Source organism: Camellia sinensis, chromosome 14, assembly GCF_055761805.1.
Source record: "Camellia sinensis isolate YWXY chromosome 14, ASM5576180v1, whole genome shotgun sequence".
Taxonomy (NCBI): Eukaryota; Viridiplantae; Streptophyta; class Magnoliopsida; order Ericales; family Theaceae; genus Camellia; species Camellia sinensis.
Genome location: NC_138974.1, coordinates 116974227 through 117046315, shown reverse-complemented (window position 1 = coordinate 117046315; position 72089 = coordinate 116974227). Strand labels below are relative to the sequence as shown.

At 34.9% G+C, this 72089-nt stretch overlaps 2 protein-coding genes across 3 annotated transcripts; both read right to left on the bottom strand.

Annotated features, from left to right (window-relative positions):
- Positions 1-24540: 24540 nt before the first annotated feature.
- LOC114284965 (sulfite reductase [ferredoxin], chloroplastic) lies at positions 24541-31550 on the bottom strand. Its single transcript, XM_082907256.1, has 8 exons — positions 31187-31550; positions 28152-28934; positions 27767-28063; positions 27057-27254; positions 25794-25928; positions 25552-25668; positions 25280-25438; positions 24541-25117 (listed from the first exon to the last, which is right to left on the bottom strand). The coding sequence occupies exons 1-8, from the start codon at positions 31352-31354 to the stop codon at positions 25046-25048; spliced, it is 1929 nt and encodes a 642-aa protein (XP_082763382.1). The 5' UTR covers positions 31355-31550; the 3' UTR covers positions 24541-25045.
- A 28131-nt stretch (positions 31551-59681) lies between these two features.
- On the bottom strand, positions 59682-70843 carry LOC114284964 (calcium-dependent protein kinase 7). Of its 2 annotated transcripts, none has more exons than XM_028227931.2 (9): positions 70453-70843; positions 69496-70025; positions 68332-68455; positions 68032-68175; positions 67336-67488; positions 67095-67210; positions 66571-66738; positions 65554-65784; positions 59682-60247 (listed from the first exon to the last, which is right to left on the bottom strand). In XM_028227931.2, the coding sequence occupies exons 2-9, from the start codon at positions 70006-70008 to the stop codon at positions 60101-60103; spliced, it is 1596 nt and encodes a 531-aa protein (XP_028083732.2). In that variant the 5' UTR covers positions 70009-70025; positions 70453-70843; the 3' UTR covers positions 59682-60100. The 2 variants fall into 2 exon arrangements, with proteins under 2 accessions (XP_028083732.2, XP_028083733.2); XM_028227932.2 differs by having other exon boundaries at positions 69496-70045; positions 70453-70829.
- Positions 70844-72089: the final 1246 nt, after the last annotated feature.

The window sequence follows — 72089 nt, the reverse complement described above, 5'->3', positions numbered from 1 at the left end:
TTCTATGATGTCAAAAGAGAAGTGGACAGATGCAAAGTAGTGCAAAACAACTTTAAAGAATGAAAGCAGAGGAAAGAAAAAAGGGAAAAATATGTATAGGTAATACAGACGAACAAGGTTCAAAACAATGTCAACATGAAAGTAAGGCTGTATACAATCTAATTTTATTCCCAAGTTTTTCTAACTTCCAAGTTACAAATTTTCCTAATTTGAGCTGTCCTTAGCAGTATAGCATGGCAAACATAGCTATCCTCTGTAATCTAGCCAAGGCAAAAAATGGAAGAGTTTCAAACTTCAAACAATGAAACAACAAATTCAGAAAAGTAGAAATATCAAAGAAAATTCATACATAGCAATTTAAAAGAAAACTCATTACACCATCAGTCTAGTTTAAACTATTTTTTTGAAAATTGAATTTTTTGTCTTCTTTTTTTTTAGTGAATTTTTTTAATATTTTAAATAATTTTTTTTAAACCATTTTTTTATGCACATATACTTAAATTGTGAAAAAATATAGAAAAATTTTTAATAAAAGAGATAAGCCAAGCAAGGTAGCAAAGTGTTTTCCCATTCAAGTATTTTGTCAAATACATAGTAATCAACAAATTGGAATAGCAAACCAATAATAGAATTATCAAACACATAGTGATCAACAAATTGCTATAGCAAAACAGCAAGAGAAGAAAGAGATACAAAAAAGCAAAGGCAAGGAGAAGAAGCTTGTCGATGGTGACTTTGATTATGGAGTCCTTTGTCGGTGCCTCTTGTGTATCAATTTAAAAGGTTTTTCAAATACTTTTTTTTTTAAATTCGTTTATTATTTTATTATTTGGGTTTATTAAAGATAATTTAGAAAAAATTATAAGGTATACTCAGAATAATATAAAATTTTAAATAATTAAAAAGAATGTACTTAAAAATAGGAAATACTTAATAATTTTTTGAAGATAGATAGTGGGGGTGTTTGTTTCAGCTTTTCAGAGCTAACTTATGACTTTTAGCTTTGAAAAAGTTATTTTGAACTGTTTGGTTAAACTTATTTCAAACAGCTTCTAATTCTAACAACTTATTTTAACTCAAAAAAGCTGATTCTGAGAAGCTGCTCACTCTTTGCTTCTGATTATTAGCTTCTGCTGTGGACATGTTAATTTATGGTTATACTCTTAATTTTTTTTATTTTTTATTTTTTTAAAAAAATAGAAAAAGACTCAAATGGACTATAGATTATTATTATTATTTTTTATGAGAAATGTAGACAAACAAAAAATAAAAATTAATTGAAAAAACTATTTCACAACTTATTTAACAAACACTACTCAGCAACTTAAATCTATAATCCAACAGCTACACCAAATAGATTAACAACTTCTGATTAAAGTCATAATTTATAATTTGTTAAGTTATAATTTATAAGTTGTTTCAACAGTTACACCAAACGAGGCCATTATCTCCCGTAAAATAACCACTAGTTCCAATAACAAGAAGTTTATTCAAACTATAGTACATTGCTTTTTAGTTTACCATTTGAAAAATGAAAAATGTTTGAGATTTTTAAAAAGTGTTTATAATAATGATATAGTAGGATATGTGTTAATTTTTAATTTGTTTCACACTTAATGATGGTGGGCCCAATTCCCATACCACATCATTGTAGATATAAATATGTGTGTCTCTAGCATCACTTGAAAAATATATCAAAATCAATAATGTTTCCTAATAAGATAAAATGGTTAAAAATAATGTTACAATGATCATATTTATAAAGTGATATATATATATATATATATATTGTCAGTAATGATAGAGATCCCTACAAAATATAACCCCACAACTCCCAAAATAATTTGAACCATTCATGTCACTATCAGAGATAAAAAAAAAAATTAAACACATTAATAATTAATACATCAATAGAGATCGTGGGAGTCCTCCTCTACAGGGGCTTCCAAATATTTACCTATATATTGCATAAGAAATTCATACATAATAATATGATAGATTTGTGTCCATTCATTTGAATCAAAAAGCCTGTTAAAAAATGATTTACAATTTTTAAAATTTCACTATCACATCATTTTTGTAAAACTTTTTATAAGAGTTTTTTTTACCTGCAAAGTACTTTCCTATTTATATGGCACATTGGGTTTATCTTCTTATTTGTTACAGTTGCATTGGTTGAATAAATCTAGCCACACATATCTGTTGCCAATATATATCGATATAGTGAAAAAAATCATCATCATCACCATCATCATCATCATCATCATCATATATATATATATATATATATATAAAAGTAGTGTTTTTTTTATTGTTTAAAAGTTTACTTTAAAAAATAAATTAATAAATAAATCCACATTAGCATGTATTTGCCATTTATAAATAAAGTTCTAAACAAAATTAATTTCAATTATAATAATTAATTTTATATGCACTCTCTATTTAAGAAATACTTATTAATTTTTTTTTATATTTTTAATTTTTTTTGTCTATCTTATTAATATCTTAATATTAATTTATGTATTTTGGATAATCTAAATAAGTATAGTTTTTGATTTCTTACGAAATTTTTTTTCAAAAAACTAGATAGATGATATGACCTAAATAAATAAATGCACTTATATAGGTTATGCCAAACACCTCCTGAATTTTTTATTTAATATAAAATTATTTATTACAAAATATTTGTATTTAATTTAAATTTTATATACCTATATACAATACATATGAATAATTCAAAAAGGCTATTAAAGAAAAAATCAATACTCTATATAGTAAATTTATGTATTTTCTTCTTAATCCAATTACAACATATTTATATTTAATCTTTTAAATAAATTTTGTGTAATTCTATTTTTACATGTTTTTATTTTCCAAATAAAAATAAATAATTAGAATTACTTTTAGTTTTAGTTTTAGTTTTATATTACTAATTCTCTTTCTAATTTCATTATTATTTTTAATATCAAAATAAGTGTTTATTTTACTATCTTATAAATAATTTATTACATATCATATAAAATCATTATATGATAATTACACTTTTATAGCACAATAAAACTAAAATGATCAAAATCAACAAATAATTTAGCTAAATTTATTATATATAAGTATTCAAGTAATGAGAGGGTAATTTTTGGTGAAAATTGGGTCGAGCTATGAGATGGACTTTATGGCCCAAAGTACGAAGGACTGGGTAAAAAGGCCAAAAAGTTACTACGGCCCAAGAGAGATAAAGTTACTCCGGCCCAAGAGAGAGATAAAGTTACTCCGGCCTAAGAATTTGAAAAGTTACTCCGGTCCGAAAGCAACTTGGAGTTAGGCCGGTCTCAGAGTTAGTCCGGTCATGACGTATTGTGGTTAGAACGGTCAGAACCTTGCTACTCGGTAGCTCGGTCTAAACATACCATGGTTTGTACATGAAAGAACCGAGATAGGGAGTAGCAGAGAAAGAACCGAACTAAGGATAGTTCGGCCTACTCTGTGGCTCCGCATAGCCAGTATTATTTCGGTCATGTGGTAGTTCGGCCATGGTAAAAACCATCTCACTTGGTTTAAGCAGTGAGGGGGGTGTTGAAGGATAAGCATTATCTTTCAGGAGTATGAATCCTAGGAGGACTCTGCATGAAGGAGTAGAAGTCCTACTAGGATTGTGCCACACGAAACTTATAAAAGCTCACAAGCATCACCTTGGAGGAGGTAACACACAACTTTGCTTTTTGAATACACAGAGCTTTTGCTTATTTGTCAAGCTTACTGACTTTGGCATCGGAGAGGTTTCCGGCACACACCCGCCGGCTAGTTCACGTTTGCGTTTTCAGGTGATAAAGCGACGACGTACGGAGGAGAGTAGACTTGGTCAACAGGATTATACGAGAAGGTTTATTTCTTTCCCGTACAATTGGCGCCGTGTGTGGGAATTACAGACAGAACAAAACCTCTTGACTAAAAGCTTCTCCTCTTTACAAACAATGGCGCACATTGAAGAATTGCCACATTCCGCCATCGACGGGCAAACTCCAGATGGGGGAGCAAGGCCTGAAGGATTACCTTCTATCCCTCCCATGGCAGATTTGGAGCCCAAACGACATAACACCAGGAAGGATACAAGGGAGAGACGGACTCACAGCCTCCGTCAATCTCGCTCGCAAAGTCCTGACAGGCAAAGACGGAGGATTGATCCTCGAGCTCTGGAAGATCGCGTGAAAGAACAAGACGAATTGATAAGAAAGATGGCGGCCGACATGGAGGCGTTGAAGCACCAGATGAAGAATAAAGAAGTGGCGACAGGAGAGGGGCGCAAAAACAAGACGCCCCCTCGCCACTCAGAAAATCGTAGTAGGAATACTACACCCTCGCAAGGAGAGAGTAGAAGCCTCAGGACAGGCGATACTCAATCCTGGTCTTCCAGAACTCGTCACTCCAGGTCTGAGAGGACGAGATCTGAAAGATCATACACTGAAGAAAGCACGTATTGGCCCTTGCATTCGTACCAAACCAGATCTAGACAGACGGAATTACCCAGATCATTCGACTTACGAACCGTGCTCGAAGCAAAGGCACGATGCAAGGAGGATGCCAGGACAAGGGATCCACACAGAGTTTCGGCCTTACAACGGTTGGCTCCTCGGACGCATAGAAGCATCGAGGTTGGAATGCCAATACCGCGCCCTGCCTACGAACCAACGGACAAAGCATTAGCAAGGCTACAGACTTCGCCGTTTGTTCTGGCGATTGAAAATGCGCCCCTACCATCAGGCTTCCTTCAACCCAAATTCACTATATATGAAGGGAAGACGGATCCCTACTCACACTTGAGCCACTTTCGCCAGGTCATGGCTGTATACAGGCGAAACGAGGCCTTAATATGCATACTCTTCCCATCAAGCCTTGGCGACCTAGGCTTGACTTGGTTCGAGAAACTTCCAGAGGGCAGCATAGCCTCTTGGGCGCAATTGGCAGAGGCCTTCGTAACAAGGTTCCGAACAAACACCAAAACCCCAGTGGAGATTGACCAGCTACTCTCCATCGACATGGGCGATAAAGAGACCCTAAGATCCTACAATAGTCGCTACTGGGAGACATTCAATCAGATTGGGGACTGCCCCACCAATCTCGACATTGCACAGTATAAAAGAGGCCTTCCAGTCGGGAACAGGCTAAGGGACTCGATCACCATGACACCACCCCTCACCATGGAAGCCCTGATGGAAAGAGTGCATCAGCACATCAGGGTAGAAGAGGATGGCGCACGTGCCAAAGCAAAATCTGGTGCGACCGCAGTACCAGAAAAGAAAACCTCAGCAAAGGTCAATGCAGTAGATCGTCAGAACAGAAACGGACGTGGCAAACAAGATAATGGAGAAGACCCGGATAAAAGATGGTTGAGAATCCGCACTGCCATAACCACGGTGTTCAAAAAACCAATATATCGGATTCTGAGCGAAATAAGAGATGAGCCTTTCGTCAAGTGGCCAGCCAAGCTAGGAAAAGCTTAGAAGGACTATGACGAAAGATCGCGGTGCACCTTCCATAAAGAAAATGGACATCGCACTGAGAATTGCACACCATTGAGGCAACACCTGGAGGAATTGGTGGCAGCAGGACACTTGGATAAGTACATTGAAGAAGGGACGCAACCAGCCCCCCAGGATCATAATAACCCCAACAGGATGCCAGTCGACGCCCCACCTCAAAGCGTTATCAATGTGATACATGGGGACTTTGAACCTAAGTGTGTATGCGAGCTCAGAGGATCAATCAAAAAGGCTGAACACTTAAGAGAGGTGCTAAGTGCCCAACCTGCCACCAAGAAGGGGAAGTTAGAGACAACAAATGTCATGTCTTTTTCGGATAAAGACTTGGAACGGATATATTGCCCTCACAATGATGCCCTGGTCGTCACTCTCCGAGTCAAGGATTTTGACGTCAAGCGGATTCTGATTAACCAGGGTAGTTCATGTGAAATCATGTACTACGAAACATTTAAACAACTGAAACTACAAGACAAAGACTTGGCGCCTGCTGTATCACCTCTAATTGGATTCAACTCTATGCCAGAATGGCCTGTCGGCAAAATAATTCTTCCAGTTAGAGCAGGAAGCGTGACGAAACAAGTGGAGTTCTGGGTATTGAAGGTCCCCTCCACTTACAACATCATTTTGGACAGAACATGGCTGCATGCCATACGATCGGTGGCGTCATCCTACCACCAAGTAATGCGGTTCCCCAACGACACCGGAGTAATTGAAGAAGTCTATGGAGATCAGATCATGTCGAAGCAATGCTTCGTCACGGTGAATGGCAGCCGCGTTGCCAAAGGATACATTCATTCAGTAGAAGAACCTGAGAGTAATGAGCTATTTGCAGATGTCGGCAAAGCGGCGGATCTGAAAGCAGTGGAGGACTTGGTAGAGGTAAAAATAGATGAAAAGAACCCGGATAAGTTCTTTTTGCTCGGTTCGTCGTTGTCCAGCACTGAGAGATTAGAGGTCTTAGAATTCTTAACCTCTAACATCGAAGTGTTCGCCTGGACACCCTACGACATGCCAGGCATTAATCCAAACTTCATCTGTCACCAACTCAATGTCCACCCATCCACCAAGCCAGTCATTCAACGCACTCGCCGATCGGCACTTCACCATGCCAAAATAGTGGCGGAAGAAGTAGGTAACCTGCTAGAGGCAGGAGCAATTAGAGAGGTGAACTACCCAAAATGGATCTCCAACATGGTCGTAGTGCCAAAGAAGAATGGCAAATGGCGTGTTTGCGTCGACTACAAAACAGTCAACAAAGCATGCCCAAAAGACAGCTTTCCTCTACCACGGATAGATCAACTGGTAGACCTAACGGCAGGGCACAACCGACTTAGCTTTCTGGATGCATACAGAGGCTACCACCAGATCGCCATGCATGAACCAGACCAGGAGGTCACGTCCTTTACGACTCCAAGAGGACTATACTGTTACAAGGTCATGCCCTTTGGCCTAAAGAACGCAGGGGCGACATTCCAACGGATGGTCACCAAGATGTTTGAACCATTGTTAGGTAGAACAATGAAGGCTTACATCGACGACATGGTGGTCAAAAGCAAAGATGAGAATGACCATCTCGAGGACTTAGGAGAGATGTTTGAAATCTTGAAGAAACATAAGTTGTGCCTCAACGCATCCAAGTGTGCATTCGGAGTAGGATCTGACAAATTCTTGGGCTTCCTGGTGACCAACCGGGGTATAGAAGCAGACCCCTCCTAGATCAAAGCAATCCAAGATTTGGAGAGACCAAACTCTGTGAAAGAAGTGCAGCATCTCACCGGCATGGCAGCTGCACTCAACCGGTTCATAAGCAGGTCGTCAGATAAACTACGACCATTTTTTCATGCCCTAAAGGCCAAGTTTGAGTGGGATGAAGAATGCGACCAAGCTCTGGAAAGCTTGAAGGAATATATGTCTTCTCCACCACTGCTTGTTACCCCAATACCTGGTGAAGAACTCTTCTTGTACCTGGCAGTCTCTCAGCACGCAGTTAGCGCAGTGTTGGTTCGTGCAGAAGGAATCCAACACCTGCCCATCTATTATGTCAACAAGACATTGCTGGGAGCCGAAACAAGGTATTTGCCACTAGAAAAACTGGCATTAGCCTTAATGATGGCCTCCAGGAAATTGGCACACTACTTTCATGCCCACACCATAGTTGTCCTCACAGCTTTTCCACTAAAAGCTTTGTTTAAGAGGGCGAACTTTTCTGAGCGAATCTTAAAGTGGGCAGTAGAGTTGGGACAATTCGACATCAAATTCCAACCTAGAACCGCAGTAAAAGCCCAATCTTTGGCAAACTTCGTTGCAGAGTTTACTCCTGGAAACCATCGTATCTGCCCAGTCGACCTAACTGACACAACCGAACTAGGGATGGAAGTTGACGCCGGAATAGCACAACCCCTAGTAGAAAGCACTCAGTCAGACTCCAAAACAGACCAGACTAAAGACTGCAAGGAAGAAACAGACCAAGACTCACCAAAAGTACAATAAGAAGGCGAGGGGCAGACAGCAAGCATGGACCTTGAAGAAAACACCATTCTTAACCCCACGACATCATCTGACCCCTCCACTTGCTGGAAGTTGTTCGTTGGAGAGATGTGGAAGCTCTTTGTAGATGGAGCATCCAACCAGCATGGTGCAGGACTTGGCATAGTCCTCATCTCACCAGACGGCCTGGTTGTAGAGCAAGTAATCAACCTTGGCTTCCCAGCATCAAACAACGAAGCAGAGTATGAAGCGCTTCTCGCAGGACTCAAATCAGCATACTACATGAAAGCCACCGAATTAATGGTCTACAGCGACTCACAGCTGGTGGTAAACCAAATTTCTGGCGACTATGAAGCAAAGGATGATAGGATGGCCAAGTACCAAGAATTAGTCAGAACAGAGATCAAGAAATTTGAAATAGTAAGGATAGAACAAATCGGCAGGGAGGAAAACAGCAGAGCAGACGAACTAGCAGGCTTCGCCTCAATGGCAGATACCTCTATACCTCATCCACTACTGATCAACTACCTACCTAGACCAAGCATAGAAGACCCCGAAGCAGAAGAGGTATGTTGCGCAGAACTAGGCCCCTCTTGGATGGATCCCATCATCCTGTTCTTAAAAGACGGCATCCTACCAAAAGAGAAAAAAGAAGCCAACAGAATAAGAGCGAAGTCGCAGCGATTTTGGCTCTCCCCATCCTTGGCATTATACAAGAAGTCATTCTCAGGACCTTACCTAAAGTGTGTCCATCCCAGTAAAGTGGAAGCATTATTGTTCAAAATACACGAAGGGGTGTGCGGAAGCCATCAAGGTGGAAGATCGCTAGCTTACAGGGCCATTTCGCAAGGATATTGGTGGCCATACATGCAGGCAGACTCAGAGAAATATGTGAAGAAGTGCGAGAAATACCAGAAATTCGCACACCAAATACATCAACCAGCTAGAGAACTCCTACCATTGACTAGCCCATGGCCTGTCGCAATGTGGGGCTTAGACATAGTAGGACCACTCCCAACAGCACCCGGCAACAGAAAGTTCTTTCTCGTTGCAACAGACTACTTCACAAAGTGGGTGGAAGCAGAAGCATTGGCATCAATCAAGGAAAAAGATGTGAAGAAGTTCGTCTGGCAAAACATCATCACTCGGTTTGGCATACCAAAAGCCCTAATTTCAGACAATGGCACTCAGTTCGACGGAAGAATCTTCAGAGGCTTTTGTGAAGAGTACAAGATAGAGTTCTATAATTCTACATCGGCATATCCTCAAGCAAATGGCCAAGCAGAAGCATCAAATAAGGTCGTCTTAGATGGACTGAAGAAAAGGTTAGAGAAGGCAAAAGGCAAGTGGGCGGACGAACTTCCTCATGTTTTATGGGCTTACCGCACCACACCTCGACGATCAACAGGAGAGACACCATTCTCCTTAGCCTACGGAATGGAAGCAGTAATCCCACTGGAAGTTGGCCTCCCTACAATTCGAAGCAAAAATTTTGATCCAGACTTGAATGGAGAAGCCATAGCATTGGAACTCGATCTTGCGGAAGAAAGAAGAGAAAGAGCACTGGTTCACATTGCCTCATACCAACAAGAGTTATCCAGAAAATACAATAAAATGGTGCATCCAAGACAATTCAAGATTGGAGATTGGGTACTGCGCAAAGTGATAGGAAACACCTTGATACCAGGAGATGGCAAGTTAGGGCCAAACTGGGAAGGTCCTTACAAAGTGGTTGGATTAGCAGGCAAAAGGGCATACCACCTAGAAGACAAGGACGGCAAAGCAATCCCTAGGCCATGGAACACGGCCAATCTCAAGTTATTTTATTTTTAGCTTTTCAAACATATGTAATTTCTTTTTTCCTCAATAAAACAATCAATTCTTTTCAGCTTGACTTGTTCTCTGTAAAAGTTAGTTTTAGTGAAGTTCTAGGCACATCACGAACATTTTATTCTAAGTTAGCTGAAAAAACTAACTTAGAGGTTGGCTGGAATAAACCAACACCCCTCCTAAGCCCAGGATAAGGATCCAGGCTGCAAAACGTTTGATCGGAATAACCAAACATTATTCTAAGTTGGCCGGAAAACTAACTTAGAGGTTGGCTGGAATAAACCAACACCCATCCTAAGCCCATGATAAGGATCCAGGCTGCAGGACGTTTGGTCGGAATAACCAAACATTATTCTAAGTTAGCTGGAAAAAACTAACTTAGAGGTTGGCTGGAATAAACCAACACCCCTCCTAAGCCCAGGATAAGGATCCAGGCTACAGGACGTTTGGTCGGAATAACCAAACATTTTATTCTAAGTTAGCTGGAAAAACTAACTTAGAGGTTGGCTGGAATAAACCAACACCCCTCCTAAGCCCAAGATAAGGATCCAGGCTGCAGGACATTTGGTCGGAATAACCAACTCTTTATACTCTTCAGCCGAAGTAAGGGTATGGCTGAAGAGTGGTTGGCTGGATTAAACCAACTCTTTGTACTCTTCAGCCGAAGTAAGGGCATGGCTGAAGAGTGGTTGGCTGGATTAAACCAACTCTTTGTACCCTTCAGCCGAAGTAAGGGTATGGCTGAAGAGTGGTGGGCTGGATTAAACAAACTCTGTGTACTCCTCAGCCGAAGTAGTTATGTCGGCTAAGGAGTGGTTGGCTGGTAAGCATAGTTAGTTTGACCAGCAAAAACCGAGTTAAAAGTTGGAAGTGAAAAGATTATGGAAAAATCATTACAAGTACAAACATACACATCAACCGAAGTAAGAGTTCAAGAAAATTTTTATTTATCAGAAAGCAAATACAAAGGAGGGGTCGTAGCCCGGTTACAAGGCAAAGCAAACAAAAGAAAAAGCAAAAAGAATCAGTTGAAAAGATCATCAATTTCGGCATCAAACGCAGCATCGGCATCAACACGAAGACCGGTTTCAGGCGAGAGCTCGCTCTCGGTCACAGGGGTGGTTTCGGTCGGAACCACGGTTTCACCTGGTAGTTCAATAGTCAGGTCTTCCACCGTGGGCTCCAGCCGAACTGACGGGTCCGCATTGACAACCAGAGTATCCTCAGAGGCAGAGTCTTCGTCAAAGTCTGAGCCTTCAAGAAATTGCTGCTGAATGGCATCAGCATACTCAACTAGGGAGTTCGGTATGAAGTAGACTGGAGGGTTGAAAACCTCGGTCTGTGGATCGTGGCCGAGCTTCTCAACGACTGCCCTCTAGCCGCACTTAAAGAAAAGTTCCTTGGTGGTTTCGCACTGCTGGATATAAGCATCCTCTGCCTTCTTGAAGCCTTGCTTTTCGGCTCCTTTCGCGCTCTCTCTCAGCTGGGTTATCTCGGTATCTTTCTTCTTTTCAAGCTTCACCAGCTCGCGCAGATACTTATCCTTTAGAGCAATGGCAGCCTTCTGCTTTTCTGCTTCGGCCGAACTAACCAGTCCGGCCAGTCGGCCGTTCTCAGCTCGTAGCTCGGCCATTTGCTTTCTGGCCTCCACTAGCTCGGCCGTCTTCGCTTCGGCTTCTGCCACGGCTTGCATTTTTGTTTTCCTGAGCTCTAACACTTTCCTGTGAGTGATGTTGTTTTTCTGAATGGCCTGACAAAACAAAGACTTCCCTTGAGCTGAAGTGAAAGTTGGAAAAATTAGACAGAAAAACGGACAGAGCTACTTACCAGGATCATGGATTTTGTTGAAGACCGGATGGCCTTCAGTTCGATGTTTAGTTGCTTTTGGTGGTGCTCCATATCTTTGGGGAGGCACACACTCTTGGCCAGGTTGAAGGCCAACTGGTGATCTTTATCAGCAACAACCGAGTCAGAGTCTTGGATATCTCGGTTGTTGAAGGTAAGTTTTGGTGCCCAGCTAGTGGTAGTTCGGTCAGAAGGCTCCGGTTGGGGGCTCGGTGGCGGGCTCGGTGGAAAAGCAGTTTCGTCTTCATCAACCAAGCGTTGTTCAGTTTCGGTAGTCCGGGCGCGCTTGGTTCGGTGGGATGAGGACGGTTGTTGCGTAGGAAGGGCCACCACCGCTTCTTGGGTTTGACTTGATGGTGGTACTTCGGCCCTGTTGGTCTCGGTCAAGAGGGCCCTGACCCTGTTTCTTTTAGCCATTTCTTCTTCGGCAGTTAGTGAAATTAGTCTGATTTGTGGTAAGGTTGGGTCCGGCTCTGGTGCGTCTTCAAGAAGAAAATCAGCCACTCTGGCTTTTCGGCGACCACTGTATCTGTAGGTCGGCTCGAACTTTAGCAATTTGGCCCAACTACGTTCTGGATACCATAGTGCGGCGCGCAAAGTAGCTAGGTTTGGGTAGCTGTATAAAGAATGAAGGCGGGCAGAATCTGCGAAAGAAGACAACTGTTAGTTCGGCTGAAAGATTGAAAAACCGAAATATCATAAATCAAGCAAGAAAACCGAAGTAAGTATACCAGGTTCTCCTTTTTTCCAGTTTATACGTCGGCCAGGAATTTGGGCTTGATGATCCTCAAAATTCCCAGACACCCAGAAAAAGTCATCGTCGTTTAAGTCTTTATCCGGTGTATGTTTTATTATCTTCTCTCGGCGACGGCGTATTCTTAAATAATAGACCCACCCATCTTCTTTTGAACCAATGGAGTATTGGTGGAAGATTTCGGCGAGGCCAAGGTTGAGTCCGGCTTGGCGGTTCAGTTCGGCTATTCCCATTATGATGCGGTAGGAGTTGGTGGATAGTTGGGTTGGGCATAGTCTGGTTTGTCTAAGAAACTCGCACATCAAGGGTTGGACTGGAAATCGTAGTCCGATCTCGATTATGGACAAAAGGGTGAAAGGAACAAAGCCTTCATTATCCCAAGGAATGACATCTTTTTCGGCTAAAATCAGGTGGACGTCGTCAGGTATATTGTAGTCTTTTCTGAATTTGGCTAGGCCGCCCGGAGTGTCTACTAGATACCTATACTTCCCCATTTTATTGTATAAATTATGAATAAATTAGATCGGTGCAAAAGTTGTGCTCAGTAGCTCGGTTGAGCGCACGGAGGAGTGCCTGGGCAACCTAAGTCTGCAAAGTAGAAAACAAAGGAGTTAAGCACAGATCATTGGGCCGTGCTACAAATTAAAAGCAAGGTAAAAGAGCCCTACTTCGGCTTTGTGGACAGGTTCTATCTCAGTTCAGCAAAATGCTTGGTAGCTCGGATTGAGCATAGGGTTCGCAAGATCGGTTTTTGTATAAGGTTGGTTATCTCGGTTTGAACTATGGGTTTTGTTACTTCGGTTGAGCCTCTAGGGGTAGCTTTCTGAGTTTGGTTTAGAAACTAAGGAAGCTGGCTTAGCCCCAAAGGCTTAGCTCGGTTGAAGGCCGAGGTTCCTAGTTTACTAAGTTCAAACTTCGTTCGGTGAGTTTATCTCGGCTAAAGTGAATCAGGAGTTGGTAACTTGTTGAAACTATTGTTATTTCTACGAATTCTAGTTCGGTTATTGTCTGAATTGATCTACATATATAGCACAAACAGTCTCCTAGTTCGGTTGGGACAAGATTCTGGATCAAAAGCTAGTTTTCCACAGGATATATCATATACTCATACGTTCTACTATTAAAGTTCTTTCTAGTAAAGTACAGAGCAAAGCAAAATGGAAGAAAATATTTTGCAAAAATACAGTAAACAAAATGCATAGGACAAATACGAAAACAAACAGAGCAAGAAGGATAAATTTGCTTACCAGATTGAAGAAAAAGACCTAGATGGAAGCAGCGACAGTAAAAGAGGCACACGAGACAAGCTTCACAGTTGCAAAAGTTAGAAAGCAAGGGAGCTTGATAGAAAGAATGAGGGAAATAAGAAAAACTGAGGTAGAGCCAAAGATGAAAAGGTTGTTTTGTGAAAAAAACGAAAGGCAAAAAGAGCGGGACTGTTCAAATTTCACGAAGTACGAAGACGGCGTGACAGCCGTCCTCGGTCAATCAGAGCGTGCCACGTGTCATTAGAATGGGAAGCGCTACAGTCACTATGATTGAAGAGACGTTGTGGCCGAACAAGTAGAGCCCGGAGTGAAATAAGCTCGGCCGGAAGGCTAAAGAGTTTTTAGCTCAGCTGGAGAGGCTAAACGGTTTTTTAGCTCGGCTGGAAAGGCTTAAAAACTTCAGCTCGGCTGGTAGACAGGTAATCCCAATCATGCTGTGCAGATGGAATTAAGGGACAATTAAGAGGGTAATTTTTGGTGAAAATTGGGCCGAGCTATGAGATGGACTTTACGGCCCAAAGTACGAAGGACTGGGTAAAAAGGCCGAAAAGTTACTCCGGCCCAAGAGAGATAAAGTTACTCCGGCCCAAGAGAGATAAAGTTACTCCGGCCCAAGAGAGAGATAAAGTTACTCCGGCCTAAGAATTTGAAAAGTTACTCCGGTCCGAAAGCAACTTGGAGTTAGGCCGGTCTCAGAGTTAGTCCGGTCATGACGTATTGTGGTTAGAACGGTCAGAACCTTGCTACTCGGTAGCTCGGTCTAAACATACCATGGTTTGTACATGAAAGAACCGAGATAGGGAGTAGCAGAGAAAGAACCGAACTAAGGATAGTTCGGCCTACTCTGTGGCTCAGCATAGCCAGTATTATTTCGGTCATGTGGTAGTTCGGCCATGGTAAAAACCATCTCACTTGGTTTAAGCAGTGAGGGGGGTGTTGAAGGATAAGCATTATCTTTCAGGAGTATGAATCCTAGGAGGACTCTGCATGAAGGAGTAGAAGTCCTACTAGGATTGTGCCACACGAAACTTATAAAAGTTCACAAGCATCACCTTGGAGGAGGTAACACACAACTTTGCTTTTTGAATACACAAAGCTTTTGCCTATTTGTCAAGTTTACTGACTTTGGTATTGGAGAGGTTTCCGGCACACACCCGCCGACTAGTTCACGTTTGTGTTTTCAGGTGATAAAGCGACGACGTATGAAGGAGAGTAGACTTGGTCAACAGGATTATATGAGAAGGTTTATTTCTTTCCCGTACAAGTAACATTTTTATAAACGGATAAGGCTAAGATTATTAAACTAAATAATTAAAATTAAAATTAAAATTATTCTTTTGTAACACATATCATAATATAAAATATCATTACATGAATTAAAGTTAACTCCATTTTGATTTTATGTCAAATATCATATTTCTAGAAGTGATTTACATACACGTATAGCATCCAATTTGATATTGATTGATTAAAATAATGGAATTCAATAAATTTTTTTGTTAAGTTTATAGAAGATAAATTGACAAATACCAAATGATAAATAGTGTGAAGTATTATTTTAAAGAATAATTATTCATCGAAAATGATAGTGTATATTTAAGACACCTATTGATGTTTCTTGAATAATTTTTAAATAAAAATTTTGAATTTATAGTATTACTGATAATATACCTTCATGAGCTTTGTCAGAAAAAATATGCAAAAATAATTTTGTTAGAATAAGAAATTTACAGTTATTATGATGTGTTATACAATTAATTAGAACCCCTTTGAAAACTGAAATTATTAAGGTTATGGAGATTTTGTGCTTGATTCCTTTTGAGGACACTATTTATGATTTGAATTAATAATTTTTTATGCATCAATATGAGTAACTATTAGGATTTTACTAATATAAACATAAATTCTACCTTTGAGTCAACTTACCTTAAGCATTTTTTTCGTGTAATAAAATACTTAAATATTGTCATATAAAAATATTATAATAGATCATAATCAAACATCACTTGAAGCATAATTAAAGATCTGATGCACCACTTTAGATATAACAAAAAACATTAAAAAAAAAATAGCAAATACCATTTCAATTAATAAGCAAAAAAATACACCATGAGTTATAATCAAATCATAATTTGTATATTATAGAATTTTCTGTTGTCGTTATTTTTTTTGGAAAAAAAATATTTTGATACAAGTAGAATTCATAATTTTTGGTAAATTTAATTAACACAAATAAGGATTTGATTTCAAGTTGAGAATACACCTTCTCTTTTTTTGTAAAAAAAAAAAAAAATTCTTTTACAAAAATTATTTTTATGAGTTTTTTTATATAGGATCGCACACATAGTGACAAAAATTTTCATTAGCCATTAATAAATCTGTTTATATTTGGCTTTCAATTATTAAAATTTTTTACATGTAAAGTGCTAAGATTCAAAATCAATTTTACATTTTAAAAATAAATTTTCATACATCACACGGTCACCTACTAATATAGTATAAAAAAAAGTCATTAGAGATTTATAAATCCCATTTAGATAACTTATAATCCAATAAGTGTACAAAGTTTTCTTGTGTTCCACCTATTTTCATATATTTAGACTTGTATTTCAGGAGATTTTTTTTTTTTTTCTTATTTATAATATTTTTTTAGACTATTATACTCTTTGTTATATTTTTTATAATACGTCGTATTACACACAATTATAATCTTCACCTTTAATTATTTATTTATTTTTTTGGCAATTTTTGTGATCATTGATTGAGGTTTTCCCATCAGAAATCAACTTAAAAAGTGAGGATTAATTCAACAAAACTTCAAAATTCCAAGATGAAGTCTCAGAAAAATCATAAAAAGTGGTGTCATCGTCTTCGACGACCCAACCTACTTCGGAATAGAGAGCTTTCAAGACCTCGTTGTTGTTGCAGTGTTTGAGAAGCTTGTAGTTTCCCTGAGCTCTGAGACCTGTAAATATCTAGGCAGCGATAGCTATTTTCCTCCTCTCTCTCCTCTTGTTATTCTCTCTCCTTCCAGGTTAGTATTCCCCCGACGACCACACATACTCTCTCTCTCTCTCTCCGATCCTATTTCTCTCTCTACGGGAGCAAAGATTGTTCACGAGAACAACACTTTATTTTGAATATTGGGTCATAGAAAATGCAAAGGTACTCTATTATTTGCTAACTTTATTCTTTGCTCTCTCTAACTTTCTTTCTCATCCCCTCACAATTGCCTTTGTATATTATTTTAAATATTTTAAACAGATGATTGTATGATTATTACATAATATGAATGTTTACGTATCATTGATTATTGTATAATTTTACATGATTGTTATGTGGTGTTAATGTTCACATTGTATGGAGTCACTACTTCTTGTGGATTATCACATTGTAATGTGTTGCAATTAGTGTTGTGATCAGCACATCATTAATCAATATTAATATTCCCATTCAAAAATAATCATACATGCGCAAACAATATTTTAATATTCATATTCAAAAATAGTTATGTGTGGGGACATAATTTTTGAATGACAACACGTAGCCGAGGTGTCACCAAAGTGCCAGCCGAGGTGCCACATGTCCTAGTCATGACGCCGAGGTAATCTCGGCTAGGCCGAGGTTATCTGCAAGAATACCGAAATCCGAGATAAGCGAATAAGGGACAAGAGTCCTAAAATGGGAGAAGACTTCAGTTTGGGTAAAGATAAGACTCTTAGAGAGTTTATCCCAATCCTACTGGGAGTCCAAGTTTAGCAGTAATCCTAAGTTCATTGGAGCTAGGCTTCTATTGTGACTAGGATTATGTTGGCTATAAAAGAAAGGCACCCTCATGGGTCTAAGGTATGTCTTTTATGCTTTGAACAGTGAGTTTAGCACTATTGATTATCTTTGAGAAATATACTGACTTGATTGTCAGAGTGCCCCCGGATGGACGAACCACCGCCGGAATCTTCTCTTTCTGTTGCAGGTCAGACAGGTGTCATCTATTCTGTCAGTGCTCTCCAGCTAAATACTGAGTTGGCAGTGTGGTCAGAAAATCACTCACACAATTTGGCGCCATCTGTAGGAAAGAAAGGAGAATAGATGGCCAACGACGGACAGAAAGAGAAGGATAGGGACGACACCCCTACCGAGAGTGGGAAACATATTGACCTTGACGTCGAAGAAGACAACTGCAACAAAGAGACTCGTGATAAGAATCACGGAGGAAAGAACGTCGGCCAGGAGGGCGGCGTACCGAAGAAATCAGATCGGAGCTGGTATTATAACGAGGACGACCTCCAGGTATGGAAAGATAGATGCCTGCGGAGGGACGACGAGATAAAGGGAATGGCGGACAAATTGGCGAACTTGCAAACGGTCGTCAATTTCATGATGCAGAACAACGTCATGCAGCCACCATTCCTGCTACAAAGATACGCTGATTCCAGCGGCCAAGAAAGGTGCCCAGAAAGGGGAGCAGAAAACAGTTCCTGCAATCCCTCAGCATGGCGGGACCAAGGGACATTCTCACCGGCCTTCGCGGGAGGTCGGGCATGGAGAATCCTAGAAGGCACGTCGAACAAAAGAAACCTGCACCAAAGAACATCGAGATGTTCAGGGGAAGGAACTCTGTTTCGACACGACCAGTGGAGGAAGGTCCAAAAGGACTCACGATGACACTAAAAGTAGTGCGCCAAAGAGGCTGAAATCCGGAGATAGCCGAACCCTTGGACGAACTAAAGAGGATCAGGGAGATCACCTACGGAGGAAGCAACAAGATACCGAGGTAACCTCCCTGGTCAAACCGAGAACGCCGTTCTCGGAAGAATTTGACAAAGTTGCGGTCCCGAAGAGATTCAGTATGCCGAGGTTCCAGACATACGATGGGAAGTCGGACCCCAACTTTCACGTCAAATTATACCTGAACGTGATGGCGTGATACACTGGGAACGAGCCGTTGCTCTGCAAAGTGTTCCCCTCATCATTCGGGGAAATTGCATCGGACTGGTTTCACAAGTTGCCGAAAGGAATTGTGAAAACCTGGGAAGGCCTAGTCGAGATGTTTGCGGCCAGGTTCGTGACAAACAAGCTACAACCATTGAGGGTAGACGCCCTAATGGCCCTGAAGATTGGCGAGGATGAAAGTCGTAGGGCCTATACAAAAAAGTACTATGAGGTGTTCAACCGAATACCAGGATGCAACCAAGAGGTGGCGGTCATGTCGTTTAAAAACGGCTTGAAGGATGACTGCCTGCTTCGAAAATCACTGGCAAAGACATTGCCGAAAACATGGAGGAGCTGATGGCCAGAATAGAAAAGTATGCCAGAGCCGAAGAAGACACGCTGAGGACAAAGGCGTCCAAACAAGAGAAGAGAAATGGTTCACCGAAGCAAAGCCGAGATAATACTAGACACGAGAAGACAAGAGCTTAGCCCAAGTAAGCAGATCCCATATCCCAGATTCCAGATCTGGAATCCCAGATCCCAAAAGACAAGATCTCAGCTTAGATGATTAAATTCAAGAAGAGAAAAGCACACCCTGAGTTAAAGACTTTTTTCCACAAAGGAGTAGGTGGAAGCCATGTAGAGGGCTGGAGAATGATGCTTGGGAGTTGGAATTTCACAAACCGAGATGATGTTTAACACTTGTTGAAACTTGAGAAAAGTTTATGAGTTGAAGTTAAACCGAGATGATATTTAACACTTGTTGAAACTTAAAGAGTTTACAAGTTGAAGTTAAACTGAGATGATGTTTAACACTTGTTGAAACTTGAGAAAAGTTTACAAGTTGAAGTTAAACCGAGATGATGGTTAACACTTGTTGAAACTTAAAAAGTTTACAAGTTGAAGTTAAACCGAGATGATTGAAACTTAAAAAGTTTACAAGTTGAAGTTAAACCGAGATGATGTTTAACACTTGCTGAAACTTGAGAAAAGTTTACAAGTTGAAGTTAAACCGAGATAATGTTTAACACTTGTTGAAACTTAAAAAGTTTACAAGTTGAAGTTAAACCGAGACTGGTTTAACACTTGTTGAAATTTTGAGAAAATTTACAAGTTGAAGTTAAAGCCGAGGTCATGTTATAAGAAGACTGGTTTAAACACTTGTTGAAACTTGAGAAAAGTTTACAAGTTGAAGTTAAACCGAGATGATGTTTAACACTTGTTAAAACTTGAAAAGTTTACAAGTTGAAGTTAAACCGAGATGATGTTTAACACTTGTTAAAACTTGAGAAAAGTTTACAAGTTGAAGTTAAATCAAGACTGGTTTAACACTTGTTGAAATTTTGAGAAAATTTACAAGTTAAGATTAAGCCAGGATTATGAGTGAAAGAAGTATCTATGCACGATTACCATGTGGCCAAGACTTGGAAGATAATGGAAGATAGAAGTCTTAAGAAGTAAAAAAGTGGCGAGTTTTGAGCAAACACTTGAGAAAACATTTGTTACAATATTTTCAAGTGTTAAGCCAAGGCCGAGATAAACAAGACTAGAAGTTGTGTTCGAGGTATTTTACCCCGAAGAGATTACATAGTGAAGATGTACCTTGAAGACATGCAAATTATTTTAAATATAGAATGCATTCAGAAAATGAAAGAAGGCACTTCGGCCTAAACATTGAAGAATGATTCATCAGCTTCTTCATTTCTTCTCGGCCTCAGTCTGATTCTCGGACTCAGCTTCGTCTTCAGACTGGCTTGGAGATGGAGGGAATGACAGGACGAGGTTGCTAGCATTCTTGAGAGGAGAATCCTTAGGGACAGGAGTGGACGGATATGTTCAAACATGGCAAACAAGCAGAGATAACAAAGTATGAAACTAAAGAGGGGAAAAAAAGAATAAACTCACCGAAGAAAATGAAGCCGGTGTTCAGTATGTCGGAGTCAGATGACGGCAGCAATCGGAAAAGATCAGCAAAACCTTCACCGGAAGAGAAGAATGGAAGTGGTTGCAGAGCTTGAGAGCTTGAAACATGGCAGATTTGGGGGAATAAAAAGAAAGAGAGTCTAGGGACACAGAAAGAAATGAAATGGTTTCATTATAAATCTTGACGTGCCCGTGCTGATGTCAGACGGCGGGGGACAGAACTGATGCGACACAATGGGGGCGTGATTGGTATGTTCCAAATCTGATGATGATCTCTAATGATAGTGTGATCTCAACAGAGATGTTGAACCTGGATGAGAAAGAACATGGTGATTCTTGATTCTTAATTCTTGATGAGTGGACATATGAGTCCTAAATTCTTGGCGCAGACAAGCCATGAACTCGGCCAGAGGAGTACATGTATAGGTTCCATCACCTCAGGATGCCGAGGTAATAGAACCTAGGGGCAGTTGTGGGGGCATAATTTTTGAATGACAACACGTAGTCGAGGTGTCACCGAAGTGCCAGCCAAGGTGCCACGTGTCCTGATCATGATGCCGAGGTAATCTCAGCTAGGCCGAGGTTATCTGCAAGAATACCGGAATCCGAGATAAGCGAATAAAGGACAAGAGTCCTAGAATGGGAGAAGACTTCAGTTTGGGTAAAGATAAGACTCTTAGAGAGTTTATCCTAATCCTACTGGGAGTCCAAGTTTAGCAGTAATCCTAAGTCCATTGGAGCTAGGCTTCTATTGGGACTACGATTATGTTGGCTATAAAAGAGAGGCACCCTCATGGGTCTAAGGTATGTCTTTTATGCTTTGAACAGTGAGTTTTGCACTGTTGATTATCTTTGAGGGATATACTGACTTGATCGTCGGAGTGCCCCCGGGTGGACGAACCACCGCCGGAATCTTCTCTTTCTGTTGCAGGTCAGACAGGTGCCATTTATTTTGCCAGTGCTCTCCAGCTGAATACTGAGTTGGCAGTGTTGTCAGAAAATCACTCACACATTATGCTAACATAAACAACAATGTGTTAGTTTGGTCACAAATATAGTGGGTATATAGAGATGTGAATGTTCACATTAATTTATAATATAAATAGTTAATCACACCTAATGTTAATGTTCACACACTCATGTAACATTGAGTGTGTGTATAGTTCCATGAGAGGGTGTTGTTTACCAGTATTCATTTATAATGTGAATGTTCACATCAATATTTAGTGAGAGATTTTCATAAGCTGAATGATTTAGGATTTTGAGAATGTGAGATATTTTTTACGGAATAAAGAAGAAATTTTCTCCAAGAGAGAGATTTTCTCTTTATTCATGAGGGGGATATTTTCTCCATAAAATAAGGAAGAGATTTTAGAGATTTCTCCCATCCAATGAGGGTCTTGTTATTTTTTATTGTGTATTGGTTTTAAAATAAAAATATGCAGAGAAAGTTAGAAGGGTGATTTGGTCATATTACCCTAAATAAGACCTAATTAAATACTCAAAAAGAAAATGAATTAAATGAAATAAAACACTTAAAAAGAGAATTCATCAAAAAAAAATAATAACAAAAAAAAAATTTGACCTAGTATTAAATGGTTAAAGTCAATAATATGTTTCCTGGTAAAGATAAATGTGGTTTGGGGGCAGGCTTTAGCACACTTAAATGGAGCTAATATGTTTGTCCTCTGCTAACATATTTGGTAAGCCTATATGTTTGGTAAGCCCGCCCCATTGTATAACATTTGGTAAGCCTATATGTTTGGTAAGCCCGCCCCATTGTATAACATTTGGTAAGCCTATATGTTTGGTAACCCTGCCTATATGTTTAGTAAGCCCGTATGTTTGGAGCTAATATGGTTAAAGTCAATAACACTTTCTTTTCAGGACAGAGAAGATGGGGTCAAGTCAGGGTCAGGTGCTCGAACCCGACAAGTCCCAAACCAATGGGGCAACCCTTCCTCAAGAAAAAAGAAACACTTGCTTTCATGATATAATAGTATAGTATAGTAATGTTATTTTATTTTTTAAAAAAATTTACTTACATCAGTTATTCTTATCATAATATCTTAGTAGGTCTATTTTCAAATTTCAAAATATATTGTAGGACAAGTCCTATGGTTTTTTGTATTTTTATTTTTGTTATTAGAAATTAGGCATCTTGCAATTTAATAATATTGGATGTTTTAAAATTATTAAGTTTCTTAATTTTTTTATTTTATTTTTAGATTCTAATAATTTGTTTTCTCAATTCTTCTACTTACAAGAAAAATCATATATAAAACTGAACACAACCTTCTCACATATGTGTGAGACTCCCTTCATTTTAGAGGGTTGTCTCGTTTTGCAATCAATTTCTATGCTCCTAAATTTTTTCTTATTTTTCAGAATGATATCTAAACATTGTGATATCATAATTGTTTTAAGCCTCAAATGTAAGGAAATGGATGACATTTTTGTAACAGGTCGCACTGTTTTCTGTTACATGCATTTCTAAACTTTTAACTAACAACAAACTCATCATGAACCTCACTCACATTGTTCACTCATATTGTGTGACAAAAAAGAAACCAAACAGTTAAATGACTTCCATAACAGTGACAGCCTTATTGCTGGGTGGCTCAGCCGCGGCCAACATCCAGCCACCTTCGACAACCAGCCTCTGCCACCGGGGGGGTTGTCATGGTTGAAGGCCTCAAAGGTGAGTGAAGATGGTGCGAGTTTCAAGAATAAGAGAGGCTGAGGGAGGAGGGCGGTGGTGTTTAGTGGTGCAGCAGCCGTAGTAGCAGGATAGTTAGTGGCAGAAGTAGCAGCGGTGGCAAATGATCCAAAGGCTGGGACCTTTGAAGCTATAAGAAGAAGTATGCACCAGCCTGCAATGCCAACAGCTCGTATTTGCCACAAGTGAAAGGGTTTTCATTGGCATCATATTATATGTATGTGTGTGTGTGTGTGTGTGTGGTGGCTTGCTTTGTTGATTAATTGGTCTATGATGATAAATAAAATGCATACAAAGTTGTGATTTTTATATGGCTATTTTAATTGTTATGTATTCTCTTGATTGTTCTCCACATTTGATCATCTTGAGTTCAATTCTCTGCACAGCTGACCATCCAAAGGGCAAATTATATTTTCACTCTCCAATTTTTACTTGAATTTCATCTCGGTCTCTCATTATCTAATTGCAATAATTGATTTTAATGTGATCTTCCTAGCACCTCAATGTTTAAAATTTAAATAAAACTTGAAATATGTGGGACTAAAAGGTAATTTGATTAAAAGTTAGAAGGTTAAAATTATAATTTACTCTATTGTCCCATAATTTGCTCCTCTAATGTTTGTAACACATCTGTCACCTCAATGTTTAATATTTGATAAAAAGTTCACATATGTAAGAACCAAAATAAAATTCGAATGAAAGTTGAAAGATGAAAAATGTTATCCATCTCCATTTTCTCCCCTCTCTAATGTCTTTAAAACATGCTCACATAGTCCTCCCATGAATACGCATCATCAAAATTCTAAATGGTAAGTAACAATAAAGTCACATTGAAACATGAGTTGAAATTTGAGAACTTAAATATTAAGATTAAAAACTAAAAGATCAAAAGTGAGAGTCAAGTAAAAATTAGGCAAAAATTCCAATTTACCCTCGTCAGAAAGATATAAACTTTATCACTAGATTTTATTTTAACATTGGTAAGAGAAAGTTGCATCATACAATAAAACTTGAACTCGGATATAACACAAAACACCTCATACACCAAGTCACTAGACCATTGAACAAATTTTTAACTTTTTAACTTTTTAACCTTACATCACGAATTGTAATAGGCATTGCTCTCATTAGCACGGAAAAGAAACACTAACATAGTAATACTATGTTTGGTTCATTAGAATAACTGAAATGAAATTATCGTTCCATTATTATGTTCATTCTCACGTTTGGTTCACTAAAAAAAAATTATGGCAAATACATTGTAAATGATATCATTATTCATCATAGAATGATTTCTATACGGAGGGCAAAGAATGAGTACACCATTCCAATTCACCTCCATTCTAGAAAACCGAACGCTGCCTTATGTTCTTGGCTAGTTGGCAATAGGAGCGTGAACACAAACCTAATGGCTACAACATCACACTTCGTTGAGGAATAAACACATACCTCTCTGGTGATCCATTACTTAGTTAAGGAAAAAATTGGAAAGTAAAGAAAATAGAATGCAAAATCATGTCTACATACACTGAAACACAAATAAAACTAGATGCAAAAGGTACCAAAATCCATTCTCCACTTGTTTCAGCTGTTACTGAATAGTAGTAGTACAGAAAGTGAGCCTGAGTTAACTTTTTCTCACCTACACCATTTAGTTGGTAAGCAATGGAATGCGAATGATTTCCATAGCTAATAGATGAGCATTATTGTTTTGGAGCCTTGCAAGTTCACCAAAGTCTCATTAGTCTCTTTAAACAGCTTCAAGTTCATCTACTGGACCTTCTTCCCATTTGTCAACCAATACCTGGAGTTTCTCAAATCCCTGATACAAATAATTATATTCTGCATTAACCCCTAGCCTAAATTGTCTATTATCCCACATGAAGATTTGTAATGGTGTGAAGACAATAGAGACAAATCCAACAATCTCTTATGCAGGTTGCCTAAAAGGACAATAAATTAAAATTTTAAATTGATTACTCACCATGCGATTTGTGAAGCCGCCGAATGATTCTTTTGACTGCTGCTTCCGCTTCCAATAGTAAAACAAAGGTTCCAAAACTTTCTCAAGCTCCTGCACCTTAACCTTATTCATAAAGCATTTTGCCAGCGAGGTTTGATTGGGTGTTCCCCCGAGCCAAATCTGATTAAACACAACAAATGCATTCAATATGATTTCACAAGTCACCCAATTGGGATGAGGGGTTCTGAGACCCAATAAAAATTGAAATTCAGGTACATCAAAACTTGAAATACCTGATAACAATTAGGACCATCACCAACTAATCCAAGTTCAGCCATGTAGGGTCTAGCACAACCATTAGGACAACCAGTTATCCTTATCACTATAGATTCATTATATTCAAGACCAACCTGAAATCATAGAAGTCCATCTGGTTAACAAGCGTCATTACCCAATCTAACAATATGACCTTAATCAAAAACCTTTTCCAGCTGCTTTGCTGGATTTCTTAATACTTGTAGCTTCATTAATATACCTTCTCAAATACAGCACGAACCCGCTTTAGGATGTCAGGTATTCCACGCTCAGCTTCAGTTATTGCCAGAGGGCAAAGTGGAAAAGCTGGGCATGCCATTGCAGTTACGTTGAGGGGATCTACATCCCTAGGATGCTGCCCACAATTAGCAGTGTAAGAAATTATGCTTTTTTAGCTCTTAAACAGTTCATAAGCCAAAGGCAAAAAAAGGAAGAAAAGTCTTCATCAACAAAATACACCTCCATTATCCATCTAACTCTAAAGAACGTGATCTGAGTTAACAAATTCAATAAAAGACTTCAATTACAATTGAGTAGAAAAAGGTTTCAGAATGAAGGTCACAAACTAGTTGATCCTACATATCATACAAATTCGACAAGTGGATCCTTTTTTCTTTTTTTTTTTGGCTACAAACTTAGGGCCTGTTTGGTGCAGGTTTTTGTAAGCTAAAAGTTGTTAATCAAAATGCAAAAGCCAAAAGCACCCCTCTTCCAAATTCAAGATGATAATAAAAAAATAAAAATAAATAAAAAATAAAAAAAAATCATTTTATTTAAGCTATTTCTTCCTAATAAGTTGTAAGCTTCAAACAGTTTGACACAAACTCACCAAAAAAAAAATGAAAAATAATAATAATAATAATAAACTATAAATGGACCATGGAAAGCACAAACATTGAAATGAACTTGTTCATAGCTAGATGAAATAAACTGGAATATCTCTATTTCTGCATTTCTATGGCTGCCAAGAGAATGACAGAAAAAGTCTACACCACTCCACAAACATGAAAGCAAACCTGTGAAGTAGTTCCCTAACAATCTTTCAAATGTGAAAATAAAAATTTAAAACATTTGTGAATATTTTATCAAGTGTGACAATTAATTACAGAGTCTCTTTAGTTGGCTTCAGTCAAGAATACCTCTCTACTCAGAATCTACTTTTTACTTGAGAAAATCTTCCTCAGGACTAAATTCTATCAAACTTAACATTGGAATGGAAAAATAACTGCCAAATTTACATCAAACTGAAACTCCTAATGGCAGTGGAACTTCTAACACATTCAGCTCCTGCACATCCAAGCGTCATCAGCTAATATTAATTTGTTCCATAACATCCATACTAACATTGAACCATGTAGTCATGTTGACAATCGGTCTCAACACTAGCGAAAACATATATACTCCTATTTGGATGAAAAAGGACATAACTATCTTAATTCATCACATCCATAAGAATGCATAACAAAAATTTTAAATGTCTTACCAGCAGACCACCCTGTGCAAGAGCTGTGGTAATCGGGTCCCTCCATTCTTGGCGAATATCACACAAGATCATGTTCTGGTTTGGTGTGATTCGCACATTCAAGTTGTACTTCTCAATAATTTCCCTTAATGTCTTCTTCATCGTCCCCTTAATACGACCATTATCAACATGGAGCCCACAAAATAAACCACCATCACCCTGCAAAAACATTTAAACAATCATAAATACACAGCAAAGAAAAGTCTCGTCATTTTTCAATACATGAAGGAAAAGAAAAGTCAGAAGGAAAAGATTTATCGCACAGGTAAGGGAATGAACATATATATTAAGAATTAATCCTGATTGTAGCAAGGAAAAAGAAAATCCATAAAAACAATCATGTGATGAGCATCACAAAGTTAAGACCTAATGATGTAGTTAAAAATCACATGCTCATTCTGTTCCAAACAAGATGTCTTTCTTTTTTAATAAAAAATGCCGAGTTTAAGTACACACTATGGATGTAAGATTATTTGTTCTCTCTTTGCTGCTATAGTTTATCTTGATGTGAGGGGCAACATAGGAAGTCAAAAGGGATTAATTTAACTGCATATATATTCTGGAACACACAAAAAATGGAAAGGAAAACATCCAACTATAAACAAAGGAGAATTAATTGCACAACTCAATCAGAAGAGCATTAATTACACATCTCAATCAATAAAACCAACCTGCTCATGCCATCCCAAATAACTCTTAAATTCCCACTCAGGCAATTCACGGAAAGGTTCAAACTTCTTTCCATAATACTGTTCAACAACAGCTTTAAACTTCTCAATTCCCCATGAGCTGATCAAGTATTTCATTCTACTATACTTGCGGTCATCCCTTCTCCCATTTTCTCGTTGTGTAACAACAATAGCTTTCACTGCATACAATATATCTTCCTTTGGTACATAACCCAATGGCTCTGCCAGACGGGGAAATGTTGCTTCCTGTCTGTGTGTTCTTCCCATCCCACCACCAACCTGCAACAGAAAGGATAAACTATTTATAATTTGTTTTTCTAAAATATTAGAAGAAAAGAAATGTAAGGAAATAAATTGTGCATCTCACATAAATGTTGAAACCCTGAGGCTCCCCATTATCATCTGAAACTAGAACAACCCCAATGTCATTTGTGAGAATATCCACTGAGTTATCTGTAGGCACAGTAACTGCAACTTTGAATTTCCGTGGCAAGAACTGAGTTCCATAAATGGGCTCAGGTGAATCAGGGAAATTTGTCCCATGAGAATTATCATTGCGGGCCTTCACTACATGAGGAGGTTCTGCGGACATAATTCTCTCTCCATCCATCCACATATCATAATAAAAACCAGACTGAGGAGTTAGAAGTGCAGCAATATCTTCCGCAGTCTCCTGTGCAAAAAGGTAATCTTTTCTAGCAAGTGGCGCGGCTGGTGCAAGAACATTTCTGTTGAGATCACCGCATGCTCCAAGTGTTGAACCCATGCTTCTAATGATGGTACTCATCACCGTCTTCAGGTCCTTCTTCAAAACTCCATGGAGCTGAAATGTTTGTCTGGTAGTCAAACGAAGTGTTCCAATTCCAAACTGATCAGCAAGATCATCCATAGCCAAGTAGAGTTCATTGGAAACCTTTCCACAAGGATTCTTGGTACGAAGCATGAATGAGTAAGACTTTGAACCACGTTCGTCCCTGTTGGTCTGTTGATAGCTTCCATGGAACTTGATCATTTGTGTAGCAGCCTCATTTATATTTGGAGTGTCTGTTAAGAGCTCTTCGTCAAGAGGGTATCTAATGAAGTTACTTTGTTCTTTAAAAATTTCAACTTTGCTACGCTTAGGCTCAGTGGAAGTATCTGGCTTGACTGGCTGCAAAGATATCATATAAACTATTAGAGAGTGCCTACCAAATATATTTATGTTAATTACACTTCAAAAAGTTCACCATTTCTTTTCAATCATAAGTAACATAAAGCCCTACCTCCAGCTTTTCTACAATGAAAAAAAAAAAAAAGGATCAAATAATGGTATGTTACACAAGTTTCCACATAAATCAAGAGCATAAAAAAAGGATCAAATAATGGAAGAGGAGCCGGAAGGCTTGGGTGCTTTCTTCCCACTGTTTGTTTTGGTTGGTATGGTTGGAACGGAATAGGCAAGTGTTTCAGGATGAGTCCCATTCCATTTCATGGTTAGAGAGAGTACATTGTTGATGGTGTTGGAGAGTTGGGTTAAGGGTACAGTCAATCCAAATGTTTTGGTTTTTATCGATTTTGTAGAGGATTTGATTAGTTTGTTTTATTTATTCCTTTTGTGGGCTTATTTTTTGTATTATTTGCATCATCTTGATGCTTTTTAATAAAGTTTGATTATTTATCCAAAAAAAAAATTGGGCATTTAGATCTTTCTTCAGTTCAAGATGTACCTTTGGTGGCCCTCAGAGGTTCTCAAGAAGGACTATCTGTCCTTCCCTGACATTTCTAAACACAGCCTTAGGAAATTGAATTAATCACAATTAACCCTTCATTAATCTCAGAATTCTCCTGAATATTACAACTGATTTCCACACTTTTTACGAATTTCATGAATTATTTATGACTATTATAGAATAATGAGACCTTATATTTTTAAGTTTTTCAATGCAAATATTATTTTTAAATTAAAAAAAAAAAAAACTAATAATTTTTTTTCCAACTATTACCAATACATATATAGATATATTTTTCCAAACGGCTCCCAAATGAATTATTTTGATGTGAATAGTTACTGAATCCAAATTTTGTCACTATGTTCTCATATGACTCTTTTTCAAATGATTTGGTTATGCTTTCTACAAATATGGACTTTTAAAACCCTTACGTTGTGTTTGGTTGGAAGATTTGAGGAGAGATTTGGAAAGGAAAAGGGAAAAGTTAGGTGAAATGTGAATAAAATATACCCACATTTCACCTAGTTTCACGCATTTTTTCCCTTTCCATTTCCCTTTTTCAAATCCCTCCCCAAATCCCCCAACCAAACACAGCATTAAATGGAAAAATACAGGGTTCTAAGAATCAAACAGAAAAAACCAGGTGATATCAATTTTGGAGAATTTAAGAGATGCCATAGGAATGTGCAGTAAGAATCAACTTCGAAAACCCTTAAATTTAGAAGGAATAATATTATCAACTATCTTTCTCTTAAGATGGTATTATGTGTAATATTGAAGGATTTAATGAGAGAAATGAAAATGGAAAAGGAAATGCAATCTCATTTTTGTTTGGTTATAATCGAAAGGAGAAGAAAATGATAGAGAAATACAATCCCATTTTTTATTTTTTGAGTTCACTTATGCCGTGTTTGGTTGGGAATTTGGAGAGGGTTTTGGAAATGAAAAGAAAAAAAAAAAAGCATGTGAAATTAAGTAAAATATAAATATATTTTATTCTCATTTCACCTACATTTTCTCTTTCATTTTCTCTTTCCCTTTCTAAAGCATTTCCTAAATCTTCCAACCAAACGCAACTACTCTTTTTTTTTCTTCATTTCCTAACTCAACCAAACATTTTGAATCCTATCAATTTTATTTTATTTTATTTTATTATTATTTTTTTATGACACTAGCGATACTCAACCAAACATAGAATTTGAATCCTATCAATTTTTTTTTATGACACTAGCGATCTAATCCATATGGACTGGACTACCATGATAATACCTAAGAGGTTTCAAGCTTGAGAGCCAGAGAGAGAGAGGAGCAAACTCTTAAATCCCAAGACTACACCACTAACCCTTGGGGTTTATCCTATCAATTCTTTCTGATTTTCTTTCTATTTCTCTTTCCCTATCCATTTCTCTCATCAAATCCTCCAACCAAACACATTCAGCTAGTACTTCTGTTCCTGTGTAACTCTCAGTAACCATTTTCTAACTTGTTCAGATACAAATAACTTTTCCAGGAACAAAATTTACATTTTCTAGGAAACAATTCATAAAATTGTATGCATGGCATAGAGTTACGAAACAATTCACAAATTAAGTTCAAATTCGTCCCAAAAGAAAATTAAAATACGAGTTTGAGAAAACAGACAACAGATCGAAAGAGTGGTTTTTGCTTTTGTTTTTGTTTTTGTTTTTTATACCGTTGAAACAGCTCTGATGATGGGACGATTGGAAGTAGAATCTGAGAAGACATGTATGCGCTTGTTCAAGAGCAGAGAATGCGAAGAATTCAAGCCATGAAACCTCTGAATTAGAACCTTCGGCTCTCTTGGGATCGCGGTGTGCGCAGCCCCGAACGACGTCGTCATCGCCAGAATGTATCAGCGTTCTCAGAAAACAAGAGCAAACCCTAGGGAAAAAACTAGGGCTTTGCAGAGTAAATACAGTTGTATATATATATATATATATAGAGAGAGAGAGAGAGAGAGAGAGAGTTGGATATGTGGCGAATGAAGAAGATGAAGTTCACTTGAGGTCACGTGCCTGACACGAGCATTTTCGTTTAAACTTTGAAGGAAAGCCGAAGATCACGCGCTTCTCCCATCAGCTTTTTTGCACTCGCTGGGTATTGAGGGTGTTTGGTGTGATATTTTTTACTCAACTTATATATTCTAGTTTTGAAAATATTATTTTAAATTGTTTAGTTAAATTTATTTCAAATAATTTCTAATTATAACAGTTTATTTAAGATTAGATTTTTAGATTTTTTTTTCAAAATAAAAAAAAGACCCAAATGGACTATGGACTCTCTTTTCTTTTCTTTTTTTAATGAAAAATGTGAATTAGTAATTAGTAACCAAAAAAAGTTAATTTAATTTGCAACTAATAAAGGTTAATTCAATTTATAATTAACAGAAATAAAAAGAATATTTATACATCAAAAATTTATTTTATAGCTTATTTACTAAACACTACTCAGCAACTTAAATTTACAATTTAGCAGATGCAACAAACATATTTTGTTAAGTTATAATTTATAATATGTTTAAATAGTTATATCAAACACTTCCATATAAAATGATAATTTTTTTTTTTTTTTTGCCTTGCTATTTTTTATAAACCACAGCTATTGGATAGAACATAAATTTCTCGCACTGAATTTTAAAATAAAATAAATGACGAGTTAAATTTCAATTTTTTAAATTTTGTTTAGAGATTTGCAAATGAAAATAAAATTAACTAGAGGATGTTAAAACTAACTCAAAATGAGAAAGGATTCATCTCTGCCTGACATCATCTAATTAGTTAAGGCATAGTTTGGGGAGTTGATTTTGGTGGGTTAGGGGTTAAAATAGGTACAAAAAATAAAATAGACTATTTTAACTACAAAAAACAAAACATCAAATCCAACTCATAATCATTACACTCCTCTCTCACAAAAAAAGTCAAAAAAGTTAAAAAGTTAAAAAATTCTTTCCAAACTAAACTTTTTAGTCCCAGACTAAAATAATTAAAAAACCAAAAAATTAAAAAATTAACCCACTTCCCAAACGGGGCTAAGTCTATTTTGTGCCACATGAATCAATTGACCACAAAAGTCAAAGACATATATCTTTGTGGATATTCTTTGAAATATAATTATATATATATACATATATGTATTTATTTATACTATTAAATCTCTCAAATTTTTTTTTATGCGAATTGATTTGAGTTTCAAAGTGTCGACGGCCGACCATCAAAAGAGACACTAATAGTGCATTTTCTTATAGATCTTGATTTTTTAACAGATTTAAAAACTCCAACCCATGGTTTTAAAAATCGGACCGGATCGACCGGTTCAAAACCGGTTGAACCGGTGACCAGATGGGGTTTCGGTCCGGTCAGCCCCCTTAAACCGGCCAAATGTAAAAACCGGCCTATTTATTGAAAACCGGTGAACCCACCGGTTAAATCGGTGAACCGGTCGACCCGGCCACGGTTTGACCGAACCGGACCGGTTTCAAATTTTTTTATTTTTATTTTTTCTTTGTTTTTTTTATTTTCTTTCTTTCTTATTTTATATATATATATATATATATATATATATAAAATATAAGAATATAAGAAAATTTTAATTTGAAACTCTTTTTCAAGGGTCTCCTCTTATGAGGAATCCCATTAAGAGTTTGATGAAATTATTGTGAAAGTTTTCACCTATTTATAAGAAAAAAACTCTTTCAAAAAAACTCAAGAAATCCATGTGGGATTCAATCAAATGTATTGGAGGGAATATTGAAATTTTGATATCCCTCCAAAATTTTTGCTTTCCTTTCAATCAAATTATTTGAATTAAAATCATATGGAGGGAATATTAAATATTTGATTTCATCTTCCAAAATTGAAATTAATAATATTTTAAAATATATTATTATATTTTTCAGTAAAAAAAATATTAGGACAAATATTTAAGATAATTTAATATTTTTAATATTTTTAATTTATAATTTTATTACTTATATTTTTATTTAAATATAATTTTAATATATTTATTACGTCACGGTTCGATTCCGATTCAACCCGACGGTTGAACCGGTGACCCGTCCACCCGATGCTTTTTCCGGTTCGTTCACCGGTCCGATTTTTAAAACACTGCTCCAACCATCTTTTTTATTGAACTTTTATAGTCAAAAACATAAGGTATAAATTTTGTACAGCAAGTAGGGAGGTAATCGGTTCAGGACCGTCGGTATTTAGGTAAAATTTTACACCGAACCGATAATGTTAGTTTTATTATATTGAAAATTAATATAGACCAAATTTTTTATTAAACTGCATCAAACCGCACCGATTCAAACGGTTCGGTTCAATACGGTTTAATCGGTGTAAGTACTTTCAAAATTAAGTCATTTTTTAAATTTGTAGTATAATAAATAATTTATATAAAAATATTAAATTAACCATTTGTACACAATTTTAATCATATCTAATCTAACCATTCACAAAAATACAAATAAAAAAATTAATAAATACAAAGGCTTGAAACTTTTACTGAATTAGGATTAAAAACAAAATATAATCTCAGAACCAAAGTCTTGACATCAAAACAAAACCAAAACTTAAAACAATCATCTCATAAGTCTAAACCACAAGTCTATCAAATAGAGTCAAAATATTCATAATAAATTTAATATATATTATATGTAAATATATTCGGTCGGTTTCGGTACAAATTGGTGTATAGTATATCAAAATCGACACCGAATCGAAAACTGAAAAAAAAATCAATTTTCAAAACCAAACAGACTGATTCATATTAAAAAACATACCAAATATGACCGGTTCGATCCGGTTCGATCGGTTTAGTCGATTTTTTTAATTTTTCTTGCATAATTTTGAAGGTATATATATATATATCAACTATAAGCAGGTCTTAAGAGTCTCGTTTGGGAACATGCTAATTTAGGTTCTGTTTGTCATGTACTAAAAAAGTCAAAAAGTCATTATCATATTTAAGTCGCATCATCTTATTTAAGTCACATCACCTCTCTGCTACATCACTTCAAACCCAACCCATATTTTATAAAAAGTCAAAAAGTACACTTATTTAGAACATCTCAAACCACTCAGTAACTTTTTAGTTATTTGGTTAAAATATGAGTTAAAAAAAACTAGTATGTTTGGGATGAATTTTTCACTTTTTACGAAAAAATATGTAAAAAGTAGAGAAAAAAGAGAATCTTTGACTTTTTAGTATGAATTGTTGATTTTTTAATTTTCTAAATGACTCTTTGATTTTTTTGATTAAAAAAATTACTTATCCAACAAGACCTAAGTTTAATTGAACAATTTTATTATTGAGGTTTTTTTTTTTTTTTTTTGGTTTAACGCTATATTGTATCATCATATTTTGCTTTCGTTTTTCCCAAGTGTTGAGTCTACCAACTTTCATTTGATGCATGTGGTAGGAGCGCGTGTAGGGAAGCTCGCTTGGGACGCATTAAAATAGGTGGCGTAGGTAGGAGGTGCCAAAAGCAAATTTGACTGGAGCTGAGTGAGGTTCATTGAACCTAGACAACGACATCTTTGGTGCACAAAAGGATCAAGCACCGGCTGCGGCTCTAAATTAAAATAGAGTATTTTATTAGAAGGTTGGTTTTTTTTTTTTTTAATTTATTTATTTTTTATGTTAGCATCTTAATATAGAGCAATTAGAAGGTTTGTAGGGTTTATTATAAGGCCTCGTTTGGAAACAAATTTTTTAAAGTAATTTTTTAATTTTTTGGTTAAAATATGATGTAAAATAAATTAATATGTTTGAGATAATTTTTTAACTTATTACGAAAAGATGTGCAAAAAGTAGAAATAAAAGAGAATCTTTGACTTTTTGGTATGGGTTGTTGACTTTTTAATTTTTTTAGTAACTTTTTGACTTTTTGATTTTTTGACTAAAAAAGTCACTTGCCAAACGAGGCCTAAGTTTTATTTTGATAATTTGAATGGTTCACTTTATAAGAATTGTTTAGTGAAATATTTATTTAAAAAGTCAAGATAATGAGATATCAGTAATTATATGTTTGAATTAAATTTATATTACAAAAAATATATGGTTATTTTTGAAATTATACTTGTTATCCATTTTTAAAAATAAATATGATTTAAATATATATCTATCGACATCTAATCATCATATTTTTTTACATGAATATATTTTATTCAAAGAGTTTAAAGTAGTGAACGGTTTAGATTATCAGAATTGATTCTAAAATAGGTCTATCAAATTCAAATACTCTCTCAAATTGAGATCTTAAATTAAGAGGAGCCAAATCCTTTATTACAATAGCTCCGTTTGAAAACTTTAGTTATTTTAGTTGGCATTTTAATTTTTTGACTTATTTTAACATGCTAAAAAAAGTTGTGTTTGAGATGATAGTTGACCTTTCTTTTTTTTTTTTATAATTGATTTGATGATTGTAAAAGAAAAAGTAAAATGATTATGATTTAGATGTAAAATTTTATCTTATTGACTATTTTAACCTATTTTATTTTTATAAATTATTTTAACCAAAAAGTTAAAAGAACCTACATCCCAAATAGTGCCAATATAAAATTTACAAATCAGTTTAGAATACTAAAATAAATAAATGCACTTATTTGGGTCATATCACCTCTCTATTTTTTATACATATTTTCATAAAAAGTCTAAAAACATACTAAATAAATAAATCCCAAACAACCTCTAAATATAATTACAAATACGTAGATTGTAATTTTTTCTGTACAAATGAACTCCCCACACACAAAATGTATATATATATATATATGCTGAACTTTAAACCTCCTCTCTGGATTTAATTATGTGTAAATGAGATAATTAGTTAATGAGGAGAAGATATTAGAGAGAATTACTTAAATATTCTAATAATTTACCACTTCATTAATTTAAAAAAATAAGTCAATTTTTTAGACTGAGAAAGCATTACTCCAAAAAAAAAAGAAAAAAAAAAAAGTACACATCTAACCTTTTGGTAAATAATTTCTTCATTTCTCACTGTCTTGTAATTTTATCAAATAATTACCAATAAATTATGTTTTGCTCTTAAGAATGCTGTTGAGTCCTATTAACTTTTAGCCCTACTTTTTATAAAATGTTTTCAAAAAATTCAATTCTCCATGAAAAATATATTTGATTTCAATTTTACCATTCTTATTTGATATAAACAACAAATAGACAAGTTTAATTTATTTAAAATTATATTTTTTAATTATAAAAACTATATAAGTATTATATTAAACAAAAACAAAAGCATAAATAACAATTGGATCAAAAGGATTATGGCATAAAATTTATCAATTTCTTTTCTTTCAAACTAGGTAAACAATCCAAAAAGAGTAAATTTTTTATTAAAATTCCATCTATTTGTGAAAAATAACATCGTAAATTCACATATTTTTATTGCATGAAATAATTAATTAATCTTCTATTTATACTTTTATTTATAAAAATTTATTTACTTTCAACAATTAAAAATATTTTTTATTATTTTAATGAATTTTTTGGTACATATTTTAATGAAAAGAGTAAAATTAGAATAAAATATATCATTATAGAGAATTGAAATTATTGGGAACAATTTATAAAAAATATGACTTAATTATCCATGTTGAAACTTGATCCCAACCACCATTTACCCCTTTCACCACTGCTTGCCACCATCTTCGTTTTATCGCTTTATCAGTCGTTCTCGCCATCCGCTTCTGTACCCACTACCCTTTTCATTTCCCTATTGTCGCATGTTGCCTTCTTTTTTTTCCTCTTAAACCCTAACCTTCATCTCCTTCCTTTCTCTCCATCCATCGCTTCCTCTACACCATCTTCCCTCTTTCATGTTTGACGTTTGCCCACTCCTTCTCCCATCAATTTTATAAGCAAAGAAAGAAGGAAAAAAAGAAAAAAAAAGAAAAGAAAAAAGAAAAACTCGCGAGCAAAGTGAATTGCAAGTAGGGAAAAAAAAATTGAGAAGGGAGAAAGAGAGAGAGTATGTGTAATGAAGAGTGACTACTGGAGGTGAAGAGGGGACTGGGGTGGCTGCTAGCCGCGGTGACTAAAATAAGAGTTAGTAGTGTAGAGTTTTATTATTTGCCCTTGTTGATAATTTGAATTAGTGGTATAATGAATGAATATATATATTAAATGTGAAGTGTCTAACAATATTTTCAAAATACATTAGAAATTTGTATTTTATACTGGTTGGTGAGGGTTAGGATTCTTTTGAATTCGTGCGTGAACTAGGAGGAATTGTTCACTCTGTTAGTTTTAATTTTCAGAATTTACATATTAAAAAATCATATTTTTTTATTTTTCGTATTTTTTTTTGTTTTCATTGATTTTTTTTAATATTTTAAGCAATTTTTTTTTTTAAATATTTAGACACACCTGACATAAATACACCTAAAAAGTATAATATTTGTGAATTTTTTTAAAAAAATTCACTAAATACTTAAAATACAAAAAATATATATATATACGAAAATTTAATACATTTTTCATATTTGTGTGTATTTATTAATTTTTTAAAATATTTTTTTCACAAATATTTTACTATTTAGATACATTTTAGTAAAGTGCATTTAAAAAAGTAAAAAAAAATTGCTTAAAATTTTAAAATTATTCACTAAAAATAAAAAAATATGAAAAACAAAAAATTCAATTTTCAGAAAAATTGAATTCAAAAAAATGAAACCAAACACACTGTCTGGGATTTTTGAGACTTACCATGAGTCTCATTTTAGAGATTTTAATATTTTATTTTGTAGGGTACTATGTGTCAAAATTAATGGAAAAAATATTTTGATTTGATATTTATAATCACATAGTTTTATCATATTTACTTTTAAAAATCATACTGATTAATTTTTGAAATTATATTTATCATTTATTATTTGGAGACACATATAATAAAAAAAAATTATGAATGTTCTATACGTATATACAATTCATTAGAAATAAATCATTTTGATCGTCAAAATGAATCTCAAGACTTCAACAATATCCTTAGTGGAGTAAGAGAATCCTCTCCCTTTCTTTAAATTTTGAAACAACATTTTGGTGTCTTAGAAAGTTGATAAAAAATTGACTTTTTAATTTTTTGACATTTTTAGTGACTTTTTTTACAAAAAAAATGGATTATTTTAAATAAAAAAACTGACTTTTTTTATTAAAAAAATTAAAAAATCAAAAAATTAACCTTTTACCAATATTTCCAAAAAAAAAAAACCCATTATAGGTTATCTACCCTTTCCCTCACCCCCAAGCCCTTCCATCGTTGCGTGCAAAATGCCACCATCCAATCCTTGTAATCACCACCACTACAAATGCCCAATCAAAAAAAAACTTAGACCCCCTTTTGGCAGCCACCCCCATGACTCCCTTTGCCTCTCATTGGTTGAAATTTATTTATTTATTTTTTTTTTTTTCTTCTCCCCCACTCACCAACCCCCACGTGTGTGTGGGGTGGTGGGGGTGGGAATCTGAGGGGGTCTGTATCTGCTCTGATGCCCAATAGCTCACCACCATTATCAAAGTTCGAACTTAAGCAGACGCAATTCTCAAAGCCTAGACTCTACGTCCCCGTTTGTGTTGGATAAAATGGTTTTTATATAGGCATATTTTTAACCCATTTTGGGTGGACCCCAAACGTGTTTTGGGATGGGTCCGAAAAGGTGAAGTGGTGAAGACGGAACGTCAAAACCATTTATGAGTGAATGGGAAGATGACGTCGTTTTCGGGTTTAACATTAATTTTTTAGATAAAATTCTTTTGAATTTTTTCAATAAAAATTATTGTTCTAAATTCAAATTTTGGGTTCCTAAATGATTTCCTAAAATTTTTACTTCTTTTCTTTATTTATTATATTATTCAATTTGTTATATATATATATATATATATTTAATAGTTTAATATATATATATATATATATATGTTCAAATAGTTTAATATAATAATATAGGACCAACTGTTTGAGACTCTTCAACGGCTTTATTTTCGAGTTGTTTGAAATTTGATTTTTCAAACCTTTTTGAAATAGTATTCATGCAACAGTTTGCACCTTTTTTTTCTTTGAATGGCAACTGTTCGGGGCTATTTTGGTTGCCTATATATATAGCATTTAATCCAGCATTCTGGGAACCCCCGGGAAAAATTCAGTTCATATAATTTTATTTTGCAGTGCAAAATTTAGTCTGATATTTTTGTTTCTTTGTTGTCCAATTTTTCCTTTGAGTACATTTATTCTTCATATTTAGTTTTAGAATAAATTAAAGAGAGTATAGATCACAGGTTTGGTTCGCCGAACAAATTTATTTGAAGTGCTTCTATAAATTTGTGAAGATCATTGTATCCTGGGAGATAGACGCCATTCAACCGTAAGCACCGTAGCGGGGCGAATCTGTCTTAAGGACAGAGTGTCACACACTCGACTTGGTCTTGTAATTTTATTTGGTTCGACAAAATAAATCCGGTATGTTATTTATTTATTTTGTTTGAATTTATTTCTAGTTATTTTATTTACACAGAAGATTGTTCCAACAATCTTAAGACAGATTCGATTTATTTTGTTTACAAAATATTTCGTTTGTTTTTTTTTTTTTTTTTTTTTATTCTTCGTAAATAATTTCAGAAGGAAAATTATTTTCTGTGAATTTACAAAATAATATTCTGGTTGGAAAAACAAATAGTGATTATATGCTATTTGACAGATAGTAGTAATATACTGTCTCTTTTCTTTGACAACAACTAGTAGTACGATACTGGTGTCATTAACAATTCAGAATATATTTTTGTGGAATTTTGTCAGAAAACTAATTTTGGTTTTTAGAAATTATTTTCTGAGTTTTCTTTAATTAAAATTCTGTTTCAGTATTTTAATTATTGAAGTGTTACAGAAATTTAATTTTCTGTGTGGAATTAATTTGGTTAAATAAAATTTTATTTTATTTCCAAATTAATTGAAAAATAAAAGTTATAGTTTTTATTTCTTTTATTTTATAGAAATTTAATTTCTTGTGTGGAATTATTTTGGTTAAATAAAATTTTATTTTATTTCCAAATTAATTGAAAAATAAAAGTTATAGTTTTTATTTCTTTTATTTTACAGAATTTAATTTTCTGTGTGGAATTAATTTGTTTAAATAAAATTTTATTTTATTTTCAAATTAATTGGAAAATAAAAGTTACATTCTTGTTTCTTTTATTTTTACAGAATTTAATTCTGTGAATTTGGTTTAATTTTCTGTGTAGTGTAAATTCTAATTATAATTTTGTTTTATATATTAGAATTGATGGCTACTGAAACAAATGCCCAAACAAGTACTACTGTGGTGGCTGCAATGATGCCAACCCCCTCTTCTGTTGTAACAGTACCGGTAAATCACGGTGAAAAGCCAGAGAAGTTCTTAGGAACTGACTTTAAAAGATAGCAACAGAAAATGTTGTTCTATCTTACAACTCTGAACCTGGCTCGTTTCCTCCGTGAAGATGCTCCTATCCTGAAAGAGGATGAAACCGACCGGCAAGTGGTTGCTGCGGTTGATGCCTGGAAACATGCCGATTTTCTTTGCCGGAATTACGTCTTGAACGGACTTGACAACACATTATACAACGTCTACAGTCCAATCAAGACTGCAAAGGAACTTTGGGAATCGTTGGAGAAAAAGTACAAAACGGAAGATGCCGGCTCAAAGAAATTTGTGGTTGGCAGATTCTTAGATTTTGTAATGGTTGATTCCAAAACTGTGATTAGCCAAGCTCAAGATTTCCAACTCATTCTGCATGACATTCACGCAGAAGGTATGTTTCTCAGTGAATCCTTTCAAGTTGCAGCCTTAATTGAAAAATTACCAAAAGGCTGGAAGGAATTCAAGAACTACCTCAAACATAAGCGCAAAGAAATTTCTATGGACGAGTTGATTGTGCGTTTGAGGATTGAGGAGGACAACCGCAATTCTGAAAAGCGGGCTGGTAAGCATCCTATGGAGTCTAAGGCAAATGTGGTGGAACATACTTCAAAAACCAAGAAACGAAAGTCTTCTGGAGAAAGTTCATCACAAGGCTCTAAAGGGGAAGATAATAAAAAGTACAAGTTTAATGGCAAATGTTACATCTGTGACAAAGAGGGACATCGGGCCAAAGATTGCCGTAGCAAAGGCAAAAACAAAAGAAGAACAAGCAAGAAGCCTGCTCAAGCCCACATGACCGAAGTGGATAACATTTCCAATGGTGTCGATGACATCAATCTTTCTGCAGTTGTTTCCGAGGCAAATCTTGTCGGAAATCCTAAAGAATGGTGGGTGGACACTGGTGCTACTCGCCATATCTGTGCCGACAAAAAGATGTTCACATCTTATTCTACAGTGGATAATGGTGAACAACTCTTTATGGGCAACTCCTCAACTTCCAAAGTTGAAGGTCAAGGAAAGATTGTACTCAAGATGACATCTGGAAAGGAACTCACTCTCAACAATGTGCTGCATGTACCGGACATTCGCAAGAATTTAGTTTCCGGATCTTTGTTGAGTAAGAATGGGTTTAGGCTAGTTTTTGAAAGTGACAAGTTTGTACTTACCAAAAACGGGATGTATGTAGGAAAAGGTTACATGTCTGATGGCCTTTTCAAGTTAAATGTAATGACCGTTGTACCCTCAGTTATTAATAATACTACATCTTCTTCTTACTTGCTTGAGTCTTCAAATTTATGGCATGGTAGACTAGGACATGTTAATTATGGATCTTTGCGTAGATTAATTAATATGGAATGTTTACCTAAATTTGACATTGATTCAAATCATAAATGTGAAATTTGTGTTGAGGCAAAATTATCTAAAACTCCTTTTCATTCAATTGAAAGAAGTACGGAACCACTTGAATTAATTCATAGTGACATTTGTGATTTTAAATCAATTCAAACCAGAGGTGGGAAAAAATATGTAATCACTTTTATAGATGACTATACTAGATATAGTTATATTTATTTAATTCGAACCAAGGATGAAGCTTTGGAAACTTTCATTCAATATAAGAATGAAGTTGAAAATCAACTTGGTAAGAAAATCAAGAAACTTAGAAGTGATAGAGGTGGTGAATATGAATCACCTTTTGGTGAGTTTTGTAAAGAATATGGAATAATTCATCAAACCACTGCTCCTTACTCACCTCAGCAAAATGGAATTGCTGAAAGGAAAAATAGGACTTTAAAAGAAATGATGAATGCCATGTTAATAAGTTCTGGATTACCTCAGAACTTGTGGGGGGAAGCAATACTTTCTGCTAATTATATTTTAAATAAAGTACCCCGAAAGAAAGTGAATCAAACACCTTACGAATTGTGGCATGGAAGAGTACCATCCTACAAATACTTAAAAGTGTGGGGGTGTTTGGCTAAAGTGGCTATTCCTAGTCCTAAAAAGACTAAGATAGGTCCTAAGACCATTGATTGCATTTTCATTGGTTATGCTAAGAATAGTAGTGCATATCGGTTTTTGATTCATAAATCAGAACATTCCGAAATGCATGTAAATACTATTATTGAATCTCGGAATGCATCTTTCTTTGAACATGTATTTCCAAAGAAGATTGGACAAGAGACTAGTACTAATAAAAGATCTTTTGATGCTATTACTAGTCAGGATCAAGAACATGATCAAGAACAAGAGTTAGATCAAAATGAGGAAGAGGAACTTAGGCGTAGTAAACGTGCTAGAACCTCAAAATCTTTTGGTCCAGATTTTCTAACATATTTGTTAGAAAATGAGCCTTTAACTTTTAAAGAGGCTATGTCCAGTCCTGAAGCTCCTTTATGGAAAGAAGCTGTCAACAGTGAAGTTGAATCCATCTTGCAAAATCACACTTGGGAATTAGTGGACTTGCCACCAGGTTGTAAACCTCTTGGGTACAAGTGGATTTTCAAAAGAAAATTGAAAGCGGATGGATCAATAGATAAATACAAGGCAAGACTTGTAGTCAAAGGTTTTAGACAGAAAGAAGGTCTAGATTACTTTGACACATACTCACCGGTTACTAGAATCACATCCATTAGAATGCTAATTGCCATTGCATCTCTATACAATCTAGAAATTCATCAAATGGATGTTAAAACCGCTTTCTTAAATGGTGAGTTAAATGAAGAAATTTACATGGAACAACCAGAAGGGTTTTCTGTTCCAGGGAAAGAAAAGAAAGTGTGTAAATTGGTTAAATCATTATATGGTTTAAAACAAGCGCCTAAGCAATGGCATGAGAAATTTGACAAGGCAATGATGTCAAATGGATTTAAAATTAATGAGTGTGACAAGTGTGTTTATATTAAAAACACAGATAAAGGTTATGTCATTGTATGTCTTTATGTAGATGATATGCTCATCATTGGTAGTAATAATGACATGATTAAAACTACCAAGAAAATGTTGAATAAACATTTTGACATGAAGGACATGGGCATTGCTGATGTAATACTTGGTATGAAAATTACCAAAACATCAGAAGGATATGCTTTGTCACAATCTCATTACATTGAGAAAATACTTGACAAATTCAGCAAAGATGATGATCATCTTGCTAGAACTCCTGTAGATGTTAATTTGTATCTTTCTAAAAATGTACAGGAAAGTATTTCTCAATTAGAGTATGCCCAAATTATTGGAAGCTTAATGTACTTGATGAACTGCACCCGCCCAGATATAGCTTATGCAGTAAGTAAATTAAGTAGATATACGAGTAATCCGGGAGTAGAACACTGGAAAGCAATTATAAGGGTTCTAAGATATCTCCGATTTACTCGTAACATTGGGCTGAATTATACTAGATATCCAGCAGTACTTGAAGGATACTGTGATGCAAATTGGATATCGGATACTAGAGACTCGAAGTCCACCAGTGGGTATGTCTTTACTCTTGGTGGGGCGGCTGTATCTTGGAAATCTTCCAAACAGACTTGTATTGCTAGGTCTACTATGGAATCTGAATTCATAGCTTTAGACAAAGCAGGGGAAGAGGCAGAATGGCTTCGCCACTTCCTTGAAGATATTCCAATTTGGCCAAAACCGGTGCCTGCTATATGCATACATTGTGATAGTCAATCAGCAATTGGTAGAGCACAGAGTCATATGTATAACGGTAAGTCACGACACATTCGTCGTCGACATAACACCGTACGACAACTACTCTCTAATGGAATTATTTCCATAGAATATGTTAAGTCTAAAGATAACATAGCGGATCCACTAACCAAAGGGTTAGCAAGAGAGTTAGTTGAGAATTCATCGAGGGGAATGGGACTAAAGCCTATTAAATAAGAGTTACCACAACGGCAACCCAACCTAGTTGACTGGAGATCCCAAGATCTAGGTTCAAAGGGACAACCGAGTTGTGATTGACTCAGAAGGATCACTGTGGAGTCCTACTCCTACCCATTTCTATGATGAAATAAGTGATGTCTGCAGCGATTTAGGTTAAGTAATACTTTTAATGATTCTTATATCTAGGTAAACCTAGTGGAGTATGGCAGGATACTTTTCATAAGAATCACCTATGTGAGTGTGAACTGGGCCGGTTCTATAAGATTTGTGAAGGGCTACAAGTCTTTAGAGCACTCATGATAGACCAGGTTGTTCAGGGCCAAAATGAACACAATAGTGAGAACTAAACTGTGTCTGGGAATATACTGTGTGAGTTCTATTGTCTTGGTTTACACAAACGGCTGAACAGTTCAAGACATCATGTTCACTGGTTAGCTAGTAAATCCGATAGTGTCTCACAAGGGAAGGTTCAAAGCCAAAAGCTACCTATCCTTTGCAGAATATTTCCAATTTCTGTACTCTCTGTATTTAGATCATGTTGTTGCATTTTCTCTCCGTCAAATTCCATTCATGTGGGGGATTGTTGGATAAAATGGTTTTTATATAGGCATATTTTTAACCCATTTTGGGTGGACCCCAAACATGTTTTGGGGTGGGTCCGAAAAGGTGAAGTGGTGAAGACGGAACGTCAAAACCATTTATGAGTGAATGGGAGGCATATTTTTAACCCATTTTGGGTGGACCCCAAACGTGTTTTGGGGTGGGTCCGAAAAGGTGAAGTGGTGAAGACGGAACGTCAAAACCATTTATGAGTGAATGGGAAGATGACGTCGTTTTCGGGTTTAACATTAATTTTTTAGATAAAATTCTTTTGAATTTTTTCAATAAAAATTATTGTTCTAAATTCAAATTTTGGGTTCCTAAATGATTTCCTAAAATTTTTACTTCTTTTCTTTATTTATTATATTATTCAATTTGTTATATATATATATATATATATATTTAATAGTTTAATATATATATATATATATATGTTCAAATAGTTTAATATAATAATATAGGACCAACTGTTTGAGACTCTTCAACGGCTTTATTTTCGAGTTGTTTGAAATTTGATTTTTCAAACCTTTTTGAAATAGTATTCATGCAACAGTTTGCACCTTTTTTTTCTTTGAATGGCAACTGTTCGGGGCTATTTTGGTTGCCTATATATATAGCATTTAATCCAGCATTCTGGGAACCCCCGGGAAAAATTCAGTTCATATAATTTTATTTTGCAGTGCAAAATTTAGTCTGATATTTTTGTTTCTTTGTTGTCCAATTTTTCCTTTGAGTACATTTATTCTTCATATTTAGTTTTAGAATAAATTAAAGAGAGTATAGATCACAGGTTTGGTTCGCCGAACAAATTTATTTGAAGTGCTTCTATAAATTTGTGAAGATCATTGTATCCTGGGAGATAGACGCCATTCAACCGTAAGCACCGTAGCGGGGCGAATCTGTCTTAAGGACAGAGTGTCACACACTCGACTTGGTCTTGTAATTTTATTTGGTTCGACAAAATAAATCCGGTATGTTATTTATTTATTTTGTTTGAATTTATTTCTAGTTATTTTATTTACACAGAAGATTGTTCCAACAATCTTAAGACAGATTCGATTTATTTTGTTTACAAAATATTTCGTTTGTTTTTTTTTTTTTTTTTTTTTATTCTTCGTAAATAATTTCAGAAGGAAAATTATTTTCTGTGAATTTACAAAATAATATTCTGGTTGGAAAAACAAATAGTGATTATATGCTATTTGACAGATAGTAGTAATATACTGTCTCTTTTCTTTGACAACAACTAGTAGTACGATACTGGTGTCATTAACAATTCAGAATATATTTTTGTGGAATTTTGTCAGAAAACTAATTTTGGTTTTTAGAAATTATTTTCTGAGTTTTCTTTAATTAAAATTCTGTTTCAGTATTTTAATTATTGAAGTGTTACAGAAATTTAATTTTCTGTGTGGAATTAATTTGGTTAAATAAAATTTTATTTTATTTCCAAATTAATTGAAAAATAAAAGTTATAGTTTTTATTTCTTTTATTTTATAGAAATTTAATTTCTTGTGTGGAATTATTTTGGTTAAATAAAATTTTATTTTATTTCCAAATTAATTGAAAAATAAAAGTTATAGTTTTTATTTCTTTTATTTTACAGAATTTAATTTTCTGTGTGGAATTAATTTGTTTAAATAAAATTTTATTTTATTTTCAAATTAATTGGAAAATAAAAGTTACATTCTTGTTTCTTTTATTTTTACAGAATTTAATTCTGTGAATTTGGTTTAATTTTCTGTGTAGTGTAAATTCTAATTATAATTTTGTTTTATATATTAGAATTGATGGCTACTGAAACAAATGCCCAAACAAGTACTACTGTGGTGGCTGCAATGATGCCAACCCCCTCTTCTGTTGTAACAGTACCGGTAAATCACGGTGAAAAGCCAGAGAAGTTCTTAGGAACTGACTTTAAAAGATAGCAACAGAAAATGTTGTTCTATCTTACAACTCTGAACCTGGCTCGTTTCCTCCGTGAAGATGCTCCTATCCTGAAAGAGGATGAAACCGACCGGCAAGTGGTTGCTGCGGTTGATGCCTGGAAACATGCCGATTTTCTTTGCCGGAATTACGTCTTGAACGGACTTGACAACACATTATACAACGTCTACAGTCCAATCAAGACTGCAAAGGAACTTTGGGAATCGTTGGAGAAAAAGTACAAAACGGAAGATGCCGGCTCAAAGAAATTTGTGGTTGGCAGATTCTTAGATTTTGTAATGGTTGATTCCAAAACTGTGATTAGCCAAGCTCAAGATTTCCAACTCATTCTGCATGACATTCACGCAGAAGGTATGTTTCTCAGTGAATCCTTTCAAGTTGCAGCCTTAATTGAAAAATTACCAAAAGGCTGGAAGGAATTCAAGAACTACCTCAAACATAAGCGCAAAGAAATTTCTATGGACGAGTTGATTGTGCGTTTGAGGATTGAGGAGGACAACCGCAATTCTGAAAAGCGGGCTGGTAAGCATCCTATGGAGTCTAAGGCAAATGTGGTGGAACATACTTCAAAAACCAAGAAACGAAAGTCTTCTGGAGAAAGTTCATCACAAGGCTCTAAAGGGGAAGATAATAAAAAGTACAAGTTTAATGGCAAATGTTACATCTGTGACAAAGAGGGACATCGGGCCAAAGATTGCCGTAGCAAAGGCAAAAACAAAAGAAGAACAAGCAAGAAGCCTGCTCAAGCCCACATGACCGAAGTGGATAACATTTCCAATGGTGTCGATGACATCAATCTTTCTGCAGTTGTTTCCGAGGCAAATCTTGTCGGAAATCCTAAAGAATGGTGGGTGGACACTGGTGCTACTCGCCATATCTGTGCCGACAAAAAGATGTTCACATCTTATTCTACAGTGGATAATGGTGAACAACTCTTTATGGGCAACTCCTCAACTTCCAAAGTTGAAGGTCAAGGAAAGATTGTACTCAAGATGACATCTGGAAAGGAACTCACTCTCAACAATGTGCTGCATGTACCGGACATTCGCAAGAATTTAGTTTCCGGATCTTTGTTGAGTAAGAATGGGTTTAGGCTAGTTTTTGAAAGTGACAAGTTTGTACTTACCAAAAACGGGATGTATGTAGGAAAAGGTTACATGTCTGATGGCCTTTTCAAGTTAAATGTAATGACCGTTGTACCCTCAGTTATTAATAATACTACATCTTCTTCTTACTTGCTTGAGTCTTCAAATTTATGGCATGGTAGACTAGGACATGTTAATTATGGATCTTTGCGTAGATTAATTAATATGGAATGTTTACCTAAATTTGACATTGATTCAAATCATAAATGTGAAATTTGTGTTGATGCAAAATTATCTAAAACTCCTTTTCATTCAATTGAAAGAAGTACGGAACCACTTGAATTAATTCATAGTGACATTTGTGATTTTAAATCAATTCAAACCAGAGGTGGGAAAAAATATGTAATCACTTTTATAGATGACTATACTAGATATAGTTATATTTATTTAATTCGAACCAAGGATGAAGCTTTGGAAACTTTCATTCAATATAAGAATGAAGTTGAAAATCAACTTGGTAAGAAAATCAAGAAACTTAGAAGTGATAGAGGTGGTGAATATGAATCACCTTTTGGTGAGTTTTGTAAAGAATATGGAATAATTCATCAAACCACTGCTCCTTACTCACCTCAGCAAAATGGAATTGCTGAAAGGAAAAATAGGACTTTAAAAGAAATGATGAATGCCATGTTAATAAGTTCTGGATTACCTCAGAACTTGTGGGGGGAAGCAATACTTTCTGCTAATTATATTTTAAATAAAGTACCCCGAAAGAAAGTGAATCAAACACCTTACGAATTGTGGCATGGAAGAGTACCATCCTACAAATACTTAAAAGTGTGGGGGTGTTTGGCTAAAGTGGCTATTCCTAGTCCTAAAAAGACTAAGATAGGTCCTAAGACCATTGATTGCATTTTCATTGGTTATGCTAAGAATAGTAGTGCATATCGGTTTTTGATTCATAAATCAGAACATTCCGAAATGCATGTAAATACTATTATTGAATCTCGGAATGCATCTTTCTTTGAACATGTATTTCCAAAGAAGATTGGACAAGAGACTAGTACTAATAAAAGATCTTTTGATGCTATTACTAGTCAGGATCAAGAACATGATCAAGAACAAGAGTTAGATCAAAATGAGGAAGAGGAACTTAGGCGTAGTAAACGTGCTAGAACCTCAAAATCTTTTGGTCCAGATTTTCTAACATATTTGTTAGAAAATGAGCCTTTAACTTTTAAAGAGGCTATGTCCAGTCCTGAAGCTCCTTTATGGAAAGAAGCTGTCAACAGTGAAGTTGAATCCATCTTGCAAAATCACACTTGGGAATTAGTGGACTTGCCACCAGGTTGTAAACCTCTTGGGTACAAGTGGATTTTCAAAAGAAAATTGAAAGCGGATGGATCAATAGATAAATACAAGGCAAGACTTGTAGTCAAAGGTTTTAGACAGAAAGAAGGTCTAGATTACTTTGACACATACTCACCGGTTACTAGAATCACATCCATTAGAATGCTAATTGCCATTGCATCTCTATACAATCTAGAAATTCATCAAATGGATGTTAAAACCGCTTTCTTAAATGGTGAGTTAAATGAAGAAATTTACATGGAACAACCAGAAGGGTTTTCTGTTCCAGGGAAAGAAAAGAAAGTGTGTAAATTGGTTAAATCATTATATGGTTTAAAACAAGCGCCTAAGCAATGGCATGAGAAATTTGACAAGGCAATGATGTCAAATGGATTTAAAATTAATGAGTGTGACAAGTGTGTTTATATTAAAAACACAGATAAAGGTTATGTCATTGTATGTCTTTATGTAGATGATATGCTCATCATTGGTAGTAATAATGACATGATTAAAACTACCAAGAAAATGTTGAATAAACATTTTGACATGAAGGACATGGGCATTGCTGATGTAATACTTGGTATGAAAATTACCAAAACATCAGAAGGATATGCTTTGTCACAATCTCATTACATTGAGAAAATACTTGACAAATTCAGCAAAGATGATGATCATCTTGCTAGAACTCCTGTAGATGTTAATTTGTATCTTTCTAAAAATGTACAGGAAAGTATTTCTCAATTAGAGTATGCCCAAATTATTGGAAGCTTAATGTACTTGATGAACTGCACCCGCCCAGATATAGCTTATGCAGTAAGTAAATTAAGTAGATATACGAGTAATCCGGGAGTAGAACACTGGAAAGCAATTATAAGGGTTCTAAGATATCTCCGATTTACTCGTAACATTGGGCTGAATTATACTAGATATCCAGCAGTACTTGAAGGATACTGTGATGCAAATTGGATATCGGATACTAGAGACTCGAAGTCCACCAGTGGGTATGTCTTTACTCTTGGTGGGGCGGCTGTATCTTGGAAATCTTCCAAACAGACTTGTATTGCTAGGTCTACTATGGAATCTGAATTCATAGCTTTAGACAAAGCAGGGGAAGAGGCAGAATGGCTTCGCCACTTCCTTGAAGATATTCCAATTTGGCCAAAACCGGTGCCTGCTATATGCATACATTGTGATAGTCAATCAGCAATTGGTAGAGCACAGAGTCATATGTATAACGGTAAGTCACGACACATTCGTCGTCGACATAACACCGTACGACAACTACTCTCTAATGGAATTATTTCCATAGAATATGTTAAGTCTAAAGATAACATAGCGGATCCACTAACCAAAGGGTTAGCAAGAGAGTTAGTTGAGAATTCATCGAGGGGAATGGGACTAAAGCCTATTAAATAAGAGTTACCACAACGGCAACCCAACCTAGTTGACTGGAGATCCCAAGATCTAGGTTCAAAGGGACAACCGAGTTGTGATTGACTCAGAAGGATCACTGTGGAGTCCTACTCCTACCCATTTCTATGATGAAATAAGTGATGTCTGCAGCGATTTAGGTTAAGTAATACTTTTAATGATTCTTATATCTAGGTAAACCTAGTGGAGTATGGCAGGATACTTTTCATAAGAATCACCTATGTGAGTGTGAACTGGGCCGGTTCTATAAGATTTGTGAAGGGCTACAAGTCTTTAGAGCACTCATGATAGACCAGGTTGTTCAGGGCCAAAATGAACACAATAGTGAGAACTAAACTGTGTCTGGGAATATACTGTGTGAGTTCTATTGTCTTGGTTTACACAAACGGCTGAACAGTTCAAGACATCATGTTCACTGGTTAGCTAGTAAATCCGATAGTGTCTCACAAGGGAAGGTTCAAAGCCAAAAGCTACCTATCCTTTGCAGAATATTTCCAATTTCTGTACTCTCTGTATTTAGATCATGTTGTTGCATTTTCTCTCCGTCAAATTCCATTCATGTGGGGGATTGTTGGATAAAATGGTTTTTATATAGACATATTTTTAACCCATTTTGGGTGGACCCCAAACATGTTTTGGGGTGGGTCCGAAAAGGTGAAGTGGTGAAGACGGAACGTCAAAACCATTTATGAGTGAATGGGAGGCATATTTTTAACCCATTTTGGGTGGACCCCAAACGTGTTTTGGGGTGGGTCCGAAAAGGTGAAGTGGTGAAGACGGAACGTCAAAACCATTTATGAGTGAATGGGAAGATGACGTCGTTTTCGGGTTTAACATTAATTTTTTAGATAAAATTCTTTTGAATTTTTTCAATAAAAATTATTGTTCTAAATTCAAATTTTGGGTTCCTAAATGATTTCCTAAAATTTTTACTTCTTTTCTTTATTTATTATATTATTCAATTTGTTATATATATATATATATATTTAATAGTTTAATATATATATATATATATGTTCAAATAGTTTAATATAATAATATAGGACCAACTGTTTGAGACTCTTCAACGGCTTTATTTTCGAGTTGTTTGAAATTTGATTTTTCAAACCTTTTTGAAATAGTATTCATGCAACAGTTTGCACCTTTTTTTTCTTTGAATGGCAACTGTTCGGGGCTATTTTGGTTGCCTATATATATAGCATTTAATCCAGCATTCTGGGAACCCCCGGGAAAAATTCAGTTCATATAATTTTATTTTGCAGTGCAAAATTTAGTCTGATATTTTTGTTTCTTTGTTGTCCAATTTTTCCTTTGAGTACATTTATTCTTCATATTTAGTTTTAGAATAAATTAAAGAGAGTATAGATCACAGGTTTGGTTCGCCGAACAAATTTATTTGAAGTGCTTCTATAAATTTGTGAAGATCATTGTATCCTGGGAGATAGACGCCATTCAACCGTAAGCACCGTAGCGGGGCGAATCTGTCTTAAGGACAGAGTGTCACACACTCGACTTGGTCTTGTAATTTTATTTGGTTCGACAAAATAAATCCGGTATGTTATTTATTTATTTTGTTTGAATTTATTTCTAGTTATTTTATTTACACAGAAGATTGTTCCAACAGTTTGTTTTGAGAGATAGAATGAAGGGGATTGATAGTAAGAGGATTAATAGTGAGGGGATTGTTAGTGAGGGGATTGATAGTGAAGGGATTGATAGTGAAGGGATTAATAGTGAGGAATTGTTAAATTATTTTTATATAAAATAATAAAACAAATAAAAAAATAAACATTATATTTAAAAAAAATTCCCAATATATAAAAAATAAAAATAAATAAAAAAATTTCTAATCTCCTCACTATTTTCTAATACCATCTCTACCTCCTCCTTACCAATCCCCCTTCCTCCTCCTTACTAATACCAAAGGATTACTAATCCCCTCCCTATCTCTCAAAACAAACACTCCATTTTCAATCCCCTCCTCATTATCAAATCCAATCCCCTCTCCATAACCCCAAACAAACAGGCCTACATGTGCTTAATATGCGATTATGGGCTTTGAGTTTTCTGGTCCGACTTGACTTACCAAATTTAGGCTTAAATTTTAATTTTGTTTTTTTTTATTAAATTCAAATTTTAATGAGAAAAGAATTTGAAATCATAGTACAAAATTTTAAAATCCACCTCAACATTTACAATTACATAAAATGAATATTGAAAAATAGAAAATGAACTTTATTTATTGAAATACAAATTATATAAATTGTACTATAAAATTCTACGCATTTTTATCTCATGGAAATATAATTTATACTTACGAGTTTCATAGTTGGCATACTACTTGGTTTCTCAATCTTGAATCTGGTTGTTTTAGCAAAAATATATACATACACATAATATAATGAAAAAAAAAGAAACAACTAAATTATTCTAATCTTCTTTTAGATTTGACAAAAATATATTAAACTCACAAATATGTTATAATTATATTTAATTTTTTTAAAATTTTTAATTCACATAACATTTAATTACTTTGATTAATAATTACGATAGAAAAATGATGTTATAATCTCATTTATATTGAAAGTAACATTTTGTTTTAAACACAGAAAGTGTGCATCTGGTCATCTGTCCGAATGATCAATCAAAGTTTTTTTTTTGGTAATAATAATGGAAATTAGATTGATAATAGTTAAGCAGTTACATTTTTAGGGTAAAAAGTACCCCTAGCGTATTCAAAAACTTGAAATGAAATACAATTAGGGATAGAGGAAAAAACAAGTAGACTCTCATGATTGAATCCTTCGTTGGCAAGTAAGTCTGCGCATTTGTTTCCTTCCATGTAGGTATGGCTAATAGTCGAGGTTCCGAGCTGGTCCAGGAGGTACCTGCAGTCATGAATGAGAATACTAAGTTGATGACAATGGTTGGAGTTTCCAAGAATGAGATTTTGCATGATGGTTGCATCTGTTTCCACTTCTATTCCTGTGAGGTTAAGGTCAAGAGCAAGTTTGAGACCATCTCGCATGGCCCTAAGTTCAGCTTCGATACTGGACAAGTGGCCAATGTTGCGGCAGAAACTTGAAATCCATTTACCCGTCCAGTCCCTAATAATACCACCGGCAGCGGCAAGGCCAGGGTTGTTTTTTGAGGCACTATCGGTATTGAGTTTGAAAAGGCCAGGTTTGGGAGGGAACCAGGAGATAGCGGATGGTGGAGCGGGGCGTGGTTGCCTGGACGGAGAGAGATGTTGCCATTCGATGGCAGATGCAATGGCCAAGAAAGGGTTGAGCAAGTGAGGGTTGGGAGTGGAGAGACACTAGAAATTACGGTTTTTCCAAATGAACCAACAAGAGATGGAAAAAAAGACTGACCAGTCTGCAAATGAGTTGTGAGTTTGGTTGGAGGTACAGTTGGATTTAATAAAATTTATCAACTGCAACTATCAAGATATTTTCCCATTGACCAATCAATTGTCCAGTAAAATAATTGCTATGTTTAATTTTATGTTTAGTTCTGCATAACATTGCTCATATCATATTTTCCCAACCGGTGGATTTGGCGTCCCACAATTATTGCCGCGGTAGACAATTTGTAACCTTAACGTTTCGGTGGACAATTTGTATTTGTTATCAATGGGAAATTATTGGGTGTTTTTATTTGGGTGGATAAATTATTGGACAAATTACATAAATAGTCCCTATAGTTAGGGACTTGTGTCACTTTGATCCCTGACTTTTCAATTGTGACACATTTGACCTTAAATTTTGAATCTTGTTCCAAATAAGGACAATTGAATATATAATTAGATTTTTCAAGGGTAAAATTGTCAATTTGATAAAATATAAACTAATTTGATCAAAATAAATGTCAAACAAATATTTTTGAATTTTTAAAAATTATTTCGACCTATTAAAAATAAAATTATGTAAAATTGATAAATCTTTTAGACATTTATTTATTTTTTTTACTAAATTAATTTTTATTATGTGTTTGGATGATGATCATGTAAAATTAATTTTAAAAAACTAATCATGTAATTTTTATTAATTTTACATAATTTTATCATTGGTGGATAAAAATAATTTTAAAAATATTAAAAATATTTTTTTGATATTTATTTTTGTCAAATTAGTTTATATTTTATCAAATTGACGATTTTACCCTTGAAAAATCTAATAATATTTTCAATTGTTCTTATTTGGAATAAGATTCAAAATTCGAGGTCAAATGTGTCACAATTGAAAAGTCAAGGACTAAAGTGACACAAGTCTCAAACTATAGGGACTATTAGTGTAATTAACCCTAAATTATTTGGTGTTGCATACGTACCATTAGGGGTGTGTGCGGTGCGGTTCAGGCTCTTTGAGGGTAGAATTACAAACTGAATAGTGAGTTAGGGGATTAGAGAATTGACAAATTGTGATTTAGCCAGTTTTTGATAGATTGACGAATTGAAAACTATTCTAACTAATTATCATACATTTACATAATATGCAACACTAATTTCTATCATATTTTTTTAAATATTTAATACAAAATAATTTTACAAAATATGTTTCATATATATAATTATTAAGTTGTAATAAATTTCATATTTTAAACCTCTTTGACACTCATTTTTATATTGATATTTCATTGGAAGTTAAAAAATATATATGTATTAATTATAGTGGAATGGAGCGATTCGACTGACGAATTATAAATTTAAAAATTTAAACCGTAATTAGCGATTAAAACGGAACGAATTAATATAAATCGATGCGGTTTTAACAGACTTGGCAGTACGGACACAGGACCATGCCACCCACTAATCATAAATTGTAAAACTTTTTTGCGCTTGGTTCAATTGCAATATCAGCGCTGCTTCAGACCCCAGTGATGTGGCGCGCTACCATTCAAAAAAATAAAAAATAAAAAAAATAATTTTTTTTTTAGACCAATCACGGGTCTACACGCATGACCCCCCAGTGACCTCCACTGGGGGTCTTAGGCATTTTTCTTGCAATATAGCCAATCACGTTCAAATTAGAGTATTATGTGGACGTGCTTCTGTTGCACTGAATAATTTCTCTCTTATCAACGTAAAAAACTAATAATAATAAAAGAAATTCTAGTTATGATTTGATTGCTACTAATTGTGTTATTAATTATTATTTATTTTGATGTTAATTATAATTGATATTTAATTATAATTAAATAATTATTTATGATAATTAATATTACAAATATTATAACTTGACAATAATAATAAACTTTGGTATACGGTGTTTAATTTTTTTATTTTTTATTTTGGTCAAAAAGGTACACAAAATGACGATGTAAACTTTGCTTCTTCAAGTTGAGTCTGATAGCGGACGTTAGTCGTGACGTTATCAATCCCCAAAGACTTTACTACATGAGAATTACGTATTAGTTGGACACTTTCTAGTTAAAAAAAATAAAAAAGAAGAGAGATTCTAGAAGGTATTATTGGATTTGTGAATTTATTACCGAACTTGCATCGATAATCTGATTATTAGTTGGACAGTTAAAAAAAAAAAGAGATTGTAGAAGGTGTTGCTCGGCTTATGTGAACCCACCACGGAACCCGTATCAATAATTCGAATTGTTAATATTTAGAGTTTGTTGAATATTTTATCCCCATAAAAAAATTATCTTGTTCGGATATCGATAGTCATTTGATCAGATCATATTTGTATAAATAATTTATTTTTAAAATCATACTTGTCGTTAACACAAATGTGATCTGATCAAGTGGTTATTGATATCTGATTAATGTAATTTTTTGCAGAGATGAAATATTCGACAAGCTCTATATATTCAACGATTTAAATTATTGATTTGGGTTTTGTGGTGAGTTCGCAGAGGTCCAATAACACCTTTCAATCTAATTTGAAAGGGAGGGATGCTATAAAAAAAAATAAAAAGAAAATAAAAAAGTATTCATACATGGTTACTTGCACTCACATTTTTTCAGTTGCACCCCTAATGTTTTTGTAACTTTTTTTTTTTTTTTGGTCCTACTTTTAAGTAATTCTCTCCTATTAGAACCATCTTATCATTTGTCAATATAGCGGTAAGTTATTTGGTAGTCCTCAACACAGTCACATAGTGTTTCAGAAGTTTTATGATTGGAGAAGAAAGTGAATCCACGATTTTGTGTTAGATAATTAGATAACAACAAAAGTATATAGTAATTGGTAAGGAGTATGAACAGGTGATGTCCTGGAACACCAAATAATTTTTCCGATATGGCTTTGAATTGAATCATCTTAATTGAATTGAATCTTTCCTATAATTAAAGATTTATTTAAGAATTGATTGTTTTAGGAATTTTTAAACTTTTTATTAAGAGATGTATAAAAAAAATGAAGAAAGAAAAATAATTTTTTGTATTAAATTTTGAAAAAATTACCTGAAAGTCTCATATCAGTAACAATTACTCCAATCAATCTCATATATTTTTTCTATTGCTTTGAGAAGTCCTGTTGGTATTAACAATATAACCATGAGATCTTATTGGTAATTTTTGTTGGACAGTTTCTCACTGTTACATCAACTTTTCTTACTGTAACACCTAACAAAAACCCAACTGATGTGGTATGTGACATATTTCACCACAAGAAAGGATTCTAAAAAGGCTATAGTCTACTTTTTTCACTGTGACACCCACTTTTTCCTACTGTAACACCTACTTTTTTTTCCACTATAACTTCTATTAAAACTCAGCTGATGTGGCATATGCCATGTTCCACCACAAGAAAAAGATTCTAAAAGGGCTATAGTGTACTTTTTCTTCCTGTGACACACTTTTTCCCACTGTAACACCCAACAAAACTCAACTGATGTGGCATATGCCATGTTCCACCACAAGGAATAGTTCTACAAGGGCTATAGTGTGTTTTTTTCCACCGTGATACCCGCTTTTCCTATTGTAATACTCAAAGGCTATAGTGTTCTTTTTTCCACTCTGACAACCACTTACCAACAAAAGATTGGGAGAGTGCTGATGTGGCATGTTTCACAATAAATAAAGGTTTTAAAAATATTAGTGTCCTTTTTTTTGCGGTGACATCCACTTCTTCCCATTGTAACACTCAACAAAATATTAAATTTGTTATTTCACATCCAATAGGATCAATTAAAACATAAGAAAAATCTTGGAGCTATCCAAATCACAATTTCAATATTTATGATTTATGGATCAATCTCTCTTAAATTTTTAACATTTTAACTAATATAAACTCTTTTCAAACACCATCCAATTCAAAGCAAACATTTGTGCACGCTAAGAAGAGAATGAATTTGTTTATCATTTTCGTATTGACAATTTTATTCCCAAATGTAGAATTTTGTAGTGGAAAAGGAAATTTAAAATTAGATGAATGCTCAAGTTTAAGAAAATATATTCTTTTTTATTTTTATTTTTATTTTTATTTAGGAAATACAGTTCAATTTATGTTTCTAATTTACCAGGGAAGGAGATGAGAGTGAAACTTGAAATTCAAAGTTGTCAGCTAAAAAGGCCCTAACCATTTGGATTATCCTTTTATCTCAGATCTAAGGATAATTGTGGGTACTAATTAATTTCTCACTAAAACTAATAAGGGGATTTACATGTAGATCCTAAGAGGTAGACTTATTATTCAATAGGTCCTATGAGAATTAATAACATTTTTCATCAAATACTATTAAAAAAGGTCACTAAATGTTAATTTTCAACGACAGTTTGAATAAGCTTTAGCTACAGTTTTAAAAAATGGTCACAAAAAAAAGTCATTACTTTTTAACTTTCAGTTACAGTTTGAAAAATTAGTTTTACCTCAAATAATTTAATTTTGAATTATAGACTAAATTAATTAAGGTGACTTTGGTTTGACTAGTTTATATGTTTTCTTATATGACTTTCACCAAAGAAATGTTATTTATTATTAGATTTATTTTACTTCTTCATTTTTTAAAATATACACCATAGCAAGAATAGAGCAATGTTTGTCAGAACGAATGTCATTTTGATGACCAATTCTAGTTCAATTTGTTTAAATTAGTTTGCTTCCAAAATCACACTAAAACTTTGTTTTCAAAACTAACCTCAACGAACATTCATGATTCAAATGTATCAAACATTATTTTGTTTTCAAATTAGTGCTTGCTGTTTCATTACTATTCCTTTTCCAATAAGTCACTTGATCTTCATTATTTTGTCATGTTCTTGCTACACCATGCTTCCAAAATAATATTTTTTTCGCCATTTTATTTAAGCTATTTATACCTAATAAATTATAAGTAAAAACTATACCAAACAATCTGATACAGACTCCCAGAATTTAAAAAAGAAAAAGAAAAAAAGCCTTAGATAAACTGCACCACACAGCCACCTTGTCATCAACAACAAATGAAAACAACAGAGTTGCAGCTACATCCGACGAGCACTTGTAAGCCTAAAAATCAAACCAAACCAAACTAAGCCTTATATTTCAATCATGTAGGGTCAGTTACAAGAATCATTTTTAGCCATTTTGCTCTATCAGAGCTATATGTTTAGTTAAATTAACATATTTACAACAAAATAACCACCTGGAATATTCTTTGTAACAATATTCTTCTTTTTTTCCTTCCTACAAGACTAAGACAACTACCTCGAAGCAACAAACCCAAACATGACTATTCGGGAAGAAATCGAAAGACTCGCCCTGATCCTACTAGTCCCCAAGGTCTCATTAGAAGGGGAAGGAAAAGAATCAACAAAATAACTCTTCTTTTTTATAAAAGAAAAAAACCAGTGAATAAAAAAGGGGTTTAAAAACAGGCCATCCTATGCCATTGTCTTACCGACATGTTTCAATTTTGTAATTGTGCGCCTAACCTCATTGGGTTAACTGTAATGAGCCATCCCTCATCAACTTCAAGCTGAGACTGTTGAATCTTTCTCGCGAATATTGCCTAGATGCTTTTCTCCAATCTGTACCGGCCTTCATCATTGTAGCAAATTCATCATAACTTATGCGCCCATCCTGTGCCAAATTGACAAAAGAAGATTGAGATTAAGTTCCTTAATTTTTCAGTGTATTAATATTGAGAATATGATACAGTATGCCAGAATCAACAGTTTCAAAACAATTTGGACTAAAATGCATGTAGTAGTATAAGGAACTTAATCAAAATGAAATATGGAATAGATGACACAAAAATATAATTAAATTGGAATAGGTTTACGCTGTGTTTGGTTGGGGATTTGGAGAGGGATTTGAAAAAAGAAATGGAAAAGGTGTGTGAAATTAGGTGAAATGTAAGTATATTTTATTTACATTTCACCTACCTTTTTCATTTCTTTTTCCAAATCCCCCAATCAAATACAGCATTAGAGGAACAATATTCCTAGAATGTTATAGAGTAATTGATCTGATGAATATATATCATAAATTAAGAAACAAAATTCTACCATAGCTAAAGAAACAACTTCTCTAGGAATGGAGGTAAAGTTGTATACATCTTGCCCTCCCTAAATCTCACTTTAGCAGGAGGCTTTTGCACATTGTTTTTTTAGCTAAAGAAAGTCACGAGTCACACCAAGGATCAAAGTTTTGTTCAATATCTTGATTAAATTAGCATGAAAATGGAAACATTTCAGAAGCGTTTTGGAAGAGACAAATAATTTTAAATTTCTTGAAAATGTTTAGAAACTTGTCTAAAAGTATAAAAGCCTATAATAATTGATTAATTAAACATATTTAGATTTATGGACTCATTCACTGATTTGCATCAATGAACAAGAGTAAAATCAAAAAGTAAATGTTGCTACAAACCAAAAAGTGTCAATGTCAAATAAATTAATTAAATTAATTTTACCAAACACAAGTGAACATGATTTTGTAAGTGCACAAAATCCTAACAAAATCAGCCTAAAAATTTATAAGATAGTAATAATAATAGTATTGCTATACTGGGGATGTTTGGTGGGGATTATGAAAGCAGCTTATAGCTTATTTTAATATGGGAGTTTTGCCAGGCTGTTTGGTGCAGTTTCTATTTATAACTTATTAGGCAAAAATAGCTTAAATAAGCTGATTTTTCAAAAGTTGAGTGAGGGGTGCTCTTAACTTCTATTTTTGATTATCAACTTTTAACTTAAAATAATCTCCACCAAACACCGCACTAGTAATAATAATTGTTTATAGTATAGTAAAACAAGGTCGTTTATCCTTCTCTCTGAAAAAAGTTTACAAAAACAGTTATGAGAGATTCCAAATTAGCGTCACTGGTATAAAATTAGGTAGGCCTTCTCAGTAGTCATTTAGGGGCATTGTTAACAACTCATCATCCTTCCCCAAGCTGTGATCAAAGTGAGCAAGAAATAGAGAATTCGTCACTCACTATAAATGATAAAAAAAGTCAAGGAAAAGAGTAATAAGACATGAAAAGGACATACACTTCTCAACTAGAAAGCAAAGTTCCAATTGAAGGTATACTTTGTGCAAGTGAACTGCAAGAGCATATTAGTAAGAGCATATCTTTGTGGGAGGCTTTTTACTCAAAGAGAGAGAGAGAGAGAGAGAGAGTGAGATGACAACAGCAGTCCTATACAAGTGGATAGGAATTGTAAAGAGGTTAAGATCTAAAAGTCACACCACAAAAAAAAAAAAAAAAAAAAAAATTCTAAAAGGCTGAGGACAAGATAATGCAAACATGATTTTTCAAAAATAATATTTTTTATATGAATTTAAATTTTAAATTTAACTAGGATTTTTGAGAAAGTTCCTTTTTTGTTTTAGTTTCCAAATTTGACCTTAAGTCAAAATTTATATTTTGGTAATTTATATTTTATTTTATTTAATGGCAGCTTGTTTTGGGGCTTGGTCACCAAGCAACATTTACTATAAAGGGTAAATTACACCGACACCCCCTTGATTTATCTGAAATCTCACTGTCACCCCCTTATTCCTTGAAATATCACTGACCTGCCCTGTCAGTTAACACCATCTAATAATATATTAAAATTACTATGGCCATGTTTGATTCCACCTTTTGAACTCAATTTTTAGAAAAATTTAGAGTTTTTGTTTGATTATGTCCAAAAATCCAAAAAACAATTCCAAAAATCCAATTTTCCAAACCATTTGGGAAAAAGAAATTGTCTTATTTATGTCAAGTGATTAGATGTTTTCTAGAGGGACTTTTGAATTTAACTTACAAAATTTAACTCGAATTTTGAATTTAACTCCAACAACCAAACAATAGTCACTTTTCCAAAAACAGTTTTCAAAAACAAATTCTGAAAATTAACTCAAAAAAGTGGAACCAAACATGGTGTATAATATCCTTGCCCCTTTTTCTATCTAATGTTTTTCCCTTCTCTTTTCTTTTCTTTTTTTTTTTTTTTTTTTTGGGCAAGATTTCTACCCCTGTTTTCTCTATAATCACCATTACCATAGCTTCATTGTTACCCACCCAATCGAACCACACCATCCATAGCAGTTGGTATATGTCATTACATCCCTCTCCTAACACATCACAACGTCCCACCTCTTCGTTTTATCCTTACTCATACTCACCATTAGCCACACCATTCTATATCATCACATCTTAGCCTACACTTCACCAATCGCACAGTAAATAACCCCTTCAATCCAATTCCTCATCAATCAACAATGGAGGAACGATAATCACGAGGAAGGGACAATAATCGATGGGGAAAATAGTGCAATCAAAATGCCGAATAGAAAAGAGGTTTTCATGGTGAAAGAGATTGATGTGGAGGTCATTCAAGATTTTTGGTTGAAATCGCTGCCCGTAGTGAGGATAGGAGGTAGGTCGTGTAGATCATAATCACCGCTGCTTCTCCCTAATACATACCGCCTATAAAGGATAATAGAGAGGTTGTCATTGGTTACGCGGTGGTCATCATAGGTCATTGGTACGATGGTGCTTTTCAATTGGATCTTCTGTGGGTGTAGAAAGAGGACAAGTGGTCGTTGATGGTGGGAGATCCGAAAGAAGGGGCTGTCATGGCGGATATGAGAAAGGGGCTGATGTGGGGATCTAAGAGAAGGGGATGTGTCTCCAACTCTACTCTTGCTAGCTATACTTTCGAATCTCACGCGACCTTCCACTATCCTAAGGAAACTGTGTGAAGACCACAAAGATATGTGCATATACATAGTTTCTTGGATCAATTAATGTACTGTTTAATATATATATTGATTGGATCTTTTTTGCATTGTTTGTAACATATATATATATATATATATTTGGTTGGATCAATTGATCTTTGGAATGATGAGTTGGGGATAAGGGTTATGATAGTGGGATGCAAAGGTTTCTAATGGTGGTTGTGTGTGATAAGGGTTTGGTTGGTCGTGGTGTGGTGGCAGGTTAGCAGGTTAATGATGACTGTGGTTGAAGAGTTTTGCAATGGTAGAGAGAGAGAAGAGAAGGGTAAATTAGGTATTAAGAGAGATTTTTTTTTGCTAATATCAAAAAATTCTATTAGGTCAACTAACGGTTGACTCACAGATAGACCTATTTGTTACACAAAATCTTAAAGCAAGGGAGGCAAGTGATATTTCAGATAATAAAGAGGGTGATAGTGTTATTTCAAAGGAATCAAGGGAGTGTCAGCGTGATTTACCCTACTATAAATTGGATTGTAAGCCTTTGAGGCCAAACAGTTGTTTCAAGCAATAAAATTTCAAAGAAGGTGTTCTCTTCTCTCTATTGTTCTTGTTTTTCTTGTCTTTTGCATTCATTTCATACACTTCCCTTTGAGTAATAAAATTTCAGAGCAGTTGTTCTCTTTTCTATATTGTTACTGTTTTTCTTGTTTTTTTCATTCATTGCATACACTTCCTTATATCAGTTCATATCAGAGTTTGCGCTCAAATCCTAATCATGGCACCATGAGGATCACCATGTAGCCAATATGCTACTGTTGAAGAGATGTAAGATAGATGACGTTGCACAGGATGCTCAAACAGAGGATAAGTTTTTGCAAATCGAGGAAGCAGTCGCATCACTGGTACAAAGGTTCAATACTTTGGATTTTGGAAACCTCCCCCGCAATCACCATTTGAACCGACATCTTGTGGAGGAAGTTTCGAATGACAATTCCGCCACCCACCCTTCTGTTGATGACCATCAGCTGAGGGAAAGGAGTAAGGGAGTCATGGCTAATAAACATGATTCCTGACTCTAGGAGTCTGGTTTGAAGATCAATTTTCTTGAGTTCCAGAGAGGTTCGACACCAAAAAGTTCTAGATTGGCCATTCGCATCAACTACTACTCCATATCTAACATGTGGCTTGGAGAAAGCCACCAATCTTTGATGATGACACATCAATTGATGAAGATTTAGTAGGAATAGATGAAGAGTCAGATATTGAAATTAATAGCGATAAGGTCAGTGATGCCGAACACTTGATCCAAGCAATGTAGAAAATTGGAAGACATATCATGCCTTGAATCCATATTATAGAATTCTCGTTAACAATGGTTACATTGGTTTTCTAATTTTGGCCTTACACAAAATAACTTAAATGGGACAAGTTGCCACATAGACTTGTTTTGTTCTTCACCAATATTGGAATCATCATGTTTAGAAGGAAATAATGAACAGGATGCAGAATTCTACACTCTCACTGAGATATTTGGAATTTAAGATTCTAGTAGATGGTGCCTATAGAAATATATCTCCTTTGAAGCAGGAATTAATTTTAAATATAAGGCAGATGCAGACAAAAGTAGATGTGGGAAAATATTTCAAGCAATGGAAACTCAATGAAGAGTTTTTTTCAAGCTAGGGAGGATTTTGAAAATAATATTTGTAGTATGAATTTAAATTTTAAATTTAACCAGGATTTCTAGAAAGTTTCTTATTTACTATAACATTTTGATTTTATTTAATTGTGGCTTTATTTGGAGCATGATTTGGGGCTTCGTCACCAAGCAACACTATAAATTGGATTGTAAGCCTTTGAGGCTAATAAGTTGTTTTGAGCAACAAAGTTCAGAGAAGTTGTTCTCGTTTCTATATTGTTCCTGTTTTCTTTAGTCATTTTTTTCACTCCGTACGCTTCCTTGCATCACAAGTTCACTCACTATGAAGGCTTGAGCGCAGGGGAAAGAAAAAAACTTAGAAGAAAAATACCAAGAGAGGGCAATGTGCTATAAATTAATTCAAAGTTTATAAAGAAACAAAAAAATAGAGGATTTATGATTAGCCAAAAGATAAAACCCATATTAAGGGATGAAATCTGAGGACAAGAACATGGCAATGCAGGAACAAGCACCAACTACTTCAGGGAATATTCATTGTGACACTGACCTTATCTGTATCAACATCATGCATAATGGCATTGATGACTTCTTCACTGTTGGTGTCGTCTTCATCACTTAAGGCATCCCGCAGCTCTTCAATTTCTATATAGCCACTCTTGTTTCGATCAAAGAAAGCAAAAGCTTTATGTAGGTGCTCATCATTAGCTATCTTCTTAAGATGAATAAAAACGGCAACAAACTCTCCGTAGTTCAGAGTTCCATCTCCATCAACATCAGCCTGTAGTAATCAGGTCTCAGATTCTCAAGAAATACAAATTCAATCACTTCACAAACAAAGCTTAATCCAAGTTCCTATAACATGAACTAACAAAGTGCTAACATAGTATAATTGAAGTTTAAATGCACTGTTTGGTTCACTAGAATGAAGTGGAATGGGATGATCATATTCCAATATAATGTCCATTCTCATGTTTGGTTCACTAAAAAAATGATGAAAAATGTATTACAAATGGAATCATCATTCACCATTGTAAGGAAAAAGCTAAGAAATGACCATTCCATTCTATTTCATTTCACTGAACCAAACACTGCATTAAGTGTTTTCAGAGAGGAGGGTTAAAAGCAGAAAGTCGAGGGCTCTTGACAAGTAACAAAACCCTGCAGAAATACACACCATGACATAATTTCATCCCTAAACAGTTGTGTTTTCATGTGAATGTGAACGTACACAATTAACACAAAACATAACAGTGCAAACTCAAAATTTTCATTTTAAATGTACGCAAACGTGGGTAACGACAACCTTGGCATTTTGCAGTTTTTTCAGCCAGTCATAATTTGGGCATATTAAGATAGATGGAAGCTTGAGAAAAAGTACCAACTTTCCAACTAGTTCAGTAAAATTTAACATTTGAAATTTAATTTAATAAATAATTTACTGCAAAGGCTCAAAAGCTAATTGGACTTGATAGTTTGCAGTCACAAAACAAATTTTCCAGAAAGCAAGGAAGGCAATGATGAAACAAAAATGAAAAATATTGGATAGAAATGGTATAATACATACAGCTTCCATTAGGATTTGAAGATCTGCATCAGGGATCTGCTGGCCAAGCTTTTGCAGCCCAAATCTAAGCTCCTCAAGGTTTATCTTGCCTCTCTTGTCGGTGTCCATTGCATCAAATGCTTCCTTTATACCAGCCACTTCCTCCAATGACAAATGCTCTGCAATCACCTGCATACGTGCATTTGAGAGTTACAATAATCAGAAAATGTGGTACCATAGAGCACTCCAAATCCACACTCCTGCGTGATCAACACTCAACATTTTTATGTAAAAAAGAAAATGGGAAAAAAAATATAAAATCAATGGCACAATGGGGAAAAAAAAAATTCATTTCCATGAGGTGCTAGTCCTTTTCTATGTTCGTGCAAATCTTTCTTGCGTGTCCAAGTTGCACTGAAAAGATTATCATGTGTAGTGCAATTATTTTTAAACTGTGCCACTGATAACATGCAATTTGCCCAAAAAAATATTCCTGATACACATGAAGAAAAGCAACAAAACTATGAACCAACTAGAATTATTACCCTCAGAGCTCTTTTTTTGAGCTTGTTCATTACAGAAAATTGTTTAAGCCTTGCTTTCACAGTCTCACCAAGTGGAACATTTGGAGCCTTCTTTGCATTTTGTAACCAGGGATGTTCTGCATCCCAGTGAGGAAAGAGAGAAAAGAAAGAAAAAATTAGTACCGGTTTAGTCTATTCATTTCTATTAAACAATAAACTCAACAAGTATAAAGCACACCGACTTAATGTCAGTAAGCTTTACCAAGAACTTCCTGAGCTGTAAGCCTCTTCTTCATGTCTGGATTGAGCATTCTCTTCACAAGATCCTTTGCATTATCAGAGACTTTAGGCCAAGGGTCTCTCTTAAAATCAATTACAGAGCGAATAATTGCTTGTGCTACTCCTTGTTCAGTTTCTGCAAGAATAACAATGCAAATTTCACAAAAAGCCGAACCAAAAATAGAATATGATGGACGTGTTTGGTGCAGCTTTTCTCAAGCTGAAAGTTGATACTCAGGAATCAGAAACTAAAACAAATAAGAAGTATTTTTTCAGCTTATGTAAGTTATTTCTGTCGCATAAACTATAAGTGGCAGCTGAACCAAACACTATTGCACACATTCTCAAAATAAAAAGCTGGTTAGCAGCTCCAATAAGTTGCACCAAACAAGGCTGATAAACTGCTTGTGTGGATGAGATGCGCGGGAGGGGGGAGATCTCATTCAACAAAACTTGACATTAGTAACAATTTTTTATTTGATAAAAGTTCTTCCACATTTCATATTTTGTATTTACTAATAGTATTTTACAAAAATATTTTCTATGAAATATCTATAATTTTCACTTCAAGTTTCATAAATTGTGCACCCTAACAAAATACTACACATATAGCCCTGAACTCTAGCCCTCAACATAACAGAGAGAGAAAATTGCAACTGTCACAAATAGAGAAACAGACCTGCCCAGAAAGGTGGAACACCACAAAGTAGAATGTAGAGGATAACTCCAGCACTCCAGACATCCACCTCTGGACCATAATTGCGTTTTAGAACCTCGGGAGCCATGTAATAAGGACTTCCCACTATCTCAGTAAAGTGCTCACCTGAGCCAAATGTCAACAATCAGATATAGGGATGGAAATACATTGAGTCAAAATGATGACAACATCAACTACTGCTGATGTTCCAAAAACAAATTGGCAGCAAAAGGGGCATCAAACACTTCACTCAATTGCAATAATGTCAATAGAACACAATACCAGGTTTGAAAAAAATTGAGAGTCCAAAATCGATCGCCTTCAAGGGGGCTGTTTCCTTCTTGTTTCCGAAAAGAAAGTTCTCTGGCTTCAGATCACGATGTATCACTCCATTCCTGTGACATGCCTGCAACACAACCAGAACACGAAAGGCTACGATTTATTGAAAAGAAAAGGCTCAACTAAAAGGGAATCTACCGCCCAGTAGATGAAAATCATATTATTAAACAGTGAGTGATTTGATCCAACAGAACCCAGAAACATACACACAAAGAGAAAAAGAGAACAAATTTGCACAATAAGGGAAAACGAAAGGTCGGAAAGACATGAAGATAAAGTAAATAAAAGGTTCAAAAATAAAATCCCATTAATTGCAGAGAAAAACTAAATAAATCTATGCTGAAATTCGACAGATGGAATAAGTAACAGAAAATACCCTGACAGCCAATAGAACAGTTCCATATATCCTTCCAGGGGAACAAAAGAAAAGTGAAAAAGAATAAAAAAACATAGGACATGAACTTAGTGGGAACATTTTTATCCCCACTTTTTAAAAGGAAGCTTGAGACATAGTAAATATACCCATAAGAATAAAATCATCCATCAAGTACTTATCAGCAAATGAAGGTGTATACATGTAGATGCACACTAAATTTAGGTTTATAATTAACTACATACAAAAGGAATATTCACAATGAACTTCATAGAAAAGGTAAGATTTTGACACATGAATGGGAAACAAACTTTACCGGAATTCAAATATCACTTCCATGAACAAAAAACTCCACAAACACATCATTGTTCAAAATAATAGCAAGGTTTAACCAAAAGAAAACCACAACACAAATTAATACACCAACTATCATGAAAAGCAAAACAAAACCCAATTCAGGACATGAAATTTGGATTCATTGAAACACAATAGACATCAAATTACAGATCATATTAATTGAGAAATATGAAAATTGATCAAAAATCAAATAATAGCAAGGTTCAAACAAAAGAAAACCAAAACAATGCAATACAGTATACACACTAACTGTCATGAAAAGCAAAACAAAACCCAATTCAGGAAATGAAATTCGGATTCATTGGAAGACAATAGGCATCAAATTGAAGACCAAGACCATATCAATCAAGAAGCATGAAAATTCATCGAAAATCAACCTGAACAACTTCCACAATTGTCCGCATGACAGCTGCAGCCGCCCTCTCTGTGTATTGTCCCCTGGCAACAATTCGATCAAACAATTCTCCTCCCTCACACAACTCCATCACTATGTGGACCGCATCGTCATCCTCATAACTATCCTTCAAACTCACAATGTTGGGATGCTTAGGCAAGTGCTTCATGATCTCAACCTCTCTCCTCACATCCTCCATGTCCACAGCAGTCCTCAGCTTACTCTTGGATATGGATTTGCAAGCGAATTTGTCACCTGTTTCCACATCAGTGGCTAGATATGTGATCCCAAATTCACCTCGCCCGAGCTCGCGACCCAGATCGTATTGAAGCGAAATGTCGCAGCCTGTTGGATCTTTCAACACAGTGATTTTGTTTCCAACTCCAGATCCATTTGCTGTACCATAACCAATGGAAAATAGGTTTTGTTTGTTCTTCTTCTTTGCCTTCTTATTCTTGGGTGAAGAACCAGAAGGGGTCACACAGCAATTACCCATGGCTCAAAGGATCGAATCTACAAATTTACATGAGTTTCTGAGATTTTGAAGGACAACCCAATCAATCACAAGCGAAAGGACAATGGAATTAAGCTAAATTTAAGAAAATATATGTCAGGTCATGCAACAAATTTTAAATTCTATGGGATTTGAATAAAGGAAAAGAGAATAATATATGTATATATATATATATAAGGGCTAAAAATAAGGAAATGAAATTGCAATAGGGAGTTACAGATATGACTTTCTTTCCATAAAGGATTAGATAAAGATAAAGTGTCTGTTAAAGAAATCTCCAAAAACTTTGGATGATTTTGAATATTTTTCAAAAGAAAAAGAAAAAAAAATGTTTGCAAAAGAGAATAAATTTTATTTTATTTTTTTCAAGAAAATAAAGAAAACCCAGAAGAGCAGTGAAGCCAATTTATGAATGTCAAACAATACCTGTGAATTTTTTTTGCTGTATTCCTTCTTTGGGGTGATAAGCGAAAATCTGAAGAAGACCCAGATTGGTTTGAAGGTCAAGAGCTTAAATTAATGGAAAAAATGAAAGGGTTGCTGGGACAAGGCTGCAAAAAGGTAAATTCAAGGTGTGAATACGCCATGGATGAATGAGAGAGAGAGAGTCAAAGCTCTTTTGCAGAGACTTTTCTCTCTCCTAACCCCTTGTTTCTACAATTCCCTTCTCTCTCAAATTATCTAATTCTCTCTCTCTCTCTCTCTCTCTATCTCTCCGTCTTTTCCTTCCAAAAGGTGGAATAAGACACAGAATAACCCCCCTCTGTTTACCACCTTTTTCCATCTCCCCAAAAATGTAAAACAACCTTCAACGTTTATCTTCTTTCTTTTTTTTCTTTCTCTTTTTATTTTATTTTATTTATTTCTTTATTTCTTTTCTATTTTTATATGAAGGAATTGTTTGGAAGTGATCATAAAATATGTTTATTTGAATTATATCATTTTTAATTTTTTATATATTTTTAAAAAAAATCATAAATATGTTAAATAAACAAATTTCAAACAATTGCTAATTTACTAACTTTAATTATTTATGTCATTTGTCTCCAAAAATTCCTAAACTTGTTCGATTGAGGCTTAAAATAAGGAGTCCAGATCTTCTCTTGTGCCTTGATCTTCTCTTGTGCCTTTATACAACGTTTCCTGTCATGGTCCAAAATGACGTTGTTTTGAAGTTTTTGTTTTTTGTTTTTTGTTTTTTGTTTTTTGTTTTTCCGTTTCTCCATTATCCTTGACTGACGAAGCGAGGGCGCGGAGATGGCGGCGAAGCAAGGCGAGGCAAGGAGGCGACAGCGATACCAAGAGACGACGACGACAGATGATCCAAACTCATGTATCTTATACTCTGCTCACTACACCACATAAACACTCCTAAACCCTTTAATCTTTTTATGTTCCTCCTCCTCTTCATTTTATCTCTCTACAAGCCTCTCTGTTTCTCTCTCTACAAATACCATGCTTTTTAGAATTGCTTTCGGCTTTCTCTCTCTTGAACCCTCATGGGGACAACCTGAGTACATCCATTTGGGTCCTCTGCTTCGTCTTCTTCGCGAAATTTTGCATCCTTTGTTTGGGGTTTCTTTAAAAGTGAAGATTAGAAATGAGTTTTTGGATTGCGCTTCCAAGGGCTCGAACAATCGGCCTCTCACTAGTGTATTGTTTGAACCATTTGAAGAGGTGAAGAAGGAGCCCTTGTTGTCCAATTTGTGTAATTAAATAAAATAGACAAATAGATTCATATGAATTGAAATTGATTTACAGGAAAAGAAATCATGAGATTATACCATACAACGTAATGAACAGAAATACACAAAACATAATTAGGAAAAGAAGCGCAAACCGAAACCTGTGTGATACCATAGTCTCCTTAAAACAGATTAGCTGCCTCACCGTGGGTGCTGGAGGTAGGTCGACTTTTGTCTCCTAGGATACGACGGTTTAGACCAACTAACGCAGAAACACCTTTTGTTAGCTTTGGTGAACCAACAATGACATCACTTTCTCACACATAAAGAATATATTATAGGAGGAGACTGACTGGACTATAATATGAGAGCAAAAAT

Coding starts and splice junctions, on each gene's coding strand:
- LOC114284965 (XM_082907256.1), bottom strand. CDS start 31,354: ATGACGACGTCGTTCGGGGCTGCGCACACCGCGATCCCAAGAGAGCCG. Junction 27,255..27,766: donor ATTTGGGATGGCATGAGCAG/GTTGGTTTTATT, acceptor ATGTTTTTGCAG/GGTGATGGTGGTTTATTTTG. Junction 25,439..25,551: donor ATGGTCCTAATTGTTATCAG/GTATTTCAAGTT, acceptor GTGTTTAATCAG/ATTTGGCTCGGGGGAACACC.
- LOC114284964 (XM_028227931.2), bottom strand. CDS start 70,008: ATGGGTAATTGCTGTGTGACCCCTTCTGGTTCTTCACCCAAGAATAAG. Junction 68,456..69,495: donor CAATTGTGGAAGTTGTTCAG/GTTGATTTTCGA, acceptor GTTGTGTTGCAG/GCATGTCACAGGAATGGAGT. Junction 66,739..67,094: donor TCAAAAAAAGAGCTCTGAGG/GTAATAATTCTA, acceptor GCACGTATGCAG/GTGATTGCAGAGCATTTGTC.